The following is a 72,089-nucleotide window of genomic DNA, read 5'->3' on the forward strand; positions in this document are numbered from 1 at the left end:
AGCCGTTGACGATTTTGTTGACTACGTTGTCGAGTTAACATGGGAACAAGTAGGGTTCATCTGCTGGGACTCTCATGCTCTGGAAAGTACGTTGAACAATATGTACCGAGAAACTCGCGCCTGCACTAGCTGCTGTCAGATCTGCCATAAATCGCCAGCATTTACTACTACACAGAGCGGGATAGCCGCTAACCTCAGCGTCCTGTAATGCGACGTGGACGTCTTTCACCTTGGCGTCCACTCATGGTTTTACTGCCCTCACACGTATTCCATAAATGCTCAAGATAGTTTCACGCGAAATGCCGACCAACTTAGCCGTTACCGACACGCTCATTCCCAGGAGCCGGGTGATAACATCAACCCTTTGTCGAAGTCACTTATGTCTGAGTATTTCCCCAATTTTTGCCTGTGTAAATGCTGTCATGATTCCCCATTCACTTCTGCTTCATTTTTATATCGGATGTTTATCAATAAAGTGACTATGTTCCGTGTCCTGCAGTGCGGGCTGTATGCATTGCCAGATGCTGACACATCGTATGTACGTTCATTAATCGGTGCGGTCGAGGAATATGCTGAAAACTACTTGGTTCAAATGGCTCTGAGTACTATGGGACTTAACATCTGTGGCCATCAGTCCCCTAGAACTTAGAACTACTTAAACCTAACTAACCTAAGGACATCACACACATCCATGCCCGAGGCAGGATTCGAACCTGCGGCCGTAGCGGTCACGCGGTTCCAGATTGAAGCGCCTAGAACCACACGGCCACACCGGCCGGCGCTGAAAAGTACTACTCCCACTTTCTGCCACCGATGATAATACGGCGATGCAAGCAGTCAGAATATGAAGCGTTCCCTGTTTTGAAGTCGTGAGCTGTTTGTCGCTTGACGACCCGTGTTGATTTCATCTTTGAAGTGACATGTTATAAAGGGTGAAGAAGTTTGAAGTTTTCTGTACGAAAAGGAATGACTGTTGCGATGGAAGACTATGCACTGCTGATAAAGTTGTTTCGACGGAATGGCAGCAACAGCAGCGCTGCAGTGTGGGAACATCGCTGAACGAAACAGCTGCGATGAGTCCCCATGTCAACAAAGACGCTGAAGAACATGATCGTGAAATTTGAAGAACCAAGTGTATTAGGTGGTACAACAGAGAAGAGGGAGGCAGCCCATTCCGATGTCGCTGCGGATGAAGTTGCTGTTGCTATAGCGACCGTGCAGCACATGCCTCAAATTCTGCAACAGAAGCTCTAGCTGTGTCCCAGGAATTGTCTCTCCCCTGGCCAAAAGTTCAAAAGATTTTCGCGGTGCATCTTACGTTGGTATCCCAATAACATTCAGAACGTGCACCAGATGAAGCTGCACGACAAGATACAATACCATGACTTTGCACTTAGTGTTTTGATAGGCATGGAAATGAATGACATGTGGCTGTGTAATGTTCTTCGGACTAGGGAGGCAGCTTTTACTCTGCACAGTGCCATGAATGGACAGAATTGTCGCCTATGAGGTTCTTCTCCACCATATGTTGTGCAGCAACATGCACTGCACTCAAATTACGTGACTGTACGTTGCGATTTCACAAGCTCATACATTCTCGATCCATTTTTCTTCGAGGAGATGATACCTCGCGGGCCTATTAGCTGTACAGTGACATCTGCAACATGTGATTCCACCTTTGCAGGAACACAACAGCGTCCACATCACTATTTTCATGCAAGGCGTGGCGACACCACATGTCACTTATCAAGTAAAAGATTTACTTCTCATCTCTAGGCAGGTTTAAGATTTGTGGCCTTGCCTATCCCCCTGCCTCAATCCATGTGACTTCTGGTCGTGGGGATATCTGAAATATGGTGCCTATCAGGGATGTATCCACACTCTTCCTAACCTGAACGATAGCATACGATGACATTTCGCTCTGATTACATCGGATATGCTGCGAGCAACTGTCGACCATGCCGTGTTATGGATGCAGCATGTTGCTGAGTCGTCAGAAAATATTAAACACATGTTGTAATTTGTGCCATATCCTAATAAACGTGCCAGAACCACCGTCATGTGTAAGATCGTTCCTCCCCTTTTCCTGCGCCCACACCACATTATGATTTCTTAAAGTGCCATGTATTCACATGTTGGAAGAAAGTGGAACTATTTTATTTTCAGTGTACTCCACGAGTACTGTCTTTACAGTCTTAACTGTGACACGTGACAGCGACGCTATCTGGAAGCATTCGAGCCCGCGGACTGCAATAGTAATAATATTTTGGTCTTCGGTGCATCATGGCTATGACGATAAGCTCACTACACTCTTCACACCAGTTCATGGGAATTTATTACATCCTCATTATTATTATTGTTATTATTATTATTCATTACACTATTAGACTTACTCCAGCATTACCCCTGTTTGATTTTGTGTTGCTAATCCTGAATTCATCAGACCAGAAACGATTTTCTTCCTGAAGAACTCTCACTCCTTCAAGCCTAAACCTATAAATTTATATTTTTTAGGACACTAACCAACCACCCTACCCAGTTGAGGAACCTAACATTCCAAAATGGTTCAAATGGCTCTGAGCGCTATGGGACTTAACATCTGAAGTCATCAGTCCCCTAGAACTTAGAGCTACTTAAACCTAACCAACCTAAGGACATCACACACATCTATGCCCGAGGCAGGATTCGAACCTGCGACCGTAGCGGTCGCGCGGTTCCAGACAGAAGTGCCTAGAACCGCTCGGCCACCCCGACCGCCTCTAACATTCCACATCACAGGCTATAGAACATGACAGGTGTTCATTGTAATGGGCTATCTTTCTTATTTCCTATTTTTATGTAGCTATGTCTCGCGAGCGTGTGGTACATTGATCGATTTCCGCATGTTCACAGCTGCTTACACTACACAGTGTGTATGCTTGACGTGTGCGAGACGTATGTGGCTTGAGCAAATTAAAAGGGAGGACGTGGTCGCCACACATGGCTTGCCCGTTTTAGTTAAAAACAATGCGTTCTGCTTCAGTCTATTCCGTTTGCTTTGCTGTGAAAGGAAGGTGAGTATTACTCGTGAGTGTTATGGTGTGGTAACAAGGGTAGCAGGGTTAACATATTCTCAGAGAAAGAGAGGGAACCATGCGTGAAAGCGGTAAGGGACTTACATTGCCAAAGTAATTTTAACAAGTATATGCAGCTCCTCTGTAATACATCGAATCGGCAACACGAGGTAACATGTTTCTTTAGGATCTGGCGAGCTATACTGGAATTGAGTGGTTGCTTAAGCAATATTATCGATTGGGTATCAGAGTGACGATCGCAATTACAATCAATGTGAAGTGGATCCCGTTTCGTTTAAGTGTTGTTTTGATTGATGATCGGGTTTAGCAAGCCGCTATCTCATTCACCAGATACTGTTTACGTTTTCTATGCCTTCTCAAACGTATGTTAACGAACTTTCCTTCGTGCGACTGTGTTGGGAGTAATAGTTATTTCGAATAACCGTAATCGGATTGAACTATGTCAGACGTTAGAAATTTTAAAGCACAATTATAATTATAAAGTTAAAGCAAATCTCAAATCTTTATTTCAAATTCACACCTACCATAAGTTTTAAAAAATGGCTCTTAGCACTATGGGACTTAACATCTGAAGTCATCAGTCCCCTAGAACTCAGAGCTACTTAAACCTAACCAACCTAAGGACATCACACACATCTATGCCCGAGGCAGGATTCGAACCTGCGACCGTAGCGGGCGCGTGGTTCCAGACTGAAGCGCCTAGAACCGCTCGGACAGAGCCGCTGGCCATAAGTTTAATTAACTGCAGTACTAATTTTATTGGATAGTAGAAACGAACACCTCTCAGGTATAGCACAACGCCCATATGGAAGAAATTAAAGTAAATATTATTTTGCCTAATCCAAATCAGCTTGATCAATCAAAACATTTCTCTTCTAGTATGTGTTTACGAAAACACTCCTGGTATAGCATTTTCAGATAACAGATGGTAAGTTACTTTTGAGAGTTTCGAGTCTGCGCCTATTCGACATTTTCTGTACTGGATTCACGATGCTGTGGCCTTGCTAAACGAAATTTAGTATCGTCATATACTAAAACGTAAGGTTGGATTTCTGTGTTGGATACATTAATGTAATAAAGACAATGTACGGACGACACAATTGTAGATTAGCACACCATTGGGGAACTCTGAGTACTTCGAAATAAGACAAAGACTTAAGCAAGAGCAGTTAAAGATATAGTAAAAGAAAAAGACAAAAAATGATTTTTGCAGATCATATGGTAATATTGGGTGATAAAGAGGTAGATGTACAGTTACAACTTGACGCGTGGAAGGAAATAATGAAGAGGTATGGATTAAAAATAAATAAAGATAAAAGTGAAGTAATGGTATTTGGAAGAGAGAAAGGGATCAGCGGAAATATTACCTTGAATGGAGAACCCCCTCAAAGTGGTAGAAAGTTTCATTTATTTAGGGAGTGGAATATCTAGGGATGGAAGAATAACTAACGAAATTAATAGAAGGTTACAGAAGGGAGGTAATTTCTACCAAACAATAAAACACCTGATTTAGAAAGAGGAAGTTTCAGAAAAAGCAAAACTCCTTATGTATAAGAATTATTACTTCCCTATTGTCACCTATGGTAGAGAAATATGGACAATGACAGAAAGGGACTGGAGCAGACTGCAAGCAGGCGAAATGAAATTTTTCAGAGCAGTTAAGGGAAAAACAACAATGGAAAGAATAGGGAACGCAGAGATTACAAAGGACCTTAAACAAGAAAGTATGAGAGAAGATATTGAAAAAAAAAGAGATTAAGATGGTATGGGCATGTTAAGAGGATGCGTGGGCAGAGACACCCCAAAATTATGGAACAACTAAAGATGGATGGGAAAAGACCTAGAGGGCGCCCAAGAACACGGTGAAAAATGGAAATGAGAATATCTGTGGAAAGGAGAGGTGTGACCTGGCAGCAAGTGGAGGAAGAAAAGTTGGTTGGTTCAAATGGCTCTGAGCACTATGGGACTTAACTTCTAAGGTGATCAGTCCCCTAGAACTTAGGACTACTTAAACCTAACTAACCTAAGGACAACACATACATCCATTCCCGAGGCAGGATTCGAACCTGCGACCGTAGCGGTCGCGCGGTTCCAGACAGAAGTGCCTAGAACCGCTCGGCAGGGAAGAAAAGTGGTGGGAGGACCGAGCCAAATGGAGAGGACTCGTCAGCACCCAGACCCGGCAGTAGCTGGAGCGGGATCCGGATATAGATAGAGAATGTCAGACGCACACGACGATAATTTCTACTGCTAGGGCTCAAGCATGGCAGACACTACCATCACAGGTAAGGTCGCCGAATCTCTCCGCAATTGAGAACCTTCAAAGCGTTGTGCGCAGAACCCTCCAGTCAGCTCTGGATTTTAAAGATCTAATGTGCCAGTAATGTAATTTTAAAGGTGTCATGATGACCTCTCCATTGGAAAAAATTCCGGAGTAGCCCTCATTCGGATATCAGGGTGGGGATTCCGAACGGGGAGGTGACCATGAGAAAATTATCGGACAATCAATGAAAGTATAACGTTCTGCAAGTAGGTGCGTAGAACGTCAGAAGCTTGAACGTGGTAGGGAAGCTAGAAAATGTGAAAATGGAAATGCAAAGGCTCAATCTAGGCATAAAAGGGGCTAATGAAGTGAAATGGACAGAAGGCAAGGGTTTCTGGTCAGATGAGTATAGGGTAATAACAACAGCAGCAGAAAATGGTATAACAGGAGTAGGATTTGTTATGAACAGGAAGGTATAGCAGAGAGTGTGTTACTGTGAAGAGTTCAGTGATAGGGTTACTCTTATCAGAATCGACAGGAAACCAGATCTGACAACGATAGTTCAGGTATACATGCCGACGTCGCAAACTGAAGATGAACGGATAGAGAAAATGCACGAGGATACTGAAAGGGTAGTGCAGTACGTAGAGGGAGATGAAAATCTAAAGAAAAGGTTAAGAAAAAGTTACAGGAAAATAGGGGTTGGTACAAGGAACGAGAGAGCCGTAAGAATATTTGAGTTCTGTAATAAATTTCAGCTCATAGCGAATACTCTGTTCAAGAATCACGTGAGGAGGAGGTGTACTTGGAAGTGACCAGGAGATATAGGAATATTCCAGTTCGTTTACATCATGGTCAGGCAGAGATTGCGAAATCAGTCAGTAGATTGTAATACTTACCCAGGAGAAGATATAGATTCAGCTCACAATTTAGTAGTGATGAAAAGTAGGGTGAAGTTTAAGAGATTAGTAAGGAAGAATCAATATATCAAGAAGTGACTTACGGAAGTACTGAGGAATAACAGGATACTCTTGAAGTTCTCTAGGACTATAACTAAAGCAATAAGGAATAGCTCAGTAGGCATTACAATTGAAGAGGAATGGGCAGCTCTAAAAAGAGCACTTACAGATGCTCGAAAGAAACACGTGGGTACAAAGAAACTAACTGTGAAAAAATAATAGGTCAGGGAAGAAATACTTCACCTGATCGAAGAAAGAAGGGACTACAAAAATGTTCAGGGTAATTCAGGAATACCGAAATACAAGTCGCTGCGGAATGAAGTAAATAGTAAGTGCAGGGAAGCTAATATGAAATAGCTGCATGAAAAATATGCAGAAACTGAAAAAGAAGTTATTGTCTGAAGGACTGACTCAGCATATAGGAAAGTCAAAACAACCTTCGGTGAAATTAAAAGCAAGGACGGCAACATTAAGAGTACAACGGGAATTCCACTGTTCCATGCAGAGGAGAAACTGGAAAGGTGGAAAGTGGACATTTAAGGCCTCTGTGAGGGGCAATAATTGTCTGATGTGATAGAAGAAGAAACAGGAGTCGATTTAGAAGAGATAGGGGAACCAGTAATAGAATCTGAGTTTCACAGAGTTTTGGGCGACTCGAAATCAAATAAGGCAGAAGGGATAGAAGACATTCCATCAGAAGTTCTAAAATCATTTGGAGAAGTGGCAACAAAACGAATATTCGCGTTGGTGTGTAAAATGTATGAGTCTAGCGACATACCATATTACTTTCAAAGAAATATCATCCACACAATCCCGAAGACCGCAAACGCTGACAATTATCGCACAAACAGCTTAACAGCTCACACGTAAATGTTACTTGCAGGAATAATATACAGAAAAATTGAAAAGAAAATTGGGGATGTGTTAAATGACGAACAGTCTGGCTTTATGAAAGGTAGTGGCACCAGAGAGGCAATTCTGACGTTGTGGTTGATAATAGAAGGAAGACTAAAGAAAAATCAAGACACGTTCATAGGATTTGTCGATCTAGAACTAGCGTTCGACAATGTTAAATGGTGCAAGGTGTTCAAAATTCGGAGAAAAATAGGAGTAAGCTACAGGGAGAGACGGGTAATACTCAATGTGCAAGAGCCAAGAGGGAATAATAAGAGTGGACGACCAAGAACGAAGTGCTCGGATTAAACAGGGTGTACGAGAAGGGTATAGTCTTTAGCTCCTACTGTTCAATCTGTACGTCGTAGTAGCAATGATGGAAATAAAAGAAAGGTTCAGAAGTGGTATTAAAACTCAAGGTGAAAGTGTATCAACGATACGAATCGCTGATGACATTACTATCCTGAAAGAATGGGAAGTAAAATTACATGATCTGCTGTGTGGAATGTACAGTCTAATGAGTGTAGAATATGGATTGATAATAAATCGAAGAAAGACGAATGTGAGGAGAAGTAGCAGAACTGAGAACAGTGAGAATCTTAAAATTATTAGCAATGGCAAAAAGGACATCCCTGGCCAAGAGAAGTCTACTAGTTTCAAACATTGGCCCTGATTTGAGGAAGAAATTTCTAAGAATATACGTTTGGAGCACAACATTGTATGGTAGTGAAAACCTGACAGTGGGAAAACTGGAACAGAAGAGCATATAAGCATTTGATATGTGGTGCTACAGACGAGTGTTGAATATTAGGTGGGCTGATAAGGTAAGGAATGAGAAGGTTCTGCGCAGACTCGGAGAGGAAAGGAAAGGAATATGTGGAAAACACCGACAAGACGAAGGGACAGGAAGATTGGACATCTCATAAGGCGTCAGGGAATGTCTTCCATGGTACTAGAGGGATCTGTAGAGGGCAAAAACTGTAGAGGAAGACAAAGATTGGTATACATTCAGAAATAATTGAGGAAGTAGGTTACAAGTGCTACCCTGAGATGAATAGGTCGGGGCAAAAGAGAAATTCATGGCAGGGCGCATCAAACCAGTCAGAAAACTACTTAAAAACAAAAAAAAAGCACCAGTTGGGCATAATTTGTACTATATCGTTCAGGACCACACCCAGCAACTACATAAATCAATTCCAAGTCAAATAACAGCTTGTATTGGCGTTGCTCAGTTTGTGAAGCTCTATTTTTTGGAAAAATCATCCAATTTTTCTGAAATTGTAATCATTTCTTTCTCTTTTGTCTCCTTAGACTATCTTCCTCAAGGGAAGTAGGACGTCAAACGGGCCGACTTGGAGCAGGAGAGGCACCACAGGACATTTTATTTTCTACTGTCTATACTTTTACAAATAAATTCATAAAACTTTGTCAGCATGACGAGGAAGGATTCAGGATTCACACTGGAAGTGCAAAAACATAACAAAATAAATTTATTTTAGATATGACATTTCATCATTTTTTAACTTACTGTTGGCTGCATTTGTTGCTATAGGTACATTTTTCTTTACAAGTAAGAGAGAGTCTTTGATGAATTTTGCACAGCATACAAACCATACTTACATGTGTATGAAACTCTAGAATTTTCCAAATCTATTAAAAACTGTGCTAAAAATTGAGATAATTAACTACAAATTTTGATTTTTTTCTAAATATAAAGTTTAAAACGTAACAGCTCATTCATTTTTTCATAAATTAAATAGATTCTAGAGTTTCAGACACCTGTAAGTATGGTTTGTATGCTGTGCAAACTTCATCGAACAGTCTCTCTTATGAAGAAAAGTGTACCTATAGCAACAAATGCAGCCAATAATAAGTAAAAAAATGATGAAAGTTTACATGTCAAAAAAATTATTTTGTTATGTTTTTGAACTTCCGCTGCTACGAGTGTGAATCCTGAATCCTTCCTGGTCATGCAGACAAAGTTTTACGAATTTACTTGTAAAAGTATAGACAGTGGAAATTGAAGTGTCCTGTGGTTCCACTCCTGCTCCAAGTCGGCCCGTTTGACGACCTACCCCCCTTAAACCATACATGGGTGGGATGGGGAGAGAGGTGGATGAGTCAGGGTGTGCGACTGTGGGGTAAGGTGATATGGGAAAGACGCTTCAGAGAAACGAGATACAGTCACTCCTCACCCAAGTGTTCTACAAAATAAAAGCAGACTCGTTATAGAAACTACATGTAATTACACCTACATCCATCCTCAGCAAACCATTAGGAAGTGTGTTGTGTCACATAGTTTCTTACTTAGGGTCCTGAAACTTTTCAAGTGGACTCCCACGCCATAGTTGGCGTCTGGTTTCAAGCGCCCGATGGGTCAGGTTTCTCGACATTTCCGTGGCGTCGCCCTGTGGGTGACATACGTGTGAATGGGGATTCAGTTATGGATCTTACGAGAACGGGACGGAAGCCGTTATACGAAGAGAGAATAGAGGGTTGTGACGCAAGTAGCACAATGAAAATACATCAGGTAGTACTTCATTGTCAGATACATTGATTTGGTAATAGTTAACTATACGTGGAGAAAGTGAAGAGCGAATAAGAGATGTGCTGCTATATTATACGCAGCGGAGAGCGAGAGGTGGAAGTTAGAACGACGTTTACAGGTTTGAAGGTTACTGGACGTCCTGGGTTTCAGAGAGTATTCAGTACGAACAGGAAGAATAACAGTCTGAGTGGATTGTGAAACTGGTAAACGATTTATGGAATTATTGGTATGCGGATGTGGAAAGCGAGCCAGGGTGCAGAGCGTTCACGGATTATTAGAGGTTGATAGACTTTTTAGGAGTTAAAGTTACATGTTTCCAACTAGTGTAGTTACTTTAATCTGTAGTTTTCTCTGCTGCTTTGGACATTATTAGAATAGAAACAAGGTTTATCGCTTCATGACGAAAGAAGGCTTCTTTTAAAGACATCTTTGTCAACCAAGGAGGTGTTTCTGAGAGGGATGGTAATGATGTTAGAAACTACCTTATTTTGCTATCTAGGATGCTGATTAAAGTGTCTTAGCTCGCGCAGGTAACGTCGGTTTCCCGCACTACGGGCTTTGCTATTGTCATTAGCTAGAGGAAGATATCGCTGGGTCAACATTTTATCCTGCTTGGCCGTTTTTTATTTTTCCAGAGAATTGTTAATTGTATGCACCAACAACGTTACTTCGGAACTGTGAACTCTTTTATTTGTAAAGGTTTCGCCGGCCGGAGTGGCCGAACGGTTCTAGGCGCTACAGTCTGGAACCGCGTGACCGCTACGGTCGCAGGTTCGAATCCTGCCTCGGGCATCGATGTGTGTGATGTCCTTAGGTAGGTTTAAGTAGTTCTACGTTCTAGGTGGCTGATGTCTTTAGAAGTTAAGTCCCATAGTACTCAGAGCCATTTGAACCATTTTTTGTACGGGTTTCATCTGTTGGAGCTGTTGTTTTATTATTCGCACGGTTGACTCAGACCACTACGAGTAACTGCGTGTAGGAACAGAAATGATTTAACCCAAAATAATTATAAAATCACAGCATGTGCTCCATTTGTAATGATCGGTTGGAGGTTGTAAATTTAAAACTAAAGAGATATTGAAAAACGAAAAAAAAAAAAAATCACGCAGAAAATTGATTTCTAATTGAATACAAAGAAACTTAATTTTAATTTTTGAACTAAAATCAGGATTGGTTGCAACTTATTTTTTTATTAACAACGCGTTTCGTCTTCGTGGGACACCTTCAGAGTATGTTAAAATTTTCCTTTTACTGCACATTTTAAAAGTTATGAAACGGTTGTGTGCTAGACTAACACGTATCGGATGAGATGAACCCGCAGAGACCTTAGTAATGTCGTACCATCAGGAAAGAACGGTGGAATGGTAGGATCATACTAACAAAGAAGTGTACATATTTAAAGGCAACACTGTCTGTTATGTTTAAATGTATACACTTCTTTGTTAGTGTGATCCTACCACTCCACCGTTCTGGCCAGATGGTACGACTTTATTAAGGTTTATGGTTTTTAAAATGTTGTAAAAAGAAAGTTTGAAAATAATCTGAAGACGCCCTCGAAGAAGAAACGCGTTGTTAATAAAAGAATAAGTTGCAACCAAGACTATTTTTAATTCAATCATTCTACATACGGCTGCTGTACCAGAGAGCCTAATGGGTGGAAGAAATTTTACGATAATTTTAATTCCTGTTGTTCTTATGACACAGTTGATCTATACAGTCTGGGCTCCTCATTGACATGATGAAATCAAAAGTTTTTCTTTGAAACGAAAAACTGATGTTTAGTTAAATATTTCAGATTCATTTAAATACGAGTTACACTTCACCAATGAAGACAGTCAATAATTAGAATTACACTTAAAAATAACACACAAAAAATTATTAATTTGTTTGACCCCCTTTTGCATTCACTGACAAATTATCGCTAATCTTATATCAAACACATTCCTTTAAGAACATCATTAACAACTGTGAAGTAACGAAGTTTTCTCAAGAAAGCACTTTCACAGTTTTATGGCTTCTATTCACCATTGGCTTTGGCTAAAAGGTTTTCTGCGCGCTGTTTCATCACATATATTTTCTTATTTCCTTGATGTTCGAAACTAACAGTGCTTAATCATCCAAGTAGCTACATATTTGGCTATCTGCAATCAACATGGATTCCACAAACACTTGCGATACTCAGCTCTCTCTGCTCCTCCATGAGATCCTCTCAGCTAAGACATTTGTCCTCAGGTTGATGCGGTGCTCCTTGACTTCAGGGACGCATTTGACAACGACTCGCACTGCCGCTCACTGGAAAAAAAAAAATCTTTGCGAGTATCTGACCAGATTTGCAGGCAGAATTCAACAAGTCGCGCTTAATGGAACAAAACTGAGAGATGTGAGGGTAAATTTATGAGCACCCCAAGGAAGTGTGATAGAAACGTTATTGTTTACAATATATACAAATTTCGGAAGCTCCATAAGGCTGTTCGCTGATGATGTGGCTGTCTATAAGAGGATAACAAACCCAGAAGACAGTATCGATTTCCAGATGGACATGCAGATGCTGCAGGAACTGACAGTTGATCCACAAAGTAAATAAGTGTAACATATTTCGCCTACTTAGGATAAGAAATCCACCACACCACTGATCAAAAATTGCTGGAAACAGCATATCTAGGAGTAACCAACCGGAGCGACCTTAAGTGGAATGACCAAGTAAATCAAATAGGACGGAAAGCAGACGCCAGATTGAGATTCGTAGGAAGGATCTTAAGGTAATGCAACTCATCTACAAAACAAGTGACTTGCTGGACTAATTCTTGAGTATTACTCCGCACTCTGGGGTTCTTACCGGATAGGACAGAGAGAGAGAGAGAGAGAGAGAGAGAGAGAGAGAGAGAATATCTAACAAAGAGCTGCGCGTTTCGCCAAAGGGCGTTCCGTAAGTACGAAAGCGTTACAGAAACGATGAAACTCCAGTGGCACGCACTGAAAGAGAGCTCTTGTACATCACGGTATGGTTTACCATTGAACTACTTACGCTCGAGAAAGAGCCGGATAAAATATTGCTTCCTCCCATAGAGCCTCACGAAATGACCACAACGATAAAACTCGAGAAATTAGGAGTAACGTAATGTAGAGGTGTACAAAAAATTATTCTTTCCAAGCACAATTCGCGAGTGGAACAGGAAGAGGGGTGGAGGGGGGAATCTGTTAGCCGTACCAGAAGTATCTTTCGCCGCACACCATCAGCTTGCTTGCCGGACAGATGATTTCTATAAGTATCCCGGTACGTCTAGAGACCAATTCCACAAATTCTGTGTTGCAGCTAAATTACTACACTAATATGTATTCGAAACTAGTAAGCAAGGATCAGAGTGTAGTGAATCAGGATGCATGCAAACGTGTAGGGCTCACTACATCAGTTGTTATAACCAGAAAAATCATCTTTACACAGAAAGATGTGTCAGTGAATGTTTGTTACACTATTAACACAAGAAAAACATTCCGTAAGTAATGCGTCACTCTGTGTGTATGTACCCATTATATGGTCGTATATCGAGCGTCCATTCTCTGAAAGTTACATAGCATTTCAATTAAATTACTTTTAGCCGCATTAAAAAAAGCGCTATCTAATAATTAGAGATAAGATTTTGTATATTTTGCATATCACTTTTTACGGTACCTGGTGTTGTATCTCTACGAATTACGATATTTTGGAGGTACTAGGCTACTTTAAATTCAAATTTAAAATGCATATATTTGCATATTTTTGGCGTTTGAGCATATTATTGTCATATTTAGAAGAACTGTCCGTAAAGATGCATATTTACATTTAGAGGTCACATTGAAGTTCATTTTGTTCCCTGACAACTCTAGAACCTCCCAGAATATTAGGCCAATAAATTTCCAAAATGAGATAATACGGGACGAGCAATCAGAATAAAAGCTTTTCAGGTAAACATGGGTAGATTATGGAGGGACGCAGTCTTGTTTTTCCACTTAGGTAGTCTCTCAGATAAGGATGCTAAAGACTTGTCACGGCTCATTGTTGCAAAATGGGTTATCGGAGTAGAAAAGTGGTTCGGTATTTGTTGCCCGCAGTTAATGCGTGTTCAGGTCACTCACCTGATCTCTGCAGTGCGCCAACAATGTCCTACTAGTTATTATTGGCATTTCGGAATATGAATCATTCTTGCATGTGTTTCCGTGCTGTTCACATTGACTCTTTGCAACCTTCTTCCAGGCCAAAAACCAATAATTTATGGAAATGGATCTGGAGCGATTGTGCTTTCACAACTGACTGAAGAACAATATTCTGCCAACTATGTGAAAAAGAGGTAAGTTTAATTTTGTTTTTTTCTTTTTCGATCATTTTTACAAGAAATTAAAACAATTATTAAGTTGATTTGTAAATTTGCGTGCATGTTTTCTATGTAAAAATGGGAAGGAACGAAAGAAACTTTAGGAATTACCTTCGGCGTTCTTATAAATTAAATAAAATTTTAAATGTTGTGAGGGGATCGAATTTTTCGAAACTAATTTGTAGTTTTAATTCACTTTTTGAGTGACCATCTGCTCTCTTACATTTTTGCACAATTGTACATACTTATTGATATTCATTCACTTCTCCAACACTTTAGGTCAGGGTTGAGAAAAAATTTCAAGTGGATTAGCATAAAATGACATCTGAGCACCAGAACATCGTAACCAAGACATTGTTAAAAATGCCACAGAAACCATTGATCGCCTCATTTTCGAAGCATAGGGTCGACAAAAATGAGTTCAATGAACACCTTTGCGAGGCTTTAATAAAAGCAAACATCTCCTTCAATAAGCTGGATAATGAAGGATCAAGGACCTTCCCGAAAAAATACACAGGAGAAGATTTTCATCAGGAGTCAACGATCAGAAAGAACTATGTGGACCCACTGTATGAAATGGTAAGGTTTTTCGATGACTTTTATGAACATAGTTATGTGAAAGTCAATGGATATAATTTGGTATATACATGGGCAAAAATAATAGTCATTTAATTTAAAAATACTCTAAAAATAAATTTAAATTATATTTAAATGTTTATTTTTGTAAAATGAACATTGTTACTTGAATGTGAAGCAAACTAAATTTAAAGTGAGTGATGTTGTTCAAGAAAGGAAAAGACTAATGAAGAAAGGACTTGAGAAGGAGACGGTTTGTCTGGAAGCGTTCACTACAAAAAAGAAAGTAAATTTATTTTTAAAGAATATAATTTTTTGTGCGAGTTAAACGACTATTATTTTGGTCAATGTATATATATAAGAAATAGTCAAAATATAGGTAGGTGCTAAAACGGATATAGTTTGTTTTCGTGTGTATGTCTCCTAAGTAGTGTTCACATGTGTATGTGTATTTTTTAATTTAGTTTCTGTATTACAGACATTGGAGAATATTAGGAAAACCATTGGCGATTCTCCAGTCTGGCTATCCATTCACGAAGCCACTGATTCTTTCGGTCGGTATGTGGTGCACGTCATAGCTGGAAAACTGCTGACGAGGCTGGGCGAGGACACCTCATACTGTGCAAGGAAGTGGAACGAACGAAACACACCACGACTGCACGCACAGTGCAGGAATCATTGTGTAATCAATTATAGGTAATATAAGAGTGCAGTTTTTCACATCATATCCCGAGCCAAAAATAAAATAATAAAAAAAATCTGCAAAATTTGTAAAATCCTCTGATTTTCTTTCACGCGTGCTATGGAGAAGTGAAGATCAGAAACATGGAGAGAACAAGGTTTTGGCCATTGTGATGGATGGTGCCGCATACATGCTGATGGCCGCAGAGTGTCTCCGGGTATTTTACTCTAAAATTATTCACCTCACCTGTCTGGCTCATGGCATCCATCGAGTCGCTGAAGAGGCCAGAGCCACATTTCCAGAGGTCAACAGCCTTATATCTTCGGCAAAGAAGGTTTTTATCAAGGCACCAAGTTGAGTGAGAGCTTTCAAGACTGCTCACCTGACTGTACACTGCCACCTGAATCAGTCTTGACGAGGTGGGGAACGTGGATTTCAGCTGCAAACTATTATGCAGACAACCGCAGAAAAGTTGAAGAGGTATGGGTGCCTATGTAGTTTTGGATAAATTGAATAAGCAAAGGAAACGAACACAACATAGATTTCCAATATTAAGCTTATTTCTCTGTACAGCAGTTTACAGCTTGAAACAGACATTCACTAGATTACTGCTTTCTTGTTCGAAGTTCTAAAGGGCTTTGAAGATAACGAAAATTTAGCCATACCAAAAGCCAAGGACGCCCTGAAGAATTCCAGCGTGTTTCACGCCCTATCTTTCATCCGAGCGCACTTGCGTGGCCTTCCAGACCTCGCTGAGAAACTTGAGACTCGTGACATGGAAGTTACGAAGGCAGTGGCTCTCGTCTAACGACTCAGGACACAGAGCAAGAGTTGGCCAGGTCTGATCAATGAGAGACTTAGAAGAAAACTGGATGGAGTTCTTCATAGAAACGCTCCGAGAATCTAGATGATTTCACGTCGTCTGATGTCGCTGCTCGTAAATTTTTACCTGTAGTGTAATGTGATGTTGAATGATATTTTCAAGATTGAAAAAATGTTGGTAGTTCAAACAAACTCTAATTTTTAGAATTTACCAAACTTATCGTGTAAGTACCTATGTTATACTTCATTTTATTCATTGAATTATAGCCATTATTGAAAATATTTGATGGTTATTGATTAATTTTCCCAAGTAAGGTGCATATTTTAAAGAATTTATCTAAGAGAAAATTAAAGTATTTTAGTTGCATATTTAAGGGCATATACTGAAGGTCAGAGTATATTTCAACTGCATATTTGAGGAGTTTTGGCGCATATTTCATAGGTTTTAAGTGCATATCGATCCGAACACTAGTAATAATAATAAATTTCGTAATTAATCTCATACATCCCACGTCTCAGTGTTCATACATTAGTCAACAGGAAATATCGAAACAGACAGTTTAAGAAAAATTTCAGGAATAAAAAAGTAGTTCATGAACACGGTCATTATACTTCCACAAATTTTGTTATTTTTATCTCAATGATACCTTTGTGGCACTTAAATTTTTTGATAAAAACGCGTCATGATGTATATATCGACGCGTATTTGTGCCTTTGCTATAGTCTCAGGCGATACTCCTACACGTTGTCAAAATTACTCTCAATAGCGTAAACAGGCCGCCTGTTTTATACTTAAGGCCTAAAATATAATATTAGAGTCCGTAGTAGGACATCAAATTGTACTCTGTCAGCTCAATAACCCAGGAGCAGAACTCTTGTTTCTTAAGCAACCAGAGAGATACCAATAGAAGCCATTCTGTCCACCCAAGATTATCTCTTCAGCGGTACTCAGCAGGTGGCCGTCTGAAGAGTATGACACCGTATATAAACGACAGTAGCAAAAGTGATTGCGACGTAAATTTCTCCTCGCAAGTACTTTCTGGCTCCAAGCGCAGTCGTTCGTGCAATGGACGTTACTAAGAGGTTGAAAACTACTTATCGTCCGACGATATAGAGAAAGAGGTAGAACTTGATTCATGAGTGTTTATTATGGTTATTCTTCGGTGCTAGGACGTTAATGAACTGCACTTAGCAGCCACTTATCTCTGACGTGGAAACTGAAATTCGTCCTGAAGAGTGGTTGTGCAAGAGATGCCTCGGCCAAGTTTAGTGCGACCTTGGATACGTAGGCCGACGACCGACGAAATCTTCCGCTCGCGGTGCCTGGAGAAAGCTTGATTGCTGGCCACAAAACAAAAACACGTCATGCAAGATGTATATGTGCTGCCAATTCCCTCTTAATGACGTCTGTCTGTGTGTCGAGCCGCTCCTTCCCTCCTGGCTTTATTCCACCATTATTTCAGGATTTACGATCCCCGCCCAACAGCTCGTTTGCATTCCGAGAATAATTTCTCCTGCTTGAAAGGGGACGAATTAGCCACATATTCTTATTACATGAACGCTAATTGCAAGACGCAAAACGCAAAACGCATGTCAATATACAGTCTCTCTGTGGAAATTTCATCTCAAAGCAGCAGGAAACAACTCAAGATACGAGGGCTATTCGGAAAGTAAGGTCCGATAGGTTGCGAAATGGACACCACGGTAAAAATCAAAAATGTTTTATTGGCAACAGTTAGATACACCTTGCAGCTACTTATCTCCATAGTCGCCGATCCGACTTAGACGTGTATCGTAGCGTTGTACCAACTTTCCATACCCTCGCTATAGAAGGCAGCCGCCAGTGCTTTCCGCCAATGCTCTACGCTGGCCTACGGCTCGTTGTCTTGTGCCAAAATCTTGTCTTCATAGCCAGCGGTTCGTGTGAGCAGAGATGAAACTCAGAGGGAGACAAATACGGGCTGTATTGTGGATAATCAAACATTTCCAACTGAAAACGATGCAGGATCATTTTCATTGCCCCTGCAGAATGCGGCCGGGAATTGTCTTGAAGACGAAACAGCACGGCAGTTATGTAATGTTGATTGCATAGCTTCAGGGGAAATTTCTCACCAGGCCCTCGTACTTGGCGGCAGACACTATTTTCTAGACATCTTTACGCACTCACTGCGAGCTCAGAAATGAGAAGAGCGACGTGATGCTAACTGGGGTTATACTAGAGACACTACCCAACACATCTGTGCAAAGCTTTATCGGATTTTCACTGTGGTTTCCATTTCGCGACCGATCGGACCTTACTTTCCGAATAGCCCTCGTATAATTACTACAACGACTCCACGGCCCCGTAGAGTGAAAAGAAACAGTGGTCCCAGCACGTGAATCTCTCTTCGATACGTATTTGACTACGTCAATGTACCTTACATTGCGTGGTGTGCATACTGGTTTGTCTAATCTTAAGACCCCGCCCCTTTTCTCGCTCCTCCTCCACCCCCTCTCGCCCATACCCCACCACCCTTCATGTCCAGCTCAGAAATTATGCTTCTCTGCCTTCACCATCATGGTTATTCCGCCAGATGTATGCAGGAGGAAGTAATTCGTTACTTGACCGTTCTCTAAATGTACACCATTGAAATTTTAACATGACCTGCTTTGTGACTCAGAACGCCTCTTTTGCAGCCTCTGCCATTGGAGTTTTCTGTGAATCTCCTTTACACTCAAGAGCTTTCTAAACGAATCCGTGGCAAAACGCGCTGCTGTCTCCTACATCTTCTCTGTCTCATCTGTCAATACAACATGGTAAGGTTCCCAGCCTGGTGAGCAGAATCCAAGAACAAGTCGAAGAAGAGCTTCGTAAGCTAACCGTTCCGTGGATCAATTACATTTCCTAGACGTCGTTTCCATGAACCTAACATCAGCTTTTGATGTAACTAGCTATAAAACGTCGCCCCACTTTAAATCGCTCCAGGTACATTGTGGTGTCACCGCCAGACACCACACTTGCTAGGTGGTAGCTTAAATCGGCCGCGGTCCATTAGTACATGTCGGACCCGCGTGTCGCCACTGGCAGTGATCGCAGACCGAGCGCCACCACACGGCAGGTCTCGAGAGACTGACTAGCACTCGCCCCAGTTGTACGACGACGTTGCTAGCGACTACACTGACGAAGCCTTTCTCTCATTTGCCGAGAGACAGTTAGAATAGCCTTCAGCTAAGTTAATGGCTACGACCTAGCAAGGCGCCATTAACCATTTGTAACGTTGCATGTACCTCAAGATAGAGTCTCACTTGTATCATCCAGAATGCTGTATACCAAAGGACAATATAAAAGTTAAGTGTTCTAGTAGCTACGTTCTTTTCTTTATCACATTCATTACGAATCCTGTTCCAGACTTAACGCCAGACGGCGTGAGTTGACGCGTGCCCTTTCGGCTACTTCACTGTGGACTGGCTGCCTTAACAGTCCACTACATACATCTTCCCAGATAATGAATGACAGTTTTTATAGCCAGTCGTATAATCAAACAATATCGATCCTTTCAACCACTTTATGAGAAATACCTTACATTTATGTTGATGGTTAATTGCCAGTTTCTAGAACAATTCACGAACCTCTACAGGTCTTCCAACACGTCGCTACTGTTTACTGATCTTGCGATTTCACTATCTACAACATCATGCCTTATGGAGATTCTGATGATGTGCATCAGGTCGTTCATAAACGTCGTGAGCATCATTTGTACTCATAAAATTACTTTCACATCCTATGATTTTCCAGCTAAGGACAACGGACAGAGCTCTGTCTTCTAAGCAGTCGTCCATCGAATCACAAAGCAGGTCCGGTACGGCGGTGCGGGTCTGTTGAGTGAACTGTATTAAATGATACATGAGCAGGAACTTGCGTAACAGCACCTACAGTGTTCGAAGTGGGAAGTATTACACCGTGAAGCCCCACTCCGGTGTTTATCGAACTTAATGGAGACGTTCATCACATAACGAGCACCGAATAATTAAAACTTTCATTCGATTTGGAATTGATGTCCAGCATCACCGTCAGCTAGAAGTGAACCACATTGCCACGAATAAACTCGCTTACTCAATATAACATGGAAGGAAACAGCCTATATACGTCATCTTAGGTATTTTGTTTCCATACTAGAAACACATGAAGTGAGACTGTTAGGAGCTAGTGTGAAAGTGTACGTCTTCCAACCGCATTCTAAACTTACTCTGTAAACGACAAATCAGAGAACTGCGGAATTCATTCGAGAATCTGCACATTCATCGAGCAAATTTTGGTATGAATTGCAACGTGTTTTCTTGCATTGTCCCACTGAAATATGCCATTTTGTATCCTGATCATGAAGTGCATGACGACACTGTTTACCAGTATTCCCACATACCGACGAGCATTCAGACTCATTGCAGCTATTATAAAATCAGTCCTTTTGTCTTATCCAACAGCTGCCCACTCCAAGATTCCAGTATCTGAAGAAGTACAGATTACTGGAAGATTCCAGTATCTGAAGAAGTACAGATTACTGGAAGCTGGGTTTAATCGTGTCGTGTACGGACGCGTTGGCAACGCACTGATCGCTACAAATAGAAGCTAGAATCGTCACTGAATTCCGCGGAAAGCCTCTCCGTGTTCCACCTGACTCTGGCTCTAAGCCATGCCACTTTCTGTCTTTGTGGAATGGCGCCAGCTGTAAACGAGGAAAGGCAACTCGAAATCTCAACCCAGCTTCCAGTAATCTGTTCCGAACAGTTCTTCGAAACTTTATGCTTGTGACCTCTGTATGGATTCCATCTTTTGCCATCCGCCTATTCGCCAGAACCACTCTAAAAATTCTACAATTTCCTCGAGTTTTAGACTTTCTTGCCACACTGTCGTTTCGAGTTCACCCCGTCACCACTAGTTCTTCAGTTATCTAACTGCAGCCGTCTGCCTGAGCGATTTGTTGGTGTGGAGGTCCTACGTCCCGCAACCCAATGATTCACTCATTCACAAATTCCGAAATATGCCAATAAACAGCACGTGCATGGCTGAAAGGTGTCGACAGAATCCCTTTCATTAATGTTAAATGCAACTCGTGCCTTATCATGCTGGCTTTGCCTAGACTTCTCGCGATCTTACGCTCTCGCAGAAATTCGTAGCTTCTGGAGAAGGATAGAGCGTCAGTGTTTGCTTATTTTCCCTTATAGAACCCGCCTGGTTCCACATTTTTACGCTGTGTGAGTGTGTAAATGTGAAAATACGGGTAGTTTAAAATACACTCCTTGTGTTCAGAATTTTTCCTAGAGTAGTAGCGTCATAGTGTCAACTTAACTTGTAGATGACTGGCGCTGAAAGAAGTGACTTTGGCCAGTGACAGAAGGTGGAAGTCTTCTTTTGCGAGGTACAACTGGTTAGTTGGTATCAGATCTTCCCCCTTTGATTAAGCGCAGGGTGAAGGCGCCTAAGGACAAGGGAAACGGACACTGTTCCTTTCGCCCTGTTGAGTTTTGATCACTTTCCTGCAACCGCTATTCCAGTATCACAGACAAAATGTTCGGTCAGAGTGGTCTGAAATTGCAGTTAGTTCTAATCATTTTTGGAGAAATTATGGGAAGGCTTCGCGATTATTTTTTCCTACATTTTTCGTGGGGAAATTCTCATTCTAAATGTAATTTAGCGAATATTGCTTTGCGTTGTTATAGCCATTAAATTTGCGTTCTTGTGGTTATAATGGTAGTGAAACATGGAAGACTCCATATGCAATATATTTCTATACTTTTTTTTTGTATTTGTGTTCTGCACTCTAGCTGCGGCTTTTACGTGTTCTGGTGTGGTTTTCTTTACGAAAGGTAGCATGACTTTCAGCCATCAGCCTACCACATTCCTCTCCCTTCCTGATTATTGATCCGTGATGGCTATAGTTAAACGATACATCTCAATCACCTGAATGCAATTAACACTCACATACATGTGCTTTTCTTATTTGTTTCATGGATTCTGATTTTACAAAATATACTCATAATTCTGGCCATCAGACAATCACACGTCGTGAATTCAGCCACAACCGGTGAAAAATAGAAATGGTGTTTGATCTCGCTCTAAAGTGAACGTGATGGCTACGTACAATGATTTTATCTTGCAGAAATCCTTTCAGGAGTGCTAGTTCTGCAAGGTTCGCAGGAGAGCTTCTGTAAAGTTTGGAAAGTAGGACACGAGGTACTGGCGGAAGTAAAGCTGTGAGGACGGGGCGTGAGTCATGCTTGGGTAGCTCAGTTGGTAGAGCACTTGCCCCCGAAAGGCAAAGGTCCCAGGTTCGAGTCTCGGTCCGGCCCACGGTTTTAATCTGCCAGGAAGTTTCATGTCAGCGCACACTCCACTGCAGAGTGAAAATCTCATTATGTAAGCACTTGGTTTATACGGGTGGTAGTACAGATTACCTTCCGGCTCATCACAAGAACTAAAAGAACCTTCCACAAAAGAGGTTGTAAGAAACGTAATAAAAGCTGCGCCCATGTATAAAGCACAAGGAACGCATGGTCTATCAGTGGAACTACTGTTGTTGTTGTGGTCTTCAGTCCTGAGACTGGTTTGATGCAGCTCTCCATGCTACTCTATCCTGTGCAAGCTTCTTCATCTCCCAGTACCTACTGCAACCTACATCCTTCTGTATTTGTTTAGTGTATTCATCTCTTGGTCTCCCTCTACGATTTTTACCCTCCACGCTGCCCTCCAATACTAAATTGGTGATCCCTTGATGCCTCAGAACATGTCCTACTAACCGATCCCTTCTTCTGGTCAAGTTGTGCCACAACCTTCTCTTCTCCCCAATCCTATTCAATACTTCCTCATTAGTTATGTGATCTACCCATCTAATCTTCAGCATTATTCTATAGCACCACATTTCGAAAGCTTCTATTCTCTTCTTGTCCAAACTATCAGTGGAACTATACAACAAATATTAGAACATCACGGGTGACGAGGTAAGTGAAATGAATCCCGAAACATTCACCAGAAAGCATTACCGCTTTCTTGCCAGAGAAATCCAACCCGTTATCCTGATGTCCTACATCCTGTTTCTTCTTCTTCGCAGTGTTTTCCATATATTCCTCTCCTCGCCAATTCTCCGGAGGAACTCCTCACTGCATACCTTATCAGTCCACCTAATTTTCAACATTCTTCTGTTGCATCAATTCTCAAACGCTTCGATTATTTTCTTTACCCGTTTTCCCATAACTCACGTTTCACTACCATACAGTCCGGTGCTCCAAAAGCACATCCTCGGAAAGTCCTTCCTCAAATTAAGACCTGTGTTTGATACTAAAAGATTTCTCTTGGCCAGGAATGCCGTTTTTAATAGTACTAGTCTGGTTTTTCGACCTCCTCGCTACGTTCGTCACGGGTTGTTTTGCTTTTCATGTTACAGAATTCCTTACATCACCTACTTCGTGATCAGCAGTCATGATGTTCAGCTCCTCACTGTTCTCATTTCTGCTACTCCTCATTACTTTCGTCTTCCTTCGATTTACTCTCAGTCCATATTATGTGCTCATTACACTGATTATTCAGAGCCTTTTCAGCAGATCCGGTAATTCTACTTCACTTTCACTGAGGAGAACAACGTCGTCAGCGAATCTTATCATTGGTATCCTTTCACTTTGAATTTTAAATCCACTCTTGAACCTTTATTTTATTTCCGTCATTGCTTCTTCAATGTATAGATTGAACAGTAATGGCGAAAGACCACATCCCTGTTTTACACCCTTTCTAATCCAAGCACTTCGTTCTTAGTGTTCCACTCTTATTTTTTCCTCTTGGCTCTTGAATATATCGTATATTTTTACTAAGAGGGTATCTGTTCTTTCGGACATGTCCGAAAGAACAGATACCATCTTAGCAAATATATTGTTAAGGCTCACCGGCCACTTGACCATCTTCTTCTTCTGTGTGAATGCACAAACAGTGCCCGAACTCTTACGGGAATCGGCAACGCGCCGCGAGCAATGAGTATAATGTGCGGGGGCATTACGAATGTAGTGCGGGACAATACGTTGAGAATGTGGGTTTCGCGGGAGGCGTGCAGAGATAAATCCCTGCAGTCGCATTATCCTCTGTGTCCTCGGTGGCTCAGATGGATTTGCCGGCATGGTAGCTCAGCGTGTCTGGTCAGAGGGTTAGCTGCCCTCTGTAATAAAAAAACTGAGTTAATCGATCAACAACGAACTTAAAAGGACGTATTACGACGTCCGCCCCGAGCAGATTCAACGAACGAAAGCGAACAAAATGAGATTTTTTTTAAAAAAAAAAATGGATAGAGCGTCTGCCATGTAAGCAGGAGATCCCGGGTTCGAGTTCTGGTCGGGGCACACATTTTCATCTGTCCCCGTTGACGTATGTCAACGCCTCTAAGCAGCTAAGGGTGTTCATTTCATTGTAATATCGTATATTTCCGGTCTTTCCCTATAGCTTACTATTATTTTCTTCAGAATTTCGAATATTTTTGCACTATTTCATATTTTTAAACGCTTTTTCCTGGCCAACAAATCCTAAGAACGCGCTTTGATTTTCGTTAGTCTTCCTCCCATTATCAACCCCAACTTCAGAAATGATTCCTTAGTGAGTTTACTTTTACTAAACCTAAGCTGATCATCATGTAACACATCCTCAATTTTATTTTCCATTCGTCTATATATTATTCTTGTCAGCAACCTGGATGCATGAACTGTTAAGCTAATTCTGCCATAATTCTCGCAATTGTTGGTTCTTGCAGTCTTCGGAATTGTGTGTATGACTTTTCAGAAATTCGGATGGAATGTTATCTACTGTCTTGTTTGATCATAAGTCTTCCAGCGCTCTTTTAAATTCTGATTCTAGTACTGGATCACCTGTCTCTTCTATATAGACCCCTGAATCTTCTTCTATCACACCATCAGACAAGTCTTACCCTCATAGACGCCTTCAATGTACTTTTTCCATCTATTCATCTTATCCTCTACAGTTAACAGTGAAATTGCCACTGCAATCTTAATGTTACCATCCTTGCTTTTGATTTCACAGAAGGTTTGTTTGACTTTCCTGTACGCTGAAGCTGTCCTTCTGATAATCATTTCTTTTCGATGACTTCACATTTTTCCTGCAGCCATTTCGTCTTAGCTTCCCTGCACTTCCTATTTATTTCATTCCTCAACGACTTGAATTTCTCTATTATTGCGTTCCCTGGATTATTTTTGTACTTCCTCCTTTGATCTATCAATTGAAGTATTTCCTCTGTTACCTATGGTTTCATCGCAGTTAACTTCCTTGTACCTATGTTTTCCTTCCCAGCTTCTGCGATGGCCCTTTTTAGAGATGTTCATTCCTCTTCAACTGTACTGCCTACTGAGCTATTCCTTACTCCTGTATCTATAGCCTTATAGGACTTCAGCCGTATCTCTTGATTTCTTAGTTCTTCCGTATCCCACTTCTTTGCGTATTGATTCTTCCTTATTGATGTCTTTAACTACAGCCTACTCTTCATCACTACTATATTGTGATCTGAGTCTATGTCTGCTCCTGGGTATGCTTTACAATCCAGTACCTGATTTCGGAATCTCTGTCTGACCATGGTGTAATGTAACTGAAACCTTCCCGGAACACCCGGCCTTTTCCAAGTATACATCATCCTCTTGTGATTCTTGAACAGGGTATTCGCTGTTACTAGCTGAAACTTGTTACAGAACTCAGTCTTTCTCCTCTCTCATTCCTTGTCCCAAGCCCATATTCTCCTGAGACCTTTCATTCTACTGCTTCCCCTACAACTGCATTCCAGTCTCCAATGACTATTAGATTTTCATATTCCTTTGCACACTGTATTAGACTTTGAATATCCTCAGACAGTTTCTCTATCTCTTCATCTTCAGCTTGCGACGTCAGCATGTATACCTGAACTATCGTGGTCGGTGCTGGTTTGCTGTCGATTCTGATTAGAACAACCCGGTCACTGAACTGTTCGCAGTAACACACTCTCTGCCCTACCTTCCTATTCATAACGAATCCTACACCTGTTATACCATTTTCTGCTGCTGTTGATATTACCCGATACTCATCTGACCATAAATCCTTGTCTTCCATCCACTTCACTTCACTGACCCCTACTTATCTAGATTGAGCCTTTGCATTTCCTTTTTCAGATTTTCTAGTTTCCCTACCACGTTCAAGCTTCTGACATTCCACGCCCCGACTTGTAGAACGTTATCCTTTCGTTGATTATTCAATCTTTTTCTCATGGTAACCTCCCCCTTGGCAGTCCTCTCCCGGAGATCCGAATGGGGGACTTTTCCGGAATCTTTTGCCAATGGAGAGATCATCATGACACTCCTTCAATTACAGGCCACATGTCCTTTGGATACACGTTACGTGTCTTTAATGCAGTGGTTTCCATTGCCTTCTGCATCCTCATGTCGTTGATCATTGCTAATTCTTCCGCCTTTAGGGGCAATTTCCCACCCCTAGGACAAGAGAGTGCCCTGAACCTCTATTCGCTCCTCCGCCCTCTTTCACAAGGCCGTTGGCAGAATGATGGAAGAATTCTTATGTCGGAATTCTTCAGCCGCCAATGCTGACTGCTAATCAAAATTTAAGCAGTGGCGGGATTTGAACCCGGAACCGAAACCGTTTTGATTATGAATTATAGACGCTACCCCTTTTTTTTCAACTTTCTTTTTTTTTTGTTGATCTAATTTTGTTCAATATTGCTCGTTGAATTTGTTCGGGGCAGACGTCTGGTGACACCGTTCAGGTTGTTTCGTTGGTCCGTTCACTCAGTTTTTTTCATTACAGAGGGTAGCTCACTCTCTGACCGAACACGCTGAGCTACCGTGCCGGCCCCCTAGACCATGGGCATATGGCATACAAAAATGAAAAAGAAAACTGAAGTCTGTTCATGGCGATCAGTTTAGCTCTACGAATGGTTAAGTTACAAGAAATGCGGTTCTGGAAGTTGCGCTTGATATTGGAAGCAAGACTCAAGAAATATCAAGAAACGTTCGTAGGATTCTTGGACATAGAAAAATAGTTCGACAATGGGAAATGACGCCCGTTGTTAGAAATTATGAGAAACAAAGGTATAAGTCATAGGGAAAGATGAGTAATATACAGTATGTACAAAAACCAAGATGCAACTATAATAATACGAGACGAAGAGAGAAGTGTTCGGATTACAAGGGGCATCTGACAGGGATATAGTCTCGAACAGCTACTGTTAAATCTGTACGTTGCATAATCACTGAAATAATTTGCTATCAAAACGTGGTCGGTCCCGGGTGCGAATGCTGCCACCGCTTAAATACTGAATAAAAATCATCACCATTGGCGTCCGAAGACTTCCGACGTAAGAAGTCATTCTCATTTGGCAACGGCCTTTTCGAAGAGGGTGGCTGAGCAGAGGGAGGTTCAGGGCGCTCTCTTAGTCTTGGGATGGGAAACTTCCCCTAAAGGCGGAAGAGTCAGCAATGATCAACGGCATGAGGATACAGTAGGCAATGGAAACTACTGCATTAAAAACACGTAATGAGTATCCACAGAACAAGTGGCCAGTGGGTAAGGGTTATGGTGATTTCTCCATTGGCAAAACATTCTGGAATAGTACCAATTGGGATTTCCTGGAGGGGACTGCCAAGGGGGAGTGACGTCCTACTAGTCGGTGCATAGAATGTCAGAAGTTGGAACGTGGTAGGAAAGCTGGAAAATCTGGAAAGGGAAAATGTAGAGGAGAGAGCGGATAGGTGGAACGATTACACTGAAGGGCTCTAAGAGGGGAAAGATTTGTCTGATACGATAGAAGAAGAAACAAGAGTCTACATAGAAGAGATTGGAGACTCAGTATTAGAATTAAAATTTAAAATAACTTAACATGAAGTAAGGCGGAAGGGATAGATACATTCCGTCAGAATTTCTAAAATAATTCTGGGGAGATGCCAGAAGTCATCTTTTCACGTATGAGTCCGGCGATATACCATCTGACGTTCGGATAAACATCATCCACACAATTCCGAAGATTGCAAGAGCCCACAAGTGCGAGAATTATCGCGCAGTGAGCATAACAACTCGAGCGTTCAAGTTGATAATATGAATAATATACAGAAGAATGGAAAAGAAAATTGAGGGACTGTTAGATGATGATCAGTTTGGGGTTAGGAAAGGTAAGGGAACAAGAGCGGCAGTTTTCACGTTGAGGTTGATAATGGGAGCAAGAATAAAGAAAAATCACGTTCCTAGGCTTTGTCAACCTGGGTTAAGCGTTCGACAATGTAAAATGGTGCAATATGTTCGAAATTCTGAGAAAAATAAGAATAAGCTATAGGGAAAGAGGGGTAGCACATAAAAAGTACAAGAACTAGGGGGGGGGGGGACAATAAGACTGGAAAGCCGCGCGGGATTAGCCGAGCGGTCTCGGGCGCTGCATTCATAGACTGTGCGGCTTGTCCCGGTGGAGGTTCGAGTCCTCCCTCGGGCATGAGTGTGTGTGTTTGTCCTTAGGATAATTTAGGTTAAGTAGTGTGTAAGCTTAGGGACTGATGACTTTAGCGGTTAAGTCCCATAAGATTAAACAAAAAGGAAAAAAAAAGCTGGAAGACCGAGAACAAAGTGCTTCGATTAAAAATGGTGTATGAGAGGGATGCAGTCTTTCGCCCCGACTTGTCATTACATTCATCGAATGAACAATGATGCAAATAAAATAAAGTTTAAAGAGTGAGATTAAAATTCGAGGTGAATTTAGAACAATGATGAAATTCGCTGATGACTTCGCTATCTTCAGTGGAAGTGAGGAAGAAATACAGGATCTGTTGGATGGAATTAACGGGCTAATGAGTACAGAATACAGAGTGAGGGAAATCGAAGGGAGACGAAAGTAATGAGATGTAGCGGAAAGGAGAACAGCGTGGAACTTCACAACAGAATTTGGGATCATGAAGTAGACGAAGTTAAGGAATTCTTCTACCTAGGCAGAAAAATGACCCTGCTGGACGGAGCAAGGAGGACATAGAAAGTAGACTAGCACAGGCAAAATGTGCGTTCCTCGCAACAGATAGGTACTATTATCAAACATGGCCCTTAACTTGAGGAAGAAATTTCTCAGAATGTACTTTCGGAGCACAATATTGTACAGTAGTGAAACATGGACTGGGGGAAAACCGGAACAGAAGAGAATCTAAGCATTTGAGACGTGGTGCTACAGACGAATGTAGAAAATTAGACATACTGCAAAGATAAGAAATGAGGAGGATCTCCGCAAAATCGGCGAAGAGAGAAATACATGGGAGAAACTTACAAGAAGGGACAGGGTGACAGGATATCTGTTGAGATATTAGAGAATAGCTTCCGTGGTTCTAGAGGGAGCCCTAAAGGGTAAATACTGTAAAGGGAGAAAGATATTGGAATACATCCAGGACATAACTGAGGACGTAGGTTGCAAGTGCTCCTCCGAAATGAAGAGATTAGCATAGGAGAGAAATTCGTGGGAGGCCGAATCAAACCAATCGAAGGACTGATGATTCAGAAAAGGAAAAATAACAAAATTGAGCGAACTTCACGAATGGGATTTACATTGAGACTGAAAAGATATCAATGACTGAAATTTCTAATGATAAATCTATGTTCAATAGAAGGGGATGAAGGAATACAGAGACAGTCTAGTGACTGCAGAATGGAAATTGAGAGTTAAACCGACGAAAAACGAAAGTGATGAGGTGGAGCCCAAACGAGATTAGGTAAAAAAAACTTAATACGAAAATTGGCGATCAAAGAGTAGATGAAGTGAAGGAATTCTGCTATTTTGACGGCCGGAGCAATGAGGACATAGAAAGTAGGGCATCACAGACGAATGTGGCATTTTTGGACAAAAACGCTCTCCTAGTATCACGTATCGGCTTTAATTTGAGGCAAAAATTTCTGAGAAGTACGTTTGGGACATAGCGTTGTATTCGATGAATTTGAAATGTGGAGCTGTAGGAAGATATTGAAAATTGGATGGACTGGGAAGGTAAGAGACGAGGAGGCTCTCTGCAAAACCGGGGGTGAATGGGTCATACGGAGAACACTACCAAGACGAAAGGGATCAGGATTCTAGAGGGAGCAGTAAAGGGCAAAAGTTATTGGGCAGACAGAGATCGGAATGCATCCCAGAAATAACTGAAGACCTTGGGTATATGTGCTACTCTGAGAGGAAGAGGTAGTCACAGGATAGCAAATTGTGGCGGGCCTCATCGTACCACTCAGAAGACTGGAGAAAAAAATCAAATAACGCAGATGCTCGAAGAGAGCCCACCACAATGGTAACATATTTAGTCGTTTCCTACAATTTTGTTGCTGAACTTCGTAACAGTTCACGCACTCAAGATGAAATATTCAGTGCAGTTAGAAATTCATTAGGTTGCAAATTTGGCCGTGTTTTCAGCAAGCCCAATCACAAATTTCACGTGCTACCCCAGTGATCGCACTTTTGTTATTAAGCTTTGGTACGGTACTGAGTCAGACGGTTTTCATAAGAGAAGACATAGAGCATCTACCTCTGTACCTTTAACCACGTACTTCAGGACGTCAAGTAAGAAATGCAAGAGTTTGACACTACAAGCCCAGTGTTTGTCAAGTCCATCTGGTTGGCATGTAGACGTCATTCCCTACGAGTTACCTCTGTATTGTTGAGGTCAGAAAATGTAATAAAATTCTGCACTAAATGTATGTGGAAAAACCACAAACTGCAGCGGGAAATGTTACCGGAAACATGTTGTGCGCCGTGGAGAGCAAAATTCTCATCATTCCATGAGCCTGCCTTACAAAATTATTGACGATGTGTATTACTTCCCCCAAGATAGATAGCGTGCAGTGATCATGAAACTAAAATTAGAGAAATTCAGGCTAGTACAAAAAACGAGCACAAAGTAAGTAATTCCTTCTATCATCTGTGGTGAAGCATTAAGGTTCGGGGGGGGGGGGGGAGGGAGGAGGGATGTAATAGTGGTGTACTCTGTAGGGTAAAAATGTACACCTGTCAGCCTACCATGAATAGTAATTATCTTAAACGACTCCCGTTAGGCGCACCCAAACCAGGCTAAGTGGTCTTTATAATCTGTCGCCTCGTGAAATGAAGGCTGTTTATCAGATGAGGAAGCAATTATTATACGCCTTCATCTAACACGTCTGAAAACACATTTGGCTGATCTATATTTCATTAAAAGATTTGAATCATGAATAGCAATGCTTGAATCAGCGGTTGTAATTCCTTTCCGTGGAGCATCGGAATTATTCAGGCTGTCGGAGTACACTTACACGTGATCATCATTTTCGGCTGCAACCTGGAGATGTTAGCCAGATATTGTAAGTATTAAAGTCTAAATTGAAATGCATTTATTGTTTATGAAACCGCTTGTCAAAATAAATATGATGTGACAAGCAGCCGGTTTATCCCTCTCGTTTGCTTTCGCGTACACTGGATGGTTGTTAGCGGAATGAATCGTAGGAGCTCCGTCCTCGAAGCAGCATTGCGAAATCTCCATCGAAATGGCACGTCGAGGCAGTGCGCGCACAAAAGAATGACAGCGCGCCTCGAGGAGTGACGTGACGCGTCAGGGGTCTGAGAGGTGACACCCGAAACGTCTTTGTTTGGTGTTTGGTCCCGCTGCGTGGCGCCCCTGGTCGTGACGGAGTAATTGCCGGACACAGCCAGACGGGTGAACGACCTCGGGTGCTCGACAGGCGTGGGTGGCGGAAGGCAGCTAACTGGCAGCCACTGCCCTGGACACTGCTCTTCGGTTGCTGGAACTGGATGAGTGGGCGAGCGCCCCAAGTGCAGAGTTCCTACTCAGGCTCCACGGGTTGGACCGCACCATGTTAGCTACGTCTCATTTACGGCACCAGTCTACACTTCGCAAGCCACTCTTAAGGTCAGTGGCGGGGAGTACTTCGGACACCACTATCATTTTGCACGCTTCCAGTTCCGTACGTGCACGGTGCGTGGTAAGAACGGCCTCAAATCTTCAGTATCGGCTCTATTTTCTCTGGCGTTTGTAATATCCACGAGATAAATTTTAGCTACAGTGCGACGTAAGGAAATTATGCCTGTAACAGTTATAAACATTTATTCGACATATAAAAGAACAGTGAAAACGATGATAAATATTAATTATTTATATAATATTTTATGATGGAATTGGACATATCGATGTGTATCATACAAAGACAATGATAATTGTAAATTCCTTTTATGATCTGAATTTGTCTTCCTTTGTTTTTACCTTTTGTTGGTTGGTTTTTGTAGGTTGCCGACCCATATCAAACCGAGGTCTGTTAAGAAATTGTAATTATTTGTTAATTATTACTTGAGAATAGAGTTCATTATTATTATAAATATTAATGAATAATTATTTATAACTTTAATTCCTCTCTCAGTAAGCACTATCTGTGTTAATTATTTCTTTCCGCTGCAAGGGGCGCAGCCATTGATGATAGCGATTTGTATCGCGTTTTTTGTCTGTGTTTTCCTTAGAAAAAAATCAAATGTTTGCTTGATGAAGTCTAAATAGTGCACAATACGAAAGTAAAGTTTAATAAGCATTTCAAATACTTATCTTACTTGTTCTAACAATAGACAGTCTCTATCAATTGTCTGCCACCATCTTAACAATTGTCTCAACGGCAAATTCAAATTACGCAACTCTGCAGACATAAATGCCGAACGTAATACAAATGTGTAAAAATAAATGTGCACCGGTGGTTTCGAACTCATTTTAATGAAAATAATTCGAATCAGATTGGTTCTTTAAAAACAGTGCTCATAGCACGATCCTTATAACAAACTTTTCTAGCTGATGTATGGTGCCGAAATTAATTACGCACAAGTTGCGAAGAATATTGTTTCAGGTAACATACGTCAGTGTTATGCGCGGCTGAAATTCGGTGGCTTTAATGATCATTTTGCTGAAGATAACTTTCCATCATAATCAATAGTTGTATAGAATCTGTTGTATGGACTGTGATTTAGTGACACTTACACAACTTACAGACAACACTTTAACACAACGTTAACTTGGAGTTCTTTAGCAACTTGACCAAATCTTTAGCTGGGAGAAAAATTATTTAGTAATTACTCAATGTAATAAAATAAGATTATCATTTTCATTTACAAATTAGTTAAATACCAAACCACTGAATAACACAGCGAACGCCACACGTTCCCATGACGGCAATTTCGGCAGAAGTTTGTGGGAGTACGTAATACGCTGCCTGACACTTCTTTGAGTGTTCGCTTTCAGAACTGTAACAGTAAACCTCGCCGTAATGCATAATCACTCTCTTGCAGCGTCCACGACTCTAATTGGCTGAGTGAGCACCTACGTAATTTCTACGTAATGTCATCACTAAATGAACTCGTGACGAATCTCGCTTTGGATATTCTCCATATTTTCAATTAATCCTAAGTGGTAAGCATCTCATGATGACGAGTACAGCTTAAGGTCGGTCTAACGAGAGGTTTGTGAGCTACATTTTCCGATTCTTCCAGTCTTGTGTCCTCTCATTCCGCAACTTTTGATCGTTCCTAACTGTTTACTTGCCGGTATTTTAGATTTTTCTTCTGTTTCCAGTTATTTTTTGTCCGCAGTGTAATGGAAAAATAATGAGTCTTTCCGCCTTTTTATGGTGCAGTACGTTACATTTTTTTGTGGTCAGGCCTCATTCTAATCCTCGAACTAAATGATGATCCTTTGAATTTCCGCAAGCATTTCACTACAGTTTTCTACCGTTGCATTATTTGTGTATACAACAGCATAACTTGTGAAGAGACTGACGAAGTTCCTGATGTCCATCATATCATTTACTGGTCATATATCGTAACGTGCTATTGTACTCTCGTGAAATACTGCTAAGTTATTTACTATTAAAAACAGTCTTGATCACGATTTATTTATCAAGGTGACATGTTTCGACCACTATTGTCGTCATCTTCAGACGATTGAGTAGGAACCTCTTTCCAACAGAAAGAGGTTCCTATTCAATGGTCTGAAGATGACCACAGAAGTGGTAGAAACCGGTCACCTTAATAAATAAATCGTGATCAAGACTGTTTTTAATAGTAAACATTTGTAACATTGATCACTGCCACTCCCATAATGTATTCAAAAGTAACTTCTAAGTTACGTTTACGTCTGATGATGTCAAAGTATTGAGTTTTATCGGCTAAAAAGTCCTAAATACAACACACGGATCATATTTCATGAACAATGCGACAGTGGAATGCGGTATCAACTTGATGCACGGTTCTCTGGACCTTATGGCAGAACACATTGACGCATCACATGATCTCTATTTGCAGAGTCCATGTTGATTCCTACATTCTGAATTTTCGTCCTACACAGTCACAGTAAGTTCAATTTTAACAGTAGTTCGATGTAATGCCGAAATGCTAGAACTTCTAGAGAGGATATTATCCAGGCACGTTTCTGTACTGGTGACGGCAAAAAGTCAATGACGGTAATTCTCTGACAAAGTAAGGCACCATGAAATTTCTTACCCTCAGACCGCACGTCATGAAATCGTTTACTATAAAAACTCTCCTCAGTGTCAAGTAGGGTGATTGCTTCTCACACTGACGATACTGATTGGTTCAGCCGATGAGAACATTGAATTCGGCAGCCCCTTGTGTGGTCCAGCCTGAGTATTTAATTAATTTGTCGGTCTATAAGTTTTATTAATCAAACACCACATGAGTTATTAATTTGTTTAGCAAGAAAATCCTTTGAAATCAGTTATTCATTTATCACGCATTATGCAGATGCGAAGAGACTTTTGGCAACAGGATAAATGTTTCAATTGATCGACGAAGTAAGGAAATACAAATATAATCAGGAAAGGCCAGGAATACAGCAACATAAGTCACTTATGAATAAAACAAATAGAAAGTACAGGGATGTGTAGGTGAAATGGCTGCAGGAAATGTACAGTATAAGGAAATCAAGAGAGGAATAATCGTATGAAGGACAGATTCGAACGTATATAAAGTCAAAGCAACCTTCGGTGAAACTAAGCAAAGTTGTCAGGATATATTCTACTCTAAAACAGAGGAGTGAGCGAATAAGTATAAAAGAATACATTGAAGTTCTCAACAAGGAGGAGTAACTGTTTGCTGACGTAATAGAGCAACAAATAATTGTCGATTTGCAAGACATAGGAGATCCAGTAGTACAGAGCTTTGGTGGAGTTGCCATTAAACAAAGTAGAACGCATAGATAGCATTCCTTCGATGATTTTAAAATCATTGCCGGAGGGGTGGGGGAGTGGCAAAACAAACGACTGTTAATGTTCTTGCTTGTAATCTATGAGACTGAAGACGCACCATCAAACTTTCGTAAAAATGTTAGCCACACTATACAGACGATAGTAAGGCCATATCGAGAACTGTGCTGTCATTAACAGCTCACGTGGTCCACGTTTTATTTGAGGGTTTAATATTCAAGAAATAGACTGCAATTGGTTCTATGAATCTAGTGCCAAAGACTTAAGCCTGAAATCCACACTAATCATCTCGATGTAGATACAGAAGATATAATCACGAGCGTAATGAAAATCTAATTTTGAGCAGGAGATGTAGCCGCGAAAAATAATGCTACATTAGCCAAACAAATGCTTTTCTGATCTCGAGCTGATAAGTAAACACCCAGACGACGACCTAGTGGAAAATAGCTAGATGATGTCAACAAAACCTGTAGGAGGAACATGGTTGCCTTTGTAACTACAGACGGTATGGCATGGAAAAATGTAGAGGAGGCCTGTATGCAGTGTTGGATGTTGCGACGAATAGTCTGGCTTGTGAGCACAAACCGAAGTGGAAAATACGGCTCGAAATCGTCGTTGAACTGAAACACAACCACAACAACTGTTTCAGGTCTTTGTTGTCTAGAAGGGATGGTCACTTATGTCACTGTCAGTCCAATAAACTATCAGTTGCACCCAATTTCCCGTAAATGCATAATACCTTAGTATTAAGATGGTGATGCGGTACGCTACGAGAAATCACTGTATCCCAGACAAAGTGTTCTACATCTACATACATACTCCGCAATCAACCATACGGTGCGTGGCGGAGGGTACCTCGTACCACAACTAGCATCATCTCTCCCTGTTCCACTCCCAAACAGAACGAGGGAAAAATGACTGCCTATATGCCTCTGTACGAGCCCTAATCCCTCTTATCTTATATTTGTGGTCTTTCTGCGAAATGTAAGTTGGTGGCTGTAAAATTGTGCTGCAGTCAGCCTCAAATGCTGCTTCTCTAAATTTCCGCAGTAGCGATTCACGAAAAGAACGCCTCCTTTCCTCTAGAGACTCCCACCCGAGTTCCTGAAGCATTTCCGTAACACTCGCGTAATGATCAAACCTACCAGTAACAAATCTAGCAGCCCGCCTCTGAATTGCTTCTATGTCCTCCCTCAATCCGACCTGATAGGGATCCCAAACGCTCGAGCAGTACTCAAGAATAGGTCGTATTAGTGTTTTATAAGCGATCTCCTTTACAGATGAACCACATCTTCCCAAAATTCTACCAGTGAACCGAAGACGATTACCACCTTCCCCACAGCTGCCATTACATGCCGGCCGCGGTGGTCTAGCGGTTCTGGCGCTGCAGTCCGGAACCGCGGGACTGCTACGGTCGCAGGTTCGAATCCTGCCTCGGGCATGGGTGTGTCTGATGTCCTTAGGTTAGTTAGGTTTAAGTAGTTCTAAGTTCTAGGGGACTTATGACCTAAGATGTTGAGTCCCATAGTGCTCAGAGCCATTTGAACCATTTTGCCATTACATGCTTGTCCCACTTCATATCGCTCTGCAATGTTACGCCTAAATATTTAATCGACGTGGCTGAGTAAATCGCTACACTACTAATGCAGTATTCAAACATTACAGGATTCTTTTTCCTATTCATCTGCGTTAATTTACATTTATCTATATTTAGAGTTAGCTGCCATTCTTTATATCAATCACAAATCCTGTCCAAGTCGTCTTGTATCCTCCTACGGTCACCCAACGACGACACCTTCCCGTACGCCACACCACCATCAGCAAACAGCAGCACATTGCTATCCACCCTATCCAAAAAATCATTTATGTAGATAGAAAACAACAGCGGACCTACTACACTTCCCTGGGGCACTCCAGATGATAGCCTCACCTCCGATGAACACTCACCATCGAGGACAACGTACTGGGTTCTATTACTTAACAAGTCTTTGAGCCACTCACATACTTGGGAACCAATCCCATATGCTTGTACCTTAGGAGTGTGCAGTGGGGCACCGAGTCAAACGCTTTCAGGAAGTCAAGGAATATTGCATCTGTCTGATACCCATCATGTTGATGATAAATGAGTTGAAACTTCATTTAATTACATTTCACAGGCTCTAGTAAAAAAAATGGTTCAAATGGCTCTGAGCACCATAGGCTTAACTTTTGAGGTCATCAGTCCCCTAGAACGTAGAACTACTTAAACCTAACTAACCTAAGGACTTCACACACAGCCATGCCCGAGGCAGGATTCGAAACCTGCGACCGTAGCGGTCGCGCGGTTACAGACTGTAGAGCCTAGAACTGCTTGGCCACTTCGGCCGGACAGGTACTAGTCACTGGTACACATTTACATCTTGAACAGAATTCTAACTATCCGCGAAATCCTGCACCAACTGTGTTTAAGTTCTGCTTAGCGAACCACCACAGAGCATTACTAAATTTCTATTTGCTGATTAAAAATGCCGGTCTGGAATGTTCGTTAAGACACAAATAAAGAAAAGCCCAAATTTTAGATGAAACATTAAATTCAGGATCTCGATTAACATACATTGCTAAATACGTAACCAGTTCACGGGAAGAGCACTCTAAGAAACGACTATGTGTAAGACACACAAAATAAAGGTCTGGCGTCTGGGTGGCCCAAAACTAAGAGCCTCTCTCCAGTGTCCGTCCTGTACTTTTATAACCTCAAGCTTGATTTTGCGTCATCGCTTGTTATGTACAGAATTGGAAACACAGCAGCTTTACAGCTCCCATATCCTTAGTCCTGCATAAAGTCTAATTAGTAATTACATAGGAGCGTGCGTAATGGATCGATTTGAGATGTAGCAGTAAGCTGTAAGCTAAGTGATGGGCCTATAATTTATAAAAATGTAATTAGTAATATCATAAATAGTGGCTAAAATTTATTATTGACAAACTGACAAATGACTTTTTTTTAACATTGTGTAGGGTGTCGGCTGTGGTAGCACACATCTAGGCTGCACAGTGCCAAACTCTGCAGATCAACAGGGTCAGGTACCACCCCAAATTATCATTCAAATTGATTTGAAAAAGGATACTGTTGCACAACGGAAAATGTCTTACTTAAAGCAATAGTAATAGAGATGGCTTAATTATGGATGCAACAAATGTGTATCACACCATTCTCATGAACGTATCAATGAGAGGAGGGAGCTTCTGACTATGAATGGAAACAAATTGTCACTGTAACAGTAAGATTTACACACGTTAAAAAAAGTTTTGCATCATCGCGGTTCCCAGGACACCTGAAGATAGACGTTGACTGCGGATATTGTATCACAGACACAGTCCCTTTGACTCTTGGTATGTCACTAAACCCGCCCAAAGATCTAAACAACCATGCATGAGCAGCGCCTATTAGACTGAGGGGTCCGACAGCCGATCAGTTCCAGTCATTCCAGCAGGAAGCAGGTACACGGCCCGTGTTGTATGCAGTTCAACAATGCTAAGACAGTCATTAACGCGGTTTGATAGCGTCCGCGTTGTTACTTTGTGCCAGAAATTGCTCTTAACAAGGGAGGTGTCCAGTCGTCTCTGAGAGAACCAAAGCTATGCTCTTCGGAAATGGAGGAGAATCAGAGAGACAGGAACTGTCGATGGCATGCCTCGCTCAGGCCGTCCAAGGGCCACTACTGCAGTGGATGACCGCTGCCTACGGATTATGGCTCGGAGGAACCCTGACAGCAACGCCACCATCTTGAATAAACCTTTTCCTGCAGCTACAGGACGTCGTGTTACGACTCAAACTGGGTGCAATAGGCTGAATGATGCGCAACTTCACTCCCGACGTCTATGGCGAGGTATATCTTTGCAACCACGATACCAGTAGCGCGGTATAGATGGGTCCAACATCTCCAATGGACCGCTCAGGATTAGCAAAAAATGGTTCAAATGGCTCTGAGCACTATGGGACTCAACTGCTGAGGTCATTAGTCCCCTAGAACTTAGAAGTAGTTAAACCTAACTAAGGACATCACAAACATCCATGCCCGAGGCAGGATTCGAACCTGCGACCGTAGCGGTCTTGCGGTTCCAGACTGCAGCGCCTTTAACCGCACGGCCACTTCGGCCGGCTTCAGGATTAGCAACACGTTCTCTTCGCCGATAATTGTCGCATAAGCTTTCAACAAAGACAAACGTCAGAGACGTGTTTTGAGGCAACCCGGTCAGGCTGAACGCCTCAGACACACTGTCCAGCGAGTGCAGCAAGGTGGAGGTTCCCTGCTGTTTTGGGATGGTATTATGTGAGGCCGACGTACGACGCTGGTGGTCATGGAAGGCGACATAACGGCTGTACGATACGTGAATGCCATCCACTGACCGATAGTGCAACCATATCAGCAGCATATTGGGCAGGAATTCGTCTTCATGGACGACAATTCGCGCCCCCATTGTGTACATTTTGTGAATGACTTTCTTCAAGATAACGGCATCGCTCCACTAGAGTGGCCAGCATGTTCTCCAGTCATGAACCCCATCGAACATACCTGGGATTGATAGAAAAGGGCTGTTTATGGTCGACGTGAGCTACCAACTACTCTGAGGAATCTACGCCAAATCACCGTTGCAGAGTTGGACAATCTGGACCAACAGTGCCTTGATGAACTTCCGGGTAGTGTGCCACGACGAATACACGCATTCATCAATGCAAGAGGACGTGCAACTGGGTATTAGAGGTACCGGTGTGTGCAGAAATTATATCACCACCTCTGAAGGTGTCGCTGTATGCTGGTACAACATGCGATGTGTGGTTTTCCTGAGCAATAGAAAGGGTGGATATGATATTTATGTTGATCTGTAATCCAATTTTCTGTACTGGTTCCGGAACTCTGGGTACTGAGGTGATGCAAAACTTTTTTTGATGTATGTACAATCTTAAGACATGAGAATTACCCACTGATATTTAAAAAGAGCCATTATCAAGTGGACAAAGTATTGTAACGCTGCAGTGTAACGATGTCACAGGTGAGTAGGGGGATGAAACTCAGTTACGTTAATAATTCGCGGATACAGCCAGTGACTGCGTAAGTTGTTATTTAGATATGTAGAAAGTACATGTGAAGGTAGGAGCGAAACTCGTAAGATTTCCAAAAGTGCATATTCAGAGCACCAAGCTGGATGCGTGATTCTGGTTAACATCACGTACTTGGCCCCTGAAGGAAGCGAACTGACTTAGCGTGTGAACGACGTTGGTGGGTCCGACGATAGTTCATCTTACCAAAGCAACGGACCGTGAATAAGCCCGCGGCAATAGCGGCCGGACGATATGACTTCTGTCCTTGCTACATAGTGTTTAAATACAGAGGTCCTCCCTACAGCAGCAGCAAGAGCAAGGCTTGTTTCATCAGTCATCGCTCCTGGCCTAACCTGCAGTTCATACTCTGCACGAGCCTAAATCAAGGTGTGCTTTACAAAAGCCTAAAGCAATGCGTGTTCTTCAAGAACCGTCGTGGTACGTGTTACAAACCGGTCACAATGGGAAGGACCAGGCCCGTTTGCTTTTTTCTTTTATCGCTCGTTTATTACACCAGAGAAATACACATTTTAAGACAAATTTAACTACATGAAATATTGCTCCCAGTAAAGGATAACATAAGCAGTGACAAAACTTAGTTGTCTTAAGGTTTTCTGCTGGCAACAAATTTTAAGGAGGCAATGTAAGGTTTATATCAATTTAGCCCAAAAACGTAGCTAGTAACTGAATCACGACACATACACACACACACACACACACACACACACACACACACACACACACACACACACACACACACACACACACACATACACACACACTTCAACAATTTCGGTAACAAATAAATAGCGTGAATTTTACTCACAGTAACCAACGAATCAACAGCCTTGCCATTGAATAAGTAGAAGGCCATTTGGAACGAATTAGCAACACTCCGCAACTAGTGGAGTTAATACCAACAGTCTTTAAATGTCCTGCTCCCCATTAAATAAACATAATTACAGTAATTAAATGAATAACAAATCAAACACACTACGCTCCACTCAAACTCAAACTCTTCAGTGGAAGCCAAGACAAAATGAAGATTCCATTAACTGACTAGCACTGAAGTCACACTAAAGCTCATCTCTGTGTTCCCAGACACACATGGGGCAAACTTATACAAGACAAGATTTTGAAGGGAGCACATTAGTAAAACCGATAGTGGAGCTAACTCATGCAACTGAAAATTAAGGTACTAGACGGGGCACAAGGTGGTATACAATGAGGTTGCCTTAGTGCTATACTGCGCTCCAAAATATTAATTCAAATGGCCAATTCAAAATTAAGTACACATAAACCAGCATTAATTAACGAGGAGTGACACCAGGTCGTTCGAAGGGATGACAACACTTAATTGAAAAGACAAATGCCGGAAGCGGCAGTAACATTAAACACATTCTCCGAGTTTTAACCAGGAGTCCCTTCCCGCTATACAAGTAAACATTTAACCAAACACAAGGAAGGAACCCCAAGAGAAAATTCAAATAAAACCCCGAAAGATTATAAAGGACAGGGAACCCCAACTACTTAAATTTAAAAGAATTAGCTCTCCCCAAAGGCAGTGTAAACGCGAAGGCCACACTTAAGAGGCCACCAAAATTGGTTACAAAAGGTCTTATACATTTGCTCCTTTTCTTTAAAGAAACACAAGGCTGCTTAACTTCTGCTGGACGTCCGGTATGGCTCGTGTAGGATACACCAGGCAGCAACCCAAGCTAGGCGATCGCAAGGCACGGCGAGCAAAATCAGGAAAGCAGACAGGCAGGCAGGCAGCCAACACGTATCCTCTATCGTGAACCGGGAGACCGCGCACAACCAACTCCAGATATACGTGGTTGCTTCCACCTCGTACCTCGCTGCGTCTCAGCAGGTAGCCCGAGCAAACGTCAACTGCCACTCGCCCCGCGAATCCGGAAAACAACAAGACAAGCAAAGATAAGAAACATCGTAGGATAGGTAATGGACATCCAAGAGACTGGCGCGCCAGTAACGAGCGCCACGGCTCACGTCGGAAACTTGGTTGTCTCGCCGCCAGTGAGCACGGAAATTCCGGGTTCTGACGAATGAAACATACGTAAAAATAGTTTCTGTCCCGTTATACTTCAGCCAATCGCTCAGAGCCGTGCAGCCAGAGCCAGGAGACTTCTCCCACTCAATGACATGATTCTGAAATTGAAGAACGAAAACCCCTGCATGTAGGCATATTGCGAAAGCGCAGGCTCTTCAGAAAATGGCAGAGTTATCCAATAAGAAGACTACACTCTAAGAGTTTAATCCGAGCATTAATCGGAGACGTCGCAACGAATATTCACACACCCTGACGGAATCAATTCCTGGCTAGAGAACCCTTATTTGACTAAAATGCATTTTCGAAGAATTCCGTGATTTCATCAAAAGAGGAATGCGTGTTCCATAACAAGATGCAAGTAATGAAAGTCCAGCCACGCTTCCTGTCGCCACGCACCTGCCCAAAGTACAACAGTTTTCTAGCGGGAATTTCCTCTTTAAAGGACCCTTATCTCGCGCTTTCAACTTGCAGGCTTGCAGATGTTCGAAACCTCCGCCAGCTACAAAAGGAAGGCGGAAAAATAAACAGGGAAACTATCAGTGCTAATCCAGATCTGCAGCTGTAGATCAATATAACTGAACTATTACCTGATCAGGGGAATTTGCAAATCATAGTCTGAAACGTGTTAGTGGACAGTTTCAGAGAAAAATGGCCATTTTAAAAATTGCCTCCCTCTTCCTGAAGTTTCAATTACTTTCTCATAAATTTACTGATTTTAAATCACTGGTAATTATAATCACAAAACATTAATCGTCTCATTATTACTAAGTGTGTGGGTGTGTATGATGATTTCTGATCAAATGCTACCTTGCTGTTATGCTTAAATAGGGACTTCAAAAAGTAAGTGACACATGTCGTCCCACATTAAGACGATTGGCACACTGTCAAGAGAGAGGCATACTTTTTCTGTGGTACGGTTAACAGGCACATCACAGTGTAGGAATGAAGTGACGCAGCTACTGGAAACATACTCAGAAGTTGAAGTACGCACGACAGTACGATTGTTGTCTGCAAAGCGTCTAATTTGCACGCAGATTAACCGAAAAATCCTGGTGATCAATGGACAAAATCTAGTAGCATGTCTAGCGGTAGGCGGATAATGCCAGCAATTTGATTGAAGTCAGATGATGCCAACAATTTGATTAAGACCGCACAGATGTGGGTGATGATGATTTAGGTCCAGATCGTGCACCATGCGGCTTCCATCTCTTCGGCAAGCCGAAAGAACATCTGGCGGAAAAGAGATTTTGAAAGGATGAGGACTTTCACACAGCGGTTCTCGAAAGACTCCGTGACAAAGGAGTGGATTTCTATAATCAAGCAATTCAACGATTGGTAAAATGTTCCCACTGTTGTTGAGACTTGGTGACTATGTTGGCCGGCCGGCGTGGCCAAGCGGTTCTAGGCGCTTCAGTCTGGAACTGCGCGTCCGGTACGGTCCCAGGTTCGAATCCTGCCTAGGGCATGGATGTGTGTGATGTCCTTATATTAGCTAGGTTTAAGTAGTTCTAAGTTTTATGGGACTGATGACCTCAGATGTTAAGTCCCATAGTACTTAGAGCTATTCGAACCATTTAACAATGTTGAAAAACAAGTCATGTCTCTGTGTCACTATGAAGTATAGTGCAGCACTGGATAAAATTACGTGGCCTGACACAATAATGTACAATTTATTTTTTGAAATCCCATCATAGATGCCTAGTTTGATTAATTAGTTTTTCCTTACTTTCGCCTATCGTCATCGAAATGTGGTGTCAACAAAAGGAGATATATCTGCAGGTGGCTGAGCTCTTTAACCTGCTACCTCGACCACCTTCGTACTTAATTTGATTAAATATAAATTTCAAAACATTTGCCCATTATCCTTTCCGTTATAATTTTTAATTTACTTGGTACAGATGCAGAGGGATAATAAAATTCTTAAGCCCGTCACGCTCTTTAAAATGGGTACTCTCGTATGGTTTAATGTGGAATGAATTTATCTAGTTAGTCCAAAACGTTTCGAGACTGCATTAGTAAAAATTGCAGGAACTTCAAAATGGTCGCTGTTAATGTTTCGGTTGTTGTACATAGTATCGCCGCAGCTGAGTACAAAGGGTAAACGTTCATGTAATCACAGGAAACTGTCATAAAAGTTCTTCTTTGGGCTGTTGTTCAACCCGCGCGTCACATTCGCTTAAATGTCGATTACGTCGTCAAAGCGTTGATTCTTCAAAACAATTACTGCATTTTTTTATTGGTAGGTACATTTTGGCAACACGAAGTCCCGTCACCCGTGGTGATTTTTTTTTTTTTTTTCAGAATAGAACTGTACTCGTTTTGCATTTCAATCAAGTCGCGAGGGACGTTGAAACGCGTACGTTTCATGGGCAGCGATGGCGAGCCGCAGAATCTCTGACCAGAGAGCATGTAGTCAGTTCAGTTGCGCTCCACTCGTAGTAGCGAGCAGTCAGTCTGTCGGCAATAGTAGTCGAGTGTAGTTGCGAGCAGCAGTCTGTCGGTAGCAGTTGCGAATGGCAGTCTGTCGGTAGTAGTTGCGAATGGCAGTCTGTCAGTAGTGGTAGCCCAGAGCAGTCGGCGGGCGTCGGCACCGCAATGGTCGAGATTCAGGACGAGGTATATTATTAAGCAGCATTGCGCTCAGCTAATGATGTAAATTAACTGTAACTAATTTGTGTAAGAATCGCCCCCAATAATAATTTTGATTTCAAAGCAATTTTTAACAAAAGAATCATTCGATTTCCTTCCATTTCCTTTAAACAAAAGTTTCAATTAACTTCAAAAAAAAATTTAATTATTGCGATGCATCTCCTCCAAGCTGTGCCGCAGAATAAGAGCAGATATTTCACATGCAGTTATACTAAGGTAAGAAATTAATTCTGATTTCGCACAGGGCCAAAGACTGACATTTCCGTCTATTTGCTTTTGCATTGTCACTGAGATTTTATTATCACTGAATTGTTACATTTTTTTTGTGTGCAAGTTATATTTGGGTCAGATTGCTAGTTCAGATTTATTGCCATTTCTATTAATATATTTCTGGCGTGCTTACACTTAGCTCTAGGACCATTTGCATTTCAGTAATATCTTTTCATTTTTTGCGGGGAGGTTACAAAGTCCAAGAGTAGTTGATTTTCGTTCAGGACAATCTTTGCACACGCTTTCCTCTTCTTCAGCACATTATCGGAAATGTCTTAAAACATTATTCGGAGACGTTGCTCCGTTGCGATTTGTGACACAACAAAGAGCGATGACACGCTGTGGCCGTATGTCCAGTACTTAAGACTGCCTGCTCACAACTGGCTGATCATAAGCATATCTGTTGTTAACAAGTTGTTAGTTCAAGCTGACACTGTTGTTACTGCCCGAACGTCGCTTATACGGCTGGAATAAAATTAGTCTCCGAATTGCACTCATATTCAGAAAAAAACAGAACACCTTGAACTATTGAAGGTAGGACATGCAGATTAGTTTGTTCTGCAGAAATGATTAGCATTTGAACCATGTCGGACCACGGGTTCAAGGTCAACATCAATATCGTGTAGCAACTCCACCTACCGCTAAAATGTGTCTGCGGAGCCGGCCGAAGTGGCAGTGCGGTTAAAGGCGCTGCAGTCTGGAACCGCAAGACCGCTACGGTCGCAGGTTCGAATCCTGCCTCGGGCATGGATGTTTGTGATGTCCTTAGGTTAGTTAGGTTTAACTAGTTCTAAGTTCTAGGGGACTAATGACCTCAGCAGTTGAGTCCCATAGTGCTCAGAGCCATTTGAACCATTTTTGTGTCTGCGGCTATCGTAGTTGCTATAAATCGAAGGTAATGGATAACTGTTACTCGAGCAGATATGCAGGATGCCTCGCAGACGTACCGTCAAATCAGTGAGTTGGAAAGATGGAGCATTATTGGCATGGGAGAGTGATAATGTTGTGCATCCACCCGGGAAATTACTGCTCGTGTGGGGCGAAGCGTTTGGGCAGTTCAACGGGTGCTCACAGAAGGACCCACGGAAGGCCGTAGAACACGACGAGATGGGTCAGGTCTACCGCCGAGGAGATCGACACCTCATCTCAATGGCATTGCGGGACAGATGTGCGTCCACCTCACTTCTAGCCCAACAGTGAAACAGTGTAACGCATCGCACGATCAGGGCTGACAGTCTGTCGCCGTTTAGTTCGGCATGGGTTACGTGCGCGTCGTCCACTCCTCCACTTACTTTTGACGAATTTGCAGAAGCATGCCAGACGGTATTGGTGCAAGGAGTGACATAACTGGGAACAGGAATGGATTAATAGAGTATTTTCGGACGAATCCAGGCTCTGTTTTTTTTTTTAAAAAAAAAAAAAAAAAGATGATAGCCGCATTTTGGTTCGCCGCAGACAGGGTGAGTGTCACCACAATGAATGCATTCGCACAAGACATACAGCGCCAACTCAAGGCCTTATGGCGTGGGGTGCTACTGGGTTCAGCCACAAATCACAGTTGCTGCGTGTGCAGGGCACTGTGACTAGTGTGGCCTACGTTAATGACATCCTGCAACCAGTAGCCATATCCTTTCTGCACAATATCCGAGACGCCATTTTTCAGCAAGAAGATGCACGACCACATGCTGCTGCACGAACAAATGACTTCTTGGTGTCACAGGATGTCACCTTTTTACCCTGTCCCAGCAGATCACTAGATTTGTCGCCAATCGCATATGTGTTAGATACAGTGAAATGATGATTGCAGTGCTATGACCACGACAGATGAACTTCGGAACGAGGTAAATGCGGCATGGATGGTTATACCACAGGAAGTCATTTGCGCCTTATGCGCGTCGATATGCCATCACGTATGAGAGAAGTTATCGTGACCCATGGTGGACCTACGCCTACTAGGCAACAGGACACATGCTGAACCGAGGTGACTGAAATGATAATCATTTTTGCAGTGGATACTAATGTTCATGTCCAGTGAATATGAACATTCTATCTCTAGTCGTTCAAAGTGTTCTGGTTTTTTTTTGTTTTTTTTCCATCAACATGAGTGCCTTTGGACGGACGGTGTATACTGCTATTCGCTGTCAGCTGTTTTCTCCGATCGTAGTAAAAAAAAATGGTTCAAATGGCTCTGAGCGCTATGAGACTTAACATCTGAGGTCATCAGTCCCCTAGAACTTAGAACTACTTAAGCCTAACTAACCTAAGGACATCACACACATCCACGCCCGAGGCAGGACTCGAATCTGCGACCGTAGTGGCCACACGGTTCCAGACTGAAGCGGCTAGAGCCGCTCGGCGACAACGGCCGGCCGATCGTAGTCCATGACTTGCGGTTGCAGACGTATCTGACAGGAGCAATGGAGCGCAGCGACCGCCCAGAATTCATCTGCTACACCCCGAGCCACGCCCATCTTAGGTGCACATCCCGCGTCTAACGTCACGATGCACAATTGGTGATTATGAGCAGGACGATGACATATGTCACAATTCACATTTTCACAGCGAGTACACTGCTCTTTACTTGTGTTTCTGCACTCAGTTCTGTTATTCGTTTTTGTCACTCCACCGCTCCCGTTTTGTATCATAAACTCCTAAGTCACTATAATTATTGCCCAAGTATCAAGTAGAAAAATGTACGCTTACATTTTTTTTTTTTTTTTTTTTGCAGCGTATCTCACCACAAAGGTTGTGATTGGTCGGCACAATTAATATCAAAATTGACAATAATTGCGCATAAACGTAGGCTTCCGCGGTCATTCTCACATTCAATAACATTGTCAATATATAAAACTACCGACGCTTCGGTCCCTGTTGCAAGTGACCTTCTTCAGGGTGTTTCGTTTACAGTAAACAAAAATACCCTGAAGAACGTGACTTCCAACAGGGACCGAAACGTCGATAGTTTTATATATTGACAATGCGGTCACAAACCTATAAAAATTTATTGAATAATTGCGCAGTTTGAAAAACCAAATTTGTTTGTTTTTCACTCTTAAATCTGAATTTCTGTATCTGTATCTACAATTTAAATCTCGTTGCATCTAACTTCAACCTTTCACCCTTTCTCTTTTCAAAGTTTCTAAATTATATGTACGATGAAGGGTTCGAATATGCTGACCGACATAAAAACGTTTCTGGAAAAGAAAACTTTTATGTGTAACTATTTCAGTACGCATGTGAGGGAGCTAAAGGAATGACAGAAGTAAAGAAAAATCTCAAAACGGTGGAAGCAAAAATTTTTCGGTCGCCATATTCACGACAGGAGAGAAGACCAAAGTAGTCAGGCGTTTGGACTAGAAACGACAAACGTATACTGGAAGCTACCGAAATAGTTATCTGATGCGTTGCGGTAGTGTGAAAGAGGCACACGAAGATAAATGAGGACATACGGAGACATGCATTTAGAACAAAAATTACAAATACAAAATTGAATGTTTCATATAGAACAGATGAACGATGAACATTTTTCAAAACTGAATAAAATGTTCTCGGGTTTAAAATCGCGTCAATTCCTTAAAACTACACGAGCTTTCGGCCAAGTACTCCTTGGCCATTGTCAAGTTGTATGTTTGCCAGCGGGCTGTTGGTGAGTCCTTATATACGCTAGCTGCCGGCTGTGACGTCACTGGTGCCCGTGACATTGCCATATATGGGCATGTTTTGAGTCGGCGTTCGATGTGCCCTCTTCAACCGCGCGATCGCTGGATCCCACGCAGCGCTGAGTTGCAAGCCACCGTCTCTATTCAAGGTGTTTGCGGTAATTTTTATTTCAATAGCTTCCTTTTCTAAACTGTCCCACAAGCAGATAGTGTGAGCCACGACAGAGGTATCGTCAAATTTTATGTGGTGAACGTTCTCTAACGCGTGGTCAGCTAACGCAGATTTCTCTGGATACCGTAGGCGATAATACTATCTTCTTTCCTGCGTTGTTCCACAGAGCGCACTGTTTGTCCGATGTACTTCTGGTCACACTCACAAGGTATTTCGTAGACTCCAGGTGTTTTGAGACCTACTGCGTCTTTAACTGGTCGCAGTAATTGACGGATTTTCGTTGGAGACGTGAAGATTGATCTGATCGTGTGTCTTTTCAACAGGCGGCTTATCTTGCCCAACACAGAGCCACAGAATGGCAGCAAAGCAAGTTTTTTTTCTTGCTCTTCGTCGGTGGTCTTATTCTGATATTTCCTAGGAATCCCTTGATGGGCGCTGTAGCCGTTACTCCTGAAAACCTTGCGTAGGTGGCTCAGTTTATGGGGCAGGTTATCGTCGTCTGATATTACTCTTGCACGATGCACCAATGTTTGTAATACTGTGCGCTTCTGTGCTGGATGATGATGGCTGGTGGCGTGCAGGTACAGGTCTGTGTGGGTGGGTTTTCTGTAGACGCTGTGGCCAAGGCACCCATTTCGTTTACGGTGGACAACGACGTCGAGGAAGTGCAATGCATTATCTTCTTCCACCTCCATGGTGAACTGGATATTACTGTTGATGCCATTGAGGTGTTCCTAAAACTCGTCTAGTTTCTCGCGTCCGTGTGGCCAAATGTGTCGTCAACGTATGGAAAGAAACACTTCGGCTTCAATGGCGCAGTATCTATGGCAATATCCTCAAAAGTCTCCACGAAGAGGTTTGCAACAGCTGAAGCCAACGGGCTGCCCATTGCTACGTCGTCTGTCTGATCGTAATACTGGCCGTTGTACATGAAATAGGAAGACGTAAGAGTGTGCCTAAATAGCTCGACCAAGTCACTTACAAAGTACTGGGAAATTAGCTCCAAAGCGTTGAAACGTCCCCTTAGAAAATTTATTCAATTACTATGCAGATAAACCTCTTACATTATTTGATTCTCAAACAGCTGAGCAGAACTGAACGTACTCAGACATTTCGCTATTTACTTATTCTGATCAACACTAAACTGACACACAATATTTTTAGCGCAACGCAATCTTTCAAAAATCCCTACAAAAGAATGGCCGTGACTAACAGTAACCTATACCTTTCATGAATCAGTTACCTCACAAAAATCTTCATTACTCGAACTACTGCAATACAGCGAGCGCCACTACTGCCAGCTAAATAAAAGATTCAAACTACTGAAGGCACTAACTACTGATAGGCATAGTTAGCAAATGAAAGATTTTAATAGAGAACAAACAGTGTATTTATCTTAACAGTGTTAAAAGTCATTATATATATTACGAATGTGCCTATCAAAGACGCTGTAACTAGGCTGTTTAGGTTTTTGTGTTGGTAACGCCATGTAGCGCTCTATATGAAAGTCACTGACTGTGATGTGTGAAGGCTGTGATTGGTTTGCATTGTTGGAGTAATATTCGCCATTGTAGTGTTGGGCAGTTGGTTGTTAACAGCGCGTAGCGTTGCGCAGTTGGAGGTGAGCCGCCAGCAGTGGTGGATGTGGGGAGAGAGATGGCGGAGTTTTGAGAGCGGATGATCTGGACATGTGTTCATCAGAGACGGTGAATTTGTAAGACTTGATGTCATGAACTGATATATATATATATATATATATATATATATATATATATATATATATTGTGGTGTCACCGCCAGACACCACACTTGCTAAGTGGTAGCTTTAAATCGGCCGCGGTCCATTAGTACATGTCGGACCCGCGTGTCGCCACTGTCAGTGATCGCAGACCGAGTGCCACCACACGGCAGGTCTCGAGAGACGGACTGGCACTCGCCCCAGTTGTACGGACGACTTAGCTAGCGATGCACACTGACGAAGCCTCGCTCATTTGCAGAGCAGATAGTTAGAATAGCCTTCAGCTAAGTCAATGGCTACGACCTAGCAAGGCGCCATTAGCATTATATAACTTGTATCGTCAAGAGCGATGTACCACAATGATGGATTAAAGTTATGTATTCCACAAGCTACGTACTTTTCTTTGTAGCATTCATTACGTATCCTGTTTCAGCCCTCACTCCAGCCTGCGTGAGTCAACGCGTGCCTATCGGCCTCCTCTTTCAAGTAGTGTATGTAGTGTTGGCTAACTGCTAACACTATATATATATATATATATATATATATATATATATATCCACCACTGCTGGCGGCTCACCTCCAACTGCGCAACGCTACGCGCTGTTAACAACCAACTGCCCAACACTACAATGGCGAATATTACTCCAACAATGCAAACCAATCACAGCCTTCACACATCACAGTCAGTAACTTTCATATAGAGCGCTACATGGCGTTACCAACATAAAAACCTAAACAGCCTACTTACAGCGTCTTTGATAGGCACATTCGTAAACAGCGCCACTACATCAAAACTTACCACAATATCGTTCTCACTAAGGCGTACACGGTAGATTCTGCTGATAAATTCTGCTGAGTTATTTATATCATGTTCGCAGTGTCCCACATGTGGAGCGAGGAGCTTGGCCAAGTACTTCGCCAGCTTGTGAGTGTGGTCAGAAGTACATCGGACAAACAGTGCACACTGTGGAACAACGCAGGAAAGAACATGAGAGGTATTATCGCCTACGCTATCCAGAGAAGTCTGCGTTAGCTGAGCATGCGTTAGAAAACGGTCACCACAAAAAATTTGATGATACCTATGTCGTGGCTCGCACTAACTGCTTGTGGGACGGTTTAATAAAGGAAGCTATTGAAATAAAAATTGCCGCAAACACCCTGAACAGAGTCGGTGGCTTGCAGCTCAGCGCTGCGTGGGATCCAGCGACCGCGCGGTTGAAGAGGGCACATCGAACGCCGACTCATAACATGCCCATATATGGCAATGTCGCCCTTGACAGCTAGCTTATATAAGGGCGCACCAACAACCTACTGGCAGTCATACCACTTGACAATGACCAAGGAGTGCTTGGCCGAAAGCTCGTGTAGTTTTAAGCAATTGACGCGGATTGAAACTCGAGAAGTTTTTATTCAATGTTGTCGCCGCGAGACTCTGCATTCTGACATTTTTCAAAAGTGGTTGAAGCTGTAAGTCTAATGGGTTCTGCGCGGCTAGGGCATCAAACAGAAGATGTAACTGGTCGAAGGACCCAGTGCATGAAGGTGATGACGAAATTCCTCACTTCAGCCGTCGGAACCTTAAGTTTCTTTCTTCTGATGTCTATACCCTTTTGAGTAGTCATACACCGGACATCCAAAAAGGGATATACACTCCTGGAAATGGAAAAAAGAACACATTGACACCGGTGTGTCAGACCCACCATACTTGCTCCGGACACTGCGAGAGGGCTGTACAAGCAATGATCACACGCACGGCACAGCGGACACACCAGGAACCGCGGTGTTGGCCGTCGAATGGCGCTAGCTGCGCAGCATTTTTGCACCGCCGCCGTCAGTGTCAGCCAGTTTGCCGTGGCATACGGAGCTCCATCGCAGTCTTTAACACTGGTAGCATGCCGCGACAGCGTGGACGTGAACCGTATGTGCAGTTGACGGACTTTGAGCGAGGGCGTATAGTGGGCATGCGGGAGGCCGGGTGGAAGTACCGCCGAATTGCTCAACGCGTGGGGCGTGAGGTCTCCACAGTGCATCGATGTTGTCGCCAGTGGTCGGCGGAAGGTGCACGTGCCCGTCGACCTGGGACCGGACCGCAGCGACGCACGGATGCACGCCAAGACCGTAGGATCCTACGCAGTGCCGTAGGGGACCGCACCGCCACTTCCCAGCAAATTAGGGACACTGTTGCTCCTGGGGTATCGGCGAGGACCATTCGCAACCGTCTCCATGAAGCTGGGCTACGGTCCCGCACACCGTTAGGCCGTCTTCCGCTCACGCCCCAACATCGTGCTGCCCGCCTCCAGTGGTGTCGCGACAGGCGTGAATGGAGGGACGAATGGAGACGTGTCGTCTTCAGCGATGAGAGTCGCTTCTGCCTTGGTGCCAATGATGGTCGTATGCGTGTTTGGCGCCGTGCAGGTGAGCGCCATAATCAGGACTGCATACGACCGAGGCACACAGGGCCAACACCCGGCATTATGGTGTGGGGAGCGATCTCCTACACTGGCCGTACACCACTGGTGATCGTCGAGGGGACACTGAATAGTGCACGGTACATCCAAACCGTCATCGAACCCATCGTTCTACCATTCCTAGACCGGCAAGGGAACTTGCTGTTCCAACAGGACAATGCACGTCCGCATGTATCCCGTGCCACCCAACGTGCTCTAGAAGGTGTAAGTCAACTACCCTGGCCAGCAAGATCTCCGGATCTGTCCCCCATTGACCATGTTTGGGACTGGATGAAGCGTCGTCTCACGCGGTCTGCACGTCCAGGACGAACGCTGGTCCAACTGAGGCGCCAGGTGGAAATGGCATGGCAAGCCGTTCCACAGGACTACATCCAGCATCTCTACGATCGTCTCCATGGGAGAATAGCAGCCTGCATTGCTGCGAAAGGTGGATATACACTGTACTAGTGCCGACATTGTGCATGCTCTGTTGCCTGTGTCTATGTGGCTGTGGTTCCGTCAGTGTGATCATGTGATGTATCTGACCCCAGGAATGTGTCAATAAAGTTTCCCCTTCCTGGGACAATGAATTCACGGTGTTCTTATTTGAATTTCCAGGAGTGTATTTTACCTCCGTAATATGTTACCGAGAATGATGGTGTGGTAATTAAACGATACAGTAAAGCTGCCTGTGCTTCGGGAAAGTCTGTAGAAAGGGTGAGGAAGAGGGGGGGGGGGGTGAGAGGGAAATGGAGAGAAATGGGGACACGAACAAGCAACTAACTCATCTCATTGTCTTGTTAGACACAAATACGCACAAAGTAACCTCCACTAATACACTCCGCAAGCCACTGTGCAGTGGTTGGTGATCGGAATATCTCACCAATAGTAGAGAATTTGTAACTTACTACATTTGTGCCATGAGCGAGCGAGGTATCTCTGCAAATGACGTAAATCTCTCAAACCATTTTATCACTATCACTGATACATGATCGTGGCAAGTAGAAATGTAGCACAGTCTTTTTAGCATATCGAATCTCTGAATTCACGCAGCGGGGTCGCGATGAAGACGAGTAGTATACTGGCAGAAGTAAAGCTGTGAGGAGGGGGCGTGAGGCGTGCTTGGGTAGCTCAGTTGGTAGAGCACTTGCCCGCGAAAAGTAAAGGTCCAGAGTTCGAGTCTCGGTCCGGCACACAGTTTTGATCTGCCAGGAAGTTTCATATCAGCGCGCACTCCGCTGCAGAGTGAAAATCTCATTCTGAAGACGAGTAGCATCGCCTTTCTTCCAAAAATTTCCATCTAAGTTCCTCGCTCCTGAAGGTGAAAATTTTTACAACTGCGCGGATGCAAGCTTTTCGTTACAGTGAAGCACTTAGCCGTGAACAGCCTTCACCGCATCAGTTCAACGGCCGTACCCCGCGCCCTTGGCGCATCTTGAGACGCCCCAGCCTCTGTTCTTCAGACCGCCGAGTGAAGGCAGTATCCGCTGGGCAGTGTTCGCGAATCAGACGGCCCGCAGGTAGGGGCGGGTAATTTGTGGCTCCCTGCCGAGATTAGCTCCTTTCTTGCTGCTGGCCGCGTCGTGACCGGACGGGCGGGTGCGCAAGAAGAGGCAGGTGTTATTTCTTTGTGCATGATCTTGTCTCCCGTCCCTCGCCTTACCGCAGGCAGCAGTCATTTTTTACACTCCATGTTACACGGTGCAAGGCTTATCTTGAATGACCTTGCTGCAAGCACCAGCTTGTAATGAACTAACAGATCGTCCTCCTGTGACAGACCTACTAATACGCCTTCATCTTTGAGTGATGATTTCTTTTATTCGAGCAGGTACTACTGTCGTACAGAATTTTTGAAATTAGCATCAGCTGACTCGCACTGGCAGTGGCTTTTTTCAGATACTACTTTTAAAATGTGTTTGTAGTAACTGTATTCATGACTGATAGTAAGTGTCATGCTCATGTGATGTATTCCGTTGGCTGGACTGCTCAGGCAGGTCAACTATTGCTTGGAAATCACAATATGTTATGAATTCGTCATTAGCTAAAGCAAAATAAGAGTTACTACCAAAGTCGTAAAATTCCATCTGTTCAGAAGTGAAGTCAGGTTTACACCATCTCAGTGTTTGGAAAAATGTGTATGCGGATTTTCTACATCTACACCTATACTCTCAAGCCAACTGAACGAGTGTGGCGGAGGGTACTTTGTGTACCTCTCTCGGTTCTCCCTTCTATTCCAGTCTCTTATTGTTCGTGGAAAGAAAGATTGTCGGTATGACTCTGTGTGGGCTCTAATATCTCTGATTTTATCCTCATGATCTCTTCGCGAGATATACGTAAGGAGGGAGCAATACACTGCCTGACTCCTCGGTCAAGGTATGTTCTCGAAACTTCAACAAAAGCCCGTACCGAGCTACTGAGCGTCTCTCCTGCAGAGGCTTCCACTGGAGTTTATCTATCATCTCCGTAAAGCTTTCGCGATTACTAAATGATCCTGCAACGAAGCGCGCTGCTCTCCGTTGGATCTTCTCTATCTCTTCTATCAACCGTATCTGGTTCGGATCTCACACCGGTGAGCAGTATTCAAGCAGTGGGCGAACAAGTGTACTGTAACCTACTTCCTCTGTTTTCGGATTGCATTTCCTTAGGATTCTTCCAATGAATCTCAGTCTGGCATCTGCTTTACTGACTATTAATTTTATACGATCATTCCATTTTAAATAATTCCTAATGCCTACTCCCAGATAATTTGTGGAATTAACTGTTTCCAGTTGCTGATCTGCTGTGTTGTAGCTAACTGATAAAGGATCTTTCTTTCTTTCTTTGGTTTGCAATAAAACATAGTTTGGTGTTGTAAGTCCGGGTTATATTCGTCTAATATTTGAAAGGAGTTTTTGATGAAATACTGTAAATAGTAACATAAGAAACATACTATCTTGATTTATGATTCACAAATATTATTTAATACTACGCGACCTTGAATTCGGATCAGCAGCCCACTTTCTAGAGTTACTGTTTCAAACATGCTATTCAGGTCTTCCAGTGTTGTATGAGACAAAGATTCTAAATACAAGAAATAAATTAAATGATAATTCTAAATACTCCATTGCGTTTCGTCGGGGTCTACCTCGACTGCACTTGGAGCTTCACAACTGAGCGAGACACAGCGCTTTTAGATGTCCGGCCAGCGTCTCGCCGCGTGAGGTCACTATCCATCGCTCTCTGTTCTTCGTTGGGTCACGCAACACTTACACCGCACCAGAACACGCCAAATTGACATGACGACCATGAAAGCGACGCTGATTGGCCGGCGCATCTTTTTAAAACAACGACACTCAGAGCTTCTACACCAGATTCAGTGCGTCTACAGACTTATCAGCATTATTGCGGAAGATGACAGTGAGGGCACTGTACCGACGTAGCACGACGCTTCTGGACGTTACCAGCATTCGGAGACTGTCAGAGTGTATCACCATTCAAGGCTATTTGTTATTGTCATGAACATTACCCTTATAGTGCGAGGGGAGATCAACAAGTGACGCAACACATACCGTTCCTGTAAACAGGTTGGTTTTATTCTGGATTCCAGTACATCGTTTTATTCCCCACTCTTTTGACTACAAAACCCTGTATTACAACATAATATCCGTTCAGTGCGACGGCCTCAAGTCGCTTCACTGTGGTGGCCTGTAGGCCAGCACTGTAGCACTCTACTGCTGGACGTCTGAGCTAACGTCTTACTACATCGAACACCCGCTCATTGTCCACGTACTGGTTTCCGTGAAGCGCATCCTTCATTGGGTCATATAAATCGAAGAAGGTGCGAGATCCAGGATATAGGGTGGATGAAGAATAACAGTCCAGTGCAGTTTTGAGCTCCTCTCGGGTGAAGAGAGTTGCGTGAGGCCTTGGGTTGTCATGGCGAAGGAGAAGTTCGTTTTTATTTTTTGACGATTAACATGCTGAAGTCGTTTCTCCAACTTCCTAATGGTAGCACAATACATTTCAGGACTGGTGGTTGCTCTATTTGGGAGGACATAAGACAGAATAACCCCTTCACAGTCCCAAAGGCTGTCGCCGTTCGGAGAAGTGCTGTGGCGCCACTCATGGATTAAAGTTTTGTTTCCGGTTCGATGCGATGAATCCATGCTTCATCGCCTGTGACGATGCTCGACAAAAAATGCCACCATCGGCCTCGTAATGCGCAAGCAGTTCCACACAGATGGTCCTTCTCTGGTCGTTGTGGTCGTCTCTTAGGCGGTGAAGAACCTAGAGGACACACACATCTGAGTACCCAACTGGTGGACGAGTTTTGCCACTACCAACAGAGACGTCCAGTTGTGTAGCGAGGTGATTGTTAGGATCCGTCCATCACCTCGAATGAGAGGGTCCGCACGTTCCAACACTGCAGGAGTCACAGCTGTGTGCGGTCGGTCAGCACGCGTAAGAGCGAACAAACTTACGCGACCTTGTTGCGATCATGATACACACCTCGCCCAACGACTCACCGTGATTTTGTTCACTGCCAGATCTCCGTAGACATTCTGCAGGCGGCTATGAATATCCGCGATGCTCTGGTTTCCGCCAAAAGAAACTGAGTGCCTACTCTCTGCTTGGAAAGCACTTCAGTTACGGACGCCATTTTGAAGGCTACTTTAGCGCCACCGCCGATCTAAACTGCATGAAACTATAGGGGCTGAAGCAGAAATATTCCACAATGTCTCACAACAACTTCATCATTTTTTCAAACTAAATTGGCCAAGAAAAAAATGTGTTGCATTACTTATTGAATACCCCTGTATATAACCATAGAAGAAGTTACAGCTCTAAAAAGTTATGCTCATCTCAGTTCTTAAGTGTACACAGTGTAAATAAATTTATTAAGGTGTTGTCCTTTTGTAGATGCCTGCTTGCCTTTACTAGCCATCTCTACCACCGATATAAATCATTGTGTTAAAGAATCTGAAAATGGATTAATTAACGATATGAGACATTGATGGAGTGTTGTATAAGATACACATCAGAGGTTAAAGACAATGTTTCTCAGAGAATCTTACTACGCAATACAGGGTCCCAGTTGATTCAGTAGCTGTCACAGTTTTATACAAACGGAATTTGCGATGAGAATTATGCTACTGCACATCGCAGTCTATGTCGGGGGAGGGCAGAGATAATCCAGGTGTCTATTTAACTATTCTGGCATTATCCAGAAGTGGTGAGAAAGTAAAGTCCTTTTGATATATTCTGGACAGCCATCCAAACATTTTTGTAAAGAGCAGCTGTCCTGTCCATTAACTTGCGTGAGCTATTCCGACACGTACATATACATTCTGTGCGTGAAAGACGGTACTTTTTATAGTATTAGGATTCTTCGCAGAGTCATTCACTAGTGGAGCGTGGGACGGGTGGCAGCTGGTTTGCCTCTGGATGAATTCCATTTTATGTGTCCCCTCTCGACGTGATATGTACGTTGAGAGCGCAAGAATTTTCGTAATTTCTACCTAAAAGACAGTTATGTAAGTTTTTTTTAAGGAATTCACCAGGAGATGTCTGTCAGCTAAGACTTCTCAAACTTTTCGTTTTCCCTTTCTGTCGGCAGGCAAACAAGTTTTTTACCTTTGTTACCCTTCACTTCGCCCTTAATTTTACACGCTGATAGTTCACCACGCTATGCATTCATTTTCTTGAGCACAAGAGTTTTGTTTATTGTCTTTTTAGTAGACAAACCCCTGCCTTCCAGTCTACAGTAAACGGTAGACTCCGAGTTATTTTGCCAGAAACTGTGTCTGTCTGTTCGTTCCACAGCATATATTTACCGTTCTTATTTTACTTTTTTATTTGTGTCACATCACTGACTCTAGTTGAAACTCCTTAATGGTGTAGTCAAAGAGTATCATGCTGTTACACTTAGTTAAGTTGTGAGCGTGTGGGTGATATTCTGTCATTCTTCGCAACGGATTAATCTGAGATGTAACCTTTCCCTGTGGCTCCTGCAAGATGCAATTTCCACCCCCACTCTGCTACAGAAGTCAGACAGACGCTTTCTAAAGAGAAATGCCTGATAAACTTTGAGCAATAAATATCTTCTGGAGTCGTCCGCTGTAAGGAAATGACACAAAAATTCACAAAAAATTTTACGTAACTAGTGGGATACTTGGGTACTGGAGCAGTGCTAGTTAGTGTAAGAAAAACATGAAACTAACGAAAATAATCTATTTTGCAAAATTTCTGAGAAATCACAATGGCACTTTTAGTTATCAACTGAACAAGTTGTATCCTGGTTCTTTTTGGAATGTGAAGTTACCTCTTAAGGATAGGATTCGCTAATGAAATTTCTGTACAAAGTTTAAGACTGTTATTGACTTGGCAGAATGGCTGAGAGCCGCGCCTACTCTACTTGAATAAGTATCCATTAGAATGTTGCTAGGTACGATCGAGGCTGTCGCATGTGAAATGCAGTGAAGTGTACTGTTATGGAGGAAATATGGGGCTCGCAAGAGTTGCAGCGCACAATACCGTAAGCTGCGATGACTGCTGTCTGCGCCGCTCGCTGCTGACAAATGAGATAACTCTTGTTCTATCTGGATTGACCTTCCCCAGTCAAACTCTCCCTACACCTTGATGAAGTCAAGGACTCTTATTCGCCCCTAGTCTAACTACTGGCGTGGTACACCGGTCAGATAACCAGTCCACCGTGATGCCACTCAAAAATTCGCTCGCAGGCGTTTAACTATAACTCTGTCGGTTCACACTGCACAATAAGTGTGGTGGCCAACACAGTGAACAACGCTTAATTGCAATGACTCAGTATAGAGTCTCACTTCGATTCGCTCTCGACAGAGGTGCTCTCCCAGTGAAGTACTGAGGAAAGACTTGTTCCCCGCTCTTTGAGTACACGTACGAGCGCGCACGCTCTCATTACATGTTCTCGCTCCAAGAGCGACAACAGAACGGCCCCTCTCCACGCCAGACGTGAAGTGGTATATCATTCGGTCTCTTCCATTACTCCTTCAGCTCAAGGTGTCAGGAATATCGTCTGCCAATCAGCATTGCTCTTCTAAAACGGGAGAATGACGTTTCGTTTAAGGCGACCAATCTGGAAATCTGTAGCATCAGCGATTGGCGTTTGCTGTCTCCATGTGAAAATCTCTGGAACTGCGTGCTATATTTGTAAAGAATCTGTAGGCTGGGCGCTCCCACACAATGTAGCGGAATTTGCTTTTAAGCTGAACACGGGGTCGTCCTTTCACCCTGGGAAATGCTGTCTGCTCTGTGGGCGGTCACCGGCCGACGCAGATAGGTTGGCACTGGCCTCCTGGCGTTCGGTTGCTCTCCCGAACTAAAAGCTGTTGTGACCGTTGTGTGTTGAATGTATGTGTGTACGCCGGACTCGAGTATTTCAACCACAGTGCGCACTTGCGATTTATTAGTTATTTGCATATCGTTTACATGAATTCTTACAATATTGACTTTATCTTATCGAGTTTGGGTTCGACTGAAGCGTCTTGATGTGCGGAATATGATTGTGAGCGCGGAATATGTAAGCAATGAAGGTCAGGAGACCACGACGTCTTACAAAGTGTATGACTTAACATTTCTTACGTTTAAGAGACAGGTGCAGGATAATAATTTATCAACGTTCATTGGATATTACTGCAGCTTTTATTGGAAACAGCCAACAGCTTTGCCGCAGTGCTCACACCGGTTCCAATCAGATCACCAAAGTTAAGCGCTGACGCCCTTGGCTAGCACTTTGATGGGTGACCGACCGGGTGTGCCGAGCGCTATTAGCAAGCGGAGTGCACTCAGCCCTTCCGGGACCTAATGAGGAGCTATTTGACTGAAAAATAGCCGCTCTGTCCAAGAAAGCTGACAGGGAAAGGGAGAGCGGAGTGCTGACCACATGCGTCCAAATTCTCATCCAGCAACTTCTATCGGCTGACGATGTCGGTCGATATCTTTCTGCCTTCTGTTCCCTGTTCGGACGGAGTTCAGTTTAACGGAAAAATCTTCCTTGCAGATAACTCCATTTTCTACATAAAGTCTTATTTTGGAACTGATACGTCTCACTAAGCCATTGGTGCACAAGAAGAATTTCGACTGATATGTTATCTTTGTGGTGCGCCAGATATTTTTTTTCAGTGTCTGCCGATGTCTCTCCTCCCAGTCAAACATTCTGAGCCCTGCCTGGCAAAAATATTTCGTTCCACCTACTATTGTTATTACATACCCCACATGAAAGTGTTTTCTTTAGTTATGCAACTGTACGAAGAGCTTTTCGGATGACTAGCAATAGTCCCCCGTTCGGATCTCCGGGCGAGGACTACTCAAGAGGACGTTGTTATCAGGAGAAAGAAAACTGGCGTTCTACAGATCGGAGCGTGGAATGTCAGATCCCTTAATCGGGCAGGTAGGATAGAAAATTTAAAAAGGGAAATGGATAGGTTAAAGTTAGATATAGTAGGTATTAGGAGGAACAAGACTTTGGTCAGGTGAATACAGGGTTATAAATACAAAATCAAATAGGGGTAATGCAGGAGTAGGTTTAAAACTGAATAAAAAAATAGGAGTGCGCCTAAGATACTACAAACAGCATAGTGAACGTATTATAGTGGCCAAGATAGACACGAAGCCCAAGCCTATTACAGTAGTACAAGTTTATGTGCCAACTAGCTCTGCAAATGATGAAGAAATTGATGAAATGTATGATGAGATAAAAGAAATTATTCAGGTGGTGAAGGGAGACGAAAATTTAATAGCCATGGGTGACTTGAATTCGAGAGTAGGAAAAGGGAGAGAAGGAAACATAGTGGGTTAATATGGATTGGGGGAGAGAAATGAAATAGGAAGCCGTCTGGTAGAATTTTGCACAGAGCATAACTTAATCATAGCTAACACTTGGTTCAAGAATCATAAAAGAAGGTTGTATACATGGAAGAATCCTGGAGATACTAGAAGGTATCAGATAGATTATATAATGGTAAAATAGAGATTTAGGAACCAGATTTTAAATTGTAAGACATTACCAGGTGCAGATGTGGATTCTGACCACAATCTACTGGTTATGAACTGTAGATTAAAACTGAAGAAACTGCACAAAGGTGGGAATTTAAGGAGTTGGGACCTGGATAAACTGACTAAACCAGAAGTTGGACAGAGTTTCAGGGAGAGCATAAGGCAACAATTGACAGGAATGGGGGAAAGAAATACAGTAGAAGAGGAATGGGTAGCTCTGAGGGATGAAGTAGTGAAGGCAGCAGAGGATCAAGCAGGTAAAAAGACGAGGGCTAGTAGCAATCCTTGGGTAACAGAAGAAATATTGAATTTAATTGATGAAAGGAGAAAATATAAAAACGCAGTAAATGAAGCAGGCAAAAAGGAATACAAACGTCCCAAAAATGAGATCGACAGGAAGTGCAAAATGGCTAAGCAGGGATGGCTAGAGGACAAATGTAAGGATGTAGAGGCTTATCTCACTAGGGGTAAGATAGATACTGCCTACAGGAAAATTAAAGAGACCTTTGGAGAAAAGAGAGCCACTTGTATGAAAATCAAGTGTGTTGATGGTAACCCAGTTCTCAGCAAAGAAAGAAAAGCAGGAAGGTGGAAGGAGTATATGTTGTTGTTGTTGTTGTGGTCTTCAGTCCTGAGACTGGTTTGATGCAGCTCTCCTTGCTACTCTATCCTGTGCAAGCTTCTTCATCTTCCAGTACCTACTGCAACCTACATCCTTCTGAATCTGCTTAGTGTATTGATCTCTTGGTCTCCCTCTACGATTTTTACCCTCCACGCTGCCCTCTAATGCTAAATTTGTGATCCCTTGATGCCTCAGAACATGTCCTACCAACCGATCCCTTCTTCTTGTCAAGTTGTGCCACATACTCCTCTTCTCCCCAATCCTATTCAATACCTCCTCATTAACAAACTGCCTATTGGCATCTGTCTCGTGTTCTTCGGCCGACGTTCATCTAATGATTTTTCTGACGTTTCGCCAGCACGAGTGGCTGGCATTGTCAAAGCTTCACCCTCCATTGCCGGTGGTGAACTGGAGCCGAGCTCGCGGGCGCAGACTATATGTACCTGGCGCGCCAACGTCCGAGGGCTTCTCCGCGGTCATTTCCGGTGCGGTTCTCCTCTTGCTATCTGCGACGGTCGTTCGCTGCAGTACGGGAAGCCAGGATCCGTTTACCTTAAGGCTTTCCTCTTTCTTGTTCAAACTGTTCGCGTGTTTTTGTATTTCTACAGCTTCTCTGAACAAGCGCGTGTGATAGTGGTTCGCCGACACGGAAGTTCTGGCTGTAGAGAACCACTATCACACGCGCTTGTTCAGAGAAGCTGTAGAAATACAAAAACACGCGAACAGTTTGAACAAGAAAGAGGAAAGCCTTAAGGTAAACGGATCCTGGCTTCCCGTACTGCAGCGAACGACCGTCGCAGGTAGCAAGAGGAGAACCGCACCGGAAATGACCGCGGAGAAGCCCTCGGACGTTGGCGCGCCAGGTACATATAGTCTACGCCCGCGAGCTCGGCTCCAGTTCACCACCGGCAATGGAGGGTGAAGCTTTGACAATGCCAGCCACTCGTGCTGGCGAAACGTCAGAAAAATCATTAGATGAACGTCGGCCGAAGAACCCGAGACAGATGCCAATAGGCAGTTTGTCAACAAGTGGCCACGAAAGCCTCAACAATTTTGTACCTCCTCATTAGTTATGTGATCTACCCACCTTATCTTCAGCATTCTTCTGTAGCACCACATTTCGAAAGCTTCTATTCTCTTCTTGTACAAACTGGTTATCGTCCATGTTTCACTTCCATACATGGCTACACTCCATACAAATTATTTCAGAAACGACTTCCTGACACTTAAATCTATACTCGATGTTAACAAATTTCTCTTCTTCAGAAACGATTTCCTTGCCATTGCCAGTCTACATTTTATATACTGTATATAGAGGGTCTTTACAAGGGCGATGTACTTGAGGACAATATTATTGAAATGGAAAAGGATGTAGATGAAGATGAAATGGGAGATACGATACTGCGTGAAGAGTTTGAGAGAATACTAAAAGACCTGGATCGAAACAAGGCCCCGGGAGTAGACAACAATCCATTGGAACTACTGACGGCCTTGGGAGAGCCAGTCCTGACAAAACTCTACCATCTGCTGAGCAAGATGTATGAGACAGGTGAAATACCCTCAGACTCCAAGAAGAATATAATAATTCCAATCCCAAAGAAAGCAGGTGTTGACAGATGTGAAAATTATCGAACTATCAGTTTAATAAGTCACAGCTGCAAAATACTAACGCCAATTATTTACAGACGAATGGAAAAACTGGTAGAAGCCGACCTCGGCGAAGTTCCGTTTGGATTCCCCAGAAATATTGGAACAGGTGAGGCAATACTGACCCTACGACTTATTTTAGAAAATAGATTAAGGAAAGGCAAACCTACGTTTCTAGCATTTGTAGACTTACAGAAAGCTTTTGACAATGTTAACTGGAATACTCTCTTTAAAATTCTAAAGGTGGCAGGGGTAAAATACAGGGAGCGAAAGGCCATTTACAACTTGTACAGAAACCAGATGACAGTTATAGGAGTCGAGGGGCATGAAAGGGAAACAGCGGTTGGGAAGGGATTGAGACAGGGTTGTAGCCTCTCCCCGATGTTATTCAATCTGTATATTAAGCAAGCAGTAAAAGAAACAAAATAAAAATTCGGAGTAAGTATTAAAGTCCATGGAGAAGAAGTAAAAACATTGAGGTTCGCCGATGACATTGTAATTTTGTCAGAGACAGCAAAGGACTTGGAAGAGCAGTTGAACGGAATGGACAGTGTCTTGAAGGGAGGATATAAGATGAACATCAACAAAAGCAAAACGAGGATAATGGAATGTAGTCTAATTAATTCGGGTGATGCTGAGGGAATTAGATTAGGAAATGAGACACTTAAAGTAGTAAAGGAGTTTTGCTATTTGGGGAGCAAAATAACTGATGATGATCGAAGTAGTGAGGATATAAAATGTAGACTGGAAATGGCAAGGAAATCGTTTCTGAAGAAGAGAAATTTGTTAACATCGAGTAGATTTAAGTGTCAGGAAGTCGTTTCTGAAAGTATTTGTATGGAGTGTAGCCATGTGTGGAAGTGAAACATGGACGATAAATAGTTTGGACAAGAAGAGAATAGAAGCTTTCGAAATGTGGTGCTACAGAAGAATGCTGAAGATTAGATGGGTAGATCACATAACTAATGAGGAGGTATTGAATAGAATTGGGGAGAAGAGGAGTATGTGGCACAACTTGACAAGAAGAAGGGATCGGTTGGTAGGACATGTTCTGAGGCATCAAGGGATCACAAATTTAGCACTGGAGGGCTGCGTGGAGGGTAGAAATCGTAGAGGGAGACCAAGAGATGAATACACTAAGCAGATTCAGAAGGATGTAGGTTGCAGTAAGCACTGGGAGATGAAGAAACTTGCACAGGATAGAGTAGCAAGGAGAGTTGCATCAAAACAGTCTCAGGACTGAAGACAACAACAATAACAACAGCAACAGCAATACCTATTGAACCTAGTTTACTTTATCGATGTTACTGGGTATATTATGTAAGAAGAGCACAAGATGGCTTTTGCCAGACATGATCATCCCTTTGTTCTAGATAGGTAATACTATATGAACCCAAAACATTTTCCTGTATTATGCTAAAAATTGATGTGAAATTTGGTTTAACGAATGAGTTCTAATTCTTGTCTTGTAGACTGGTACGACTCGTTCTCTTTTCGACGTTCTCTTTTCTAAGGGTTGGAAACATTAAGTTACATCTGCTTGATGATTTTTCGGTGAATCAGGAGTGGAGCTAATTCACAAGTAAATTCTGAGTAGAACTTTACAGGGACTCCGTGGCGTCATGGGGTTTTACAGAGTAGGCTATTAACGATTAACGCAGATTTTCAACACTGTTAATGTGGGTTGTTATAACACTCATTTTAGCAGCAGTACGAGTTTCATATAGAACATCGAAATACAGAATCCAGCATCTTTCATTCGCTTTTTTTTTATTTCAGGCTCCTGTCTCATCCTTAAGCGTCTTCATTTCCTTTTTAAACATTTTCCGGTACAGGCTTTTTCTCTCATCGTGTATCATCGATTTGATAGATATTTGTAGGCAAGCAAAGAGTAAGTGTTGTAGAACTCAACACGACTGCTGGACAAGTCGGTGTGGAACGCCCTCGTATTTAAATCAGGGCCCCTAAGCGTCAGGGTATAAAATCAACGTATTGCAGAGTATGTTACTGGAGATTTACCCCTAAGAGCTTTGCACGTGAGTCGCCCAAGTATCGACAGTAGTTGCTGCAGAACGATGACTAACAAGCTGCATCCCAACCATACGTCAGACCTGTTATGTGGGTGATGTGTCTGGCAAACAAGCATGACAGGAAAATAGGGATATCCGACGTTCTCGGAGTATGCGTTGCTTTGTCCTGCTGAAGTATGATCTGTTCAGTTGTCTCAGGGTCATCAGAACCTCGGGCTCACCCTTCACTTGTCCATTTTGCTGGACAGAGCACCAGTGATGGTGCGTCCCACTGCGGCAGGCTGTTGTTTCCGAACATTGAAAGCCACCTTAACGGCATTAATGTCATAAAAAGTCCAGGCCATAGCAAACGGCATCCTTCGACGCAAATTGATCGACCTTGGTGTTCTGTGTCTCCCCAATGCTTAATATAGGGGAAACAGTAGGTAATATGTCCCCAAGCTACTCGAGTGATGAGATGAAATTCGAAACAATTGGAAATGCATGAACTACACTCCTGGAAATGGAAAAAAGAACACATCGACACCGGTGTGTCAGACCCACCATACTTGCTCCGGACACTGCGAGAGGGCTGTACAAGCAATGATCACACGCACGGCACAGCGGACACACCAGGAACCGCGGTGTTGGCCGTCGAATGGCGCTAGCTGCGCAGCATTTGTGCACCGCCGCCGTCAGTGTCAGCCAGTTTGCCGTGGCATACGGAGCTCCATCGCAGTCTTTAACACTGGTAGCATGCCGCGACAGCGTGGACGTGAACCGTATGTGCAGTTGACGGACTTTGAGCGAGGGCGTCTAGTGGGCATGCGGGAGGCCGGGTGGACGTACCGCCGAATTGCTCAACACGTGGGGCGTGAGGTCTCCACAGTACATCGATGTTGTCGCCAGTGGTCGGCGGAAGGTGCACGTTCCCGTCGACCTGGGACCGGACCGCAGCGACGCACGGATGCACGCCAAGACCGTAGGATCCTACGCAGTGCCGTAGGGGACCGCACCGCCACTTCACAGCAAATTAGGGACACTGTTGCTCCTGGGGTATCGGCGAGGACCATTCGCAACCGTCTCCATGAAGCTGGGCTACGGTCCCGCACACCGTTAGGCCGTGTTCCGCTCACGCCCCAACATCGTGCAGCCCGCCTCCAGTGGTGTCGCGACAGGCGTGAATGGAGGGACGAATGGAGACGTGTCGTCTTCAGCGATAAGAGTCGCTTCTGCCTTGGTGCCAATGATGGTCGTATGCGTGTTTGGCGCCGTGCGGGTGAGCGCCACAATCAGGACTGCATACGACCGAGGCACACAGGGCCAACACCCGGCATCGTGGTGTGGGGAGCGATCTCCTACACTGGCCGTACACCACTGGTGATCGTCGAGGGGACACTGAATAGTGCACGGTACATCCAAACCGTCATCGAACCCATCGTTCTACCATTCCTAGACCGGCAAGGGAACTTGCTGTTCCAACAGGACAATGCACGTCCGCATGTATCCCGTGCCACCCAACGTGCTCTAGAAGGTGTAAGTCAACTACCCTGGCCAGCAAGATCTCCGGATCTGTCCCCCATTGAGCATGTTTGGGACTGGATGAAGCGTCGTCTCACGCGGTCTGCACGTCCAGCACGAACGCTGGTCCAACTGAGGCGCCAGGTGGAAATGGCATGGCAAGCCGTTCCACAGGACTACATCCAGCATCTCTACGATCGTCTCCATGGGAGAATAGCAGCCTGCATTGCTGCGAAAGGTGGATATACACTGTACTAGTGCCGACATTGTGCATGCTCTGTTGCCTGTGTCTATGTGCCTGTGGTTCTGTCAGTGTGATCATGTGATGTATCTGACCCCAGGAATGTGTCAATAAAGTTTCCCCTTCCTGGGACAATGAATTCACGGTGTTCTTATTTCAATTTCCAGGAGTGTATAATGTAGTGGTGAGCACTTCGATACCATGCACTCTGCAGGTTAGTGTTGTAGAACGTGAACACATATACTGAACAGAATCTACCACAGAAATTCTGAACAGAATCTACCACAGAAATTCTTCACTCAGCCCCTTTTGTCACGACTTACCTTCAAACTGAAAAACTGGCATGCAGAGAACGGGGTATTTATTACGAGAAAAAGGGAAGAACTGCCTGAGAAACTGAATGACTTCGCCATCTTTATCATGTGCCACAGCTAGATAGAAAAGTTGGTGCTGGGCGACATGATAATATGGAATGGAAGGAGAAAAAACACTCATCAAAATTTTCGTAAATGTTCAATGAGTGACTCAGGATAATGGAACTAACAAATATAAAATGTAATTGAACTGTACATTGATTTCAAGTCAAGCAAACAGTGAAACAAGCCACTTGACTTTCAGATACACGTGCTACGTAATTTGGAAGTTCCAGAAATCAGAAAGACACAAATATGTATTCACGACTTTATTATGAAAAGCATGGAATGACCTAAATTGAAGGGGAGAGTGGCGAAATTGAATACATAATGCTTCGGACTGAGTGACCAGAACACGATCCTGTAGCCAGCTTCGAGCTTACTGTAACCAAAGAGAACCAGAAAATTCCTAATACCATGCGCCTCAATATCAACCATGGCAAATCATAGCAAATTTAACACTCGAATAACAAGCCGTAGGATTCCTATACCAAACGTATGAACTGACTGCAAGGCCTTGCCTATTAGTAACCACTTCAGAAACATTAAACGTTTTCATAAATAACTGCAAACACATCGCGCAGCACTTGACATCCGACTGTCAATAGCAAAAGCCTAACGGAACAAAGTATGCTACAGAGCTGTCCGCGAACACGCACCTTCAACCGCCAGCGCGCTGATTGACTGAAAGCACCCGGAGGTCGGAAACGGTCAAAGATGACAAAACTTTTTTCGCCTCCGAAAGAGATAACTCAGAAACTTTACACTATTTATATCGCTACTACTTACAGAGCTTCTTTGCGAAGTATCAGTAAATACCTGTTCGCGAGTTACTGAAACAAGATTATTGAAAAATTGAAAGTGCCTGTTTAACACAGCTTTGAAACATATGTTACATCTTGATTTTATTTTTAATTCTAAAAGTGTTGACAACATTTCAGCGATATTTTTAAGACGATAATCCCCAAGCACACCTTGTATTTCTCGTGAAAACGTCCTCCAAGAGGAAGGAGGCAACCAACTGGTATCTGCTGACACGAACCCGACTGAGCGGGTTTGAGATCAGTTGCAACTTGCAGGCTCTGGAAAGCCTGGAGTAACTTCAGTCAGCCACACACACATATATTGCATTGCATCAAGAGACAAATACCGCCACTTCATCGATTTTTTAAAATAAATTTGACTGCACAAAACAACTCCAGGATACATTTGCATATTTGCAGATTCTGGGAATACTCTTTTCTTTCACAACTAAGTGATTTCTGAATGTACTATGTGTATGTGTGCATATGATGATTTGTATTTTATTTATGTTAGGAGCGCTCTCCTGTTCATTAAACGCTTTTTATTTATTGATGTATTTGTTTCTCATGCCATAATTAAGGCTTTCCGGCGTTCTTTTACAACTAAACAAACATTCATACGGTGTTAATACAGCAATACGCAAGTGCCTGAGCTTGTGATTTTACAGACTTCGTTTGGTCTTTGCTGTATTACGGACAAGCCACACAGTAACACGGCACGGCACTGTGACCTTAGCGCGTGCACAAACGGATTGGGCGATACGCAGCGACAGGGAAAATGTAGCGCCGGGAGAGATATGCACGCCTGTGACCAAGTAACACTAGTAATTACTGAATGTAACTTGGAAATACATCAAGTATAGATTTAAGCGTCAGGAAGTCGTTTCTGAAAGTATTTGTATGGAGTGTAGACATGTATGGAAGTGAAACATGGACGATAAATAGTTTGGACAAGAAGAAAATATAAGCTTTCGAAATGTGGTGCTACAGAAGAATGCTGAAGATTAGATGGGTAAATCACATAACTAATGAGGAGGTATTGAATAGAATTGAGGAGAAGGAGTTTGTGGTACAACTTGAGTAGAAGAAGGGATCGGTTGGTAGGACATATTCTGAGGCGTCAAGGGATCTCCAATTTAGTACTGGAGGGCAGCGTCGAGTGTAAAAATCGTAGAGGGAGACGAAGACATGAATACACTAGACAGATTGAGAAGGATGTAGGTTGCAGTAGGTACTGGTAGATGAAGAAGCTTGCACAGAATAGAGTAGCATGGAGAGCTGCATCAAACCAGTCTCTGGACTGAAGACCACAACAACAACAACAACTTGGAAATCTCGAAAAATACAAAATTTGAGTGTATTGGAGTCCCGAACATTAGTACAATATGAAATTCTGCGTCTTGACGTTACGATGTCATAGTAGCATTGTACTTTGTTGCATAACCTCTAGTTCATGAGTACAACAGCTTGTCATCAACTATGATTTAACAAACATTTAAAATTAAACTACTAGCAAATCTATGCAGGTACACCCTTCATCTATATGTCAAATCTGATCTTATACGCTGCCGGAAACGATTTAGTACACCTGGAAAGACGACGTCGATTTTCATCCGATGACGTCGTATGCCATCAGGGGGATAGTAGATATACTGCTAATACTCGTAGTTTCAACCTCGTCCGCTAACAATAGCGTAGTGGCATAGTTACCAGAACGCCATCTGTGTCTACCCTTTAATAGGGAACACTCACAGCAAGATGTTTCAGTGTGATGCAAACATGTGAAGCGAGGAGGCAACCATGCCACAGAGACGCTCTCGTGCTTCCTAGAGCCAAATGGAGAACTGACACGCAAGTTGGACGTGCTGCGTTGACTGTAGAAAGATGCTAGTATCAGTGGTTACGTGAACAAACATAGATCTGCAGACGAGGTTCTGGAGGGTCCACGCAGAACAGACGCCCGCCAGGAGCGCTTGCGGACCCCAAACGTGACAACACGAGCTTCTGCTAACCGGTTATTAGTAGTGAGACTAATGGCATGCACACCACTAGTGCATCTTCCACTCATGCCACAGTACCGCCGTGCACGGCTAGACTGTTACCGTCAGAGGATCACGTTTAAGACGGAGTGGCGCGTCCGGGTCTTCATCAATGAAAGCAGCTTCTGTCTGCACGCAATTGATGGTCGTTTTTGTGTATGACATGGAGCTGATGAGCGCTTTTTCGTAGGGTGCATTCGTCCAAGAAACACTGGCCCCATGATTTACGATCTGGGGTACGATAAGCTACAACTACTCGTTCACCCTT

The sequence above is a fragment of the Schistocerca nitens genome, chromosome 9, assembly GCF_023898315.1.
Source record: "Schistocerca nitens isolate TAMUIC-IGC-003100 chromosome 9, iqSchNite1.1, whole genome shotgun sequence".
Taxonomy (NCBI): Eukaryota; Metazoa; Arthropoda; class Insecta; order Orthoptera; family Acrididae; genus Schistocerca; species Schistocerca nitens.